General features: G+C 40.5%; 2 protein-coding genes across 3 annotated transcripts; both read right to left on the bottom strand.

Annotated features, from left to right (window-relative positions):
- Positions 1–7,966: 7,966 nt before the first annotated feature.
- Positions 7,967–16,333, bottom strand: LOC130461018 (uncharacterized). 2 transcript variants are annotated; one of them, XM_056828889.1, is made up of 5 exons: positions 15,896–16,333; positions 9,137–9,429; positions 8,822–9,038; positions 8,467–8,736; positions 7,967–8,354 (listed from the first exon to the last, which is right to left on the bottom strand). In XM_056828889.1, exons 3-5 carry the CDS (start codon positions 8,900–8,902, stop codon positions 8,247–8,249), a joined length of 459 nt encoding a protein of 152 aa, XP_056684867.1. In that variant the 5' UTR covers positions 8,903–9,038; positions 9,137–9,429; positions 15,896–16,333; the 3' UTR covers positions 7,967–8,246. The 2 variants fall into 2 exon arrangements, with proteins under 2 accessions (XP_056684867.1, XP_056684866.1); XM_056828888.1 differs by having other exon boundaries at positions 9,137–9,432; positions 15,896–16,329.
- A 33,070-nt stretch (positions 16,334–49,403) lies between these two features.
- LOC130461601 (uncharacterized) lies at positions 49,404–51,702 on the bottom strand. The gene is made up of 4 exons (XM_056829755.1): positions 51,113–51,702; positions 50,561–51,026; positions 49,995–50,343; positions 49,404–49,900 (listed from the first exon to the last, which is right to left on the bottom strand). The coding sequence occupies exons 1-4, from the start codon at positions 51,700–51,702 to the stop codon at positions 49,404–49,406; spliced, it is 1,902 nt and encodes a 633-aa protein (XP_056685733.1).
- Between the last annotated feature and the right edge of the window lie 20,387 nt (positions 51,703–72,089).

Below are 72,089 nucleotides of genomic sequence, written 5' to 3'. Positions count from 1 at the left end.
TATATTTTTTTGATTGAGTACATGTATTTTTTGGTGGTACGTATATCTGAATACGTGCTGTACCCCTCCAAGTGTTCGTTATTTTTCCGTGTATGTGCGGATAAAATGACGAGCACTTCTGGACAAATTTTAGCAAGCAGAGAGATTCAGCGCCCAGGCTGGGGCGCTAAAGATTTCGCCGCCCAGCTGTGGGCGCTGAAAATGATTTCTGGGCGGATCTTTTTTTTGGTGCGCTAAATGCTCCTTTTTCTTTTTAGACTAACTTTAGAGGCGCTTTGCAAAGTTCCTTTTTTATTATTTATTACTTTTTTGTACTTTTCATTTGTTTTCCTTTTTTTTATATTCGTGACTCAAGACGGTTTGAAAGATGGGTTGAATGAGATAGGATAATTTGTATAGGTATTGGTCAAGCATGAGGATTATATCTGCTAGGACTCACAATTTGTAGCCTCAAGCTAAGGTCATGAGTTTACATCAACCAAGGCCAATGAGTAGCATGGGGACGGCTCAAGGGTATCTCAACAGGATGTAAACAAGTAATATGGTCATTATGCTAATGGTGGTGTAAGAGCAGGTTTGAGCTTTGGAAATAATGGGCATGACGCACGTGTCAATGACCGTACGTGGTTTGCTGTTGATAACAAGTTCAAAAACAAGAGTTGAGGTAATGGTTTCTTGGGTTATGTCAATGAGAACATGGATGGGTTAAATGAGCTGAACAGGGACCTCATAGCGAAGGCGTCTAAGAACATAAGATTGGAAAGGGTAGACCTCGTAGAATTTTATGATTTGGATTGGTTGACTCAATTCTTTTCCTTTGTTTACTTAGGTAAATTTCGCACTTTGGGAGGTACGGGCTAAGTACTTCGTGGCTCGCTCTTTTCGCTCTCCTTTTTCTCTTTCTATTTTTTCCTTTTTGCATGGGATTTCTCCCCAACATAAATCCTTCAAAATATTATTTGGGCTAAAAGGTAGATGGTTGTGGTTTTTGAGTCACGAGGCGAGACTGAGTGAGCCTCGTTTGGTAGGCCTATAGTGGACCTTTAATTTTAGTAGGCCTAGGGTGGACCTTTAATTTTAATTGGCCTAGGGTGGACCTTTAAATTGTCTTACTTTGCAAGCGTGTTTAGTCGTTTCTTAAAATGTGGAAATAGCGTAGATTCAAAATGTTGTTTTTACCTTATTGAAATTTAACGAAAGAATTACATCGAAAATAATTTTTTGTTTCTTTTCAGATTCCGGTTTTACGGGCTTTAATTGGAAGTTGTGATTTAGACTCAAACTTTCATTAATCTTTCTGATTATAACCCGGGTATGAATACAAGGAGGTGGCCTAGACTCAAAATAATGACATGGCGTAAGCCTATAATACTTGACCAAGCGACTCTCAGACTTAGGCTAATTAGACCATAACTTTCGTTGGTTGACACTTTAGATTTTAACCCTTGGGTGTTCATTTATCATGCGCCATTTTGCTTAATGTTGGCAAGGTAGTTAATTGGGGAGATCGAATTTTTATTTTTGCAAGACTAGAATCATTAGTGCAGCTTCTCTCTTAGTGTGTATTGCTTTACCCCAATGGTAGCCTTATGGTATGCCGATTTGGATATTTTCATGGTTGGTCATGTTGCATTCATGGAAAATCTTTTAGTCCGTACTTAGGGGTACTTCAAGGAGCGAGTGACTCGAGAGGACTATAATAGTCGTGACCCAATGTGATTATAATCCTTGGGGCCATTAATTTTTTCTTTGCCAATGGTATTAACACCTTAGGTTCACTTTGGGGGTTGTGCGACTATGGGGGAATGATTTCCAGAATGTGACCGTTTCCATTTTGCAAATACTATAATATATTCTTTTTATTGGTGAGAGAGAGTATTGAGGCCGTAAATTCTTAGTAAGGAATGACAATTACATATGGGTGCTTATTGATTTAAATTTTAGGAAGGGAGACTCAATATGGTTTAACCTTTTAACTTGCAGAATGACACCAAGCATTAGGACCGATTCTATGGATAAGACAACTGAGACTTAGGATTTAGATTGTACTTTGGCATAGCCTAGTCTAGATTCGGATTTTTTTTATTCGAACATTATTTTTCCTGAAAACTTCATTTGAACATTATTTTTTGAATACTTTGCCCATGTGACATTCAAGGTTATTTCAATTAGCATGTTCGGTTTTGGTGCCGAGCATTGTCGTCGTAGGGGGCCTAACAACGACACAAAGAGTTATTTTATTTTTTACAAGTCGCTTTTTAGAATCGAGTGCCTTTCATACGACCTCGCAGCAATTTTTTCAAAAAGTTTTTTTTTTGTTACGTATATTTTTTTTATGCGCGGGCACCGAGGCTGCTGTGCCTGACCAAAAGGCCAGGCAGCAACTTCAGCGCCCAGCAGTGGGCGTGAGAAATTTCGGCGCCCAGCCAGGGGCGTTGAAAATGCGTCCCTGGTTGGTTCTCGTTTTCAGTTTTCGTCTACTTTTGTTTTTGCGACTTTAAATTTGCGTGCTTGCCTTATAACGTCCTTTACGCGTTGTGCAGCGTTTGTGGGATTCGTTACGGCCATCCCGAGCGTAGCTTATGTTTGTGGCGATCGTTCGGGCTTGCGGAACACGTATTTTGGTATAACTCTTTGGCCAATTGGTTCATGAATGTTTGGGCAATTTTTTTTAAGGTCGTTGGTTTTCTAGCATTATTTGTGTAGCATTATTCGTACGCACAATCATAACATAGTCACACAGTTCGCTACACATAACTACATTACAAACATGGATTTGAAAATTAAATATGTCACGTAGTTTATGATAGGCTTCTATGGGTAGTATTTGCGCCTGGCTTGGTACCGCTTCTATCGTAGATCCAACACATGCCCCGGTCGAGGTAGTGTCTTCAACAGACGAATTTCGCTCAAGAGGCCAACCCGCAAGAGGCCCCTTTTTATGAACTGTTAAACTAACTAAATCTGATTGTTCTACCACGCCTAAAAAATATAATATTTTTGGGAAATTGGATTATCATGCTAGGTTCCTTAATGCAATCTAAATTAGATAATCGCGATCGATCTAGTATTATATGTTGCATATTGTAAAAATCAACTCAGATTAGTTTAATAGTTAACGCATGTCCCTTCAATTATTTATGTTGAGCTAGTAAGGATATCCTGCCTCTGGAGTTATCGACGAGCGAGTACTCCTCTCGGTAGTTACAGTCCCCCGAACCCTCAATCTCTACCTTGCGGGTGTATGTTGAGAGATCCCCACACCAGGGATCACAAGGGAACCTACGGCCGTCGTGGTCAAACATAATTGCACTCCATTTATGCCACGATAACCGGGTTTTGTCAGTTTTTCTCATTGTCGTTAAAAACTGAATGGCGACTCCTATATTACTAGTCAATTGGGTGTAAACTCACAGGAAATCCAATTACACTTGATTGAATAAAAAGAATCGTCACACCCACGAGGGACGAGGTCACGCATTAGCCTCGTGCTTTTTCGACCCCCTCACAATTACACCTATACGCCGCGGCATAAAACATTCCGCTACCAATTTACGACGGGGGCAAACCCCCAACAGTCGTTGATTATTCCAATCTGCTGCGGCATATAACATGCCGCTACTATTTTAAGACGGGGGCAAACCCCCAAAACAACCATCGTTTTCTTAAAACGAATGTTTATTTTTCCAAGGCAAATAGGATTACTCCTATACGCCGCGGCATAAAACATGCCGCTACCAATTTAAGACGGGGGCAAACTCCCAACAGTCGTTGATTATTCCAATATGCTGCGTGTGAGGGGGTCGAAAAAGCGCGAGGCTAATGCGTGACCAGTCCCTCGTGGGTGGGACGATTATTTTTATTCATTCAAGTGTAATTGGATTTCCTGTGAGTATACACCCAATTGACTAGTAATATAGGAGTCGCCATTCAGTTTTTAACAACAATGAGAAAAACTGACAAAACCTGGTTATCGTGACATAAAGGGAGTGCAATTATGTTTGACCACGACGGCCGTAGGTTCCCTTGTGATCCCTGGTGTGGGGATCTCTCAATATACACCCGCAAGGTAGATATTGAGGGTTCGGGGGACTGTAACTACCGAGAGGAGTAATTCGCTCGTCGATAACTCCAGAGGCAGGATATCCTTACTAGCTCAGCATAAATAATTGAAGGGACATGCGTTAACTATTTCACTAATCTGAATTGATTTTAGCAACATGCAGCATATAATACTAATTCGATCGTGATTATCTGACTTAAATAGCATTAAGGGACCTAGCATGATAATCCGATTTCCCAAAAATATTAGATTTATTAGGCGTGATAGAACAATCATATTAAGTTAGTTTAACAGTTCATAAAAAGGGCGAGGAAAGCAGTTAAATCATCGAAAAGGGACACATTACGACGCACCCTTGAGAGGTGCGTCACGGTTCTCAGGAAACTAACCACTTTGACTTTGCTATTTCTCCTTTTTATTTAATGAATCTCGATTATGGGACAGGATACGTTCTGTTCGATTTATGGATCGATTGCGACAGAACGCATGAACAGTTTCGCAGCGAGAGGCTTAGGCTAAGGGGTTTAGAGTCAATACTCAGAATATATTATGTGTTGTTGTGTCTTGTTTAAGTCGAAACTAGGGGTCTATTTATAGGGAAGAGTTCGTGGAAAGATAGAATTGTAGAGTTCAAATCCACAAAGAATTAGGAAAATAGACGTACCCAGGTATTTCGGCGCCCAGAGCCAGGCGTTGAAAATAGGGTCTGGGCAGTTTTTGTTTAGTCAGATTCGGATTCTAAGATCCGTAGAATTTGAGATTAATTTGAGTCTTTCAGCGCGTATCAATTTTTGACGGAATGCGTCTGTGCCCGTTACGAACTCTAGGCTCGTTAGGATTTTAATTAATACGTAACTCTTATTTCCGAATCCTATTAGGAATAGGATTCTCGCAGTTTTCTATCTCATTTAGGATTTATGTTGGAATGCAACACCTAATTCTGACAGGTTTCTATCTTTTATGATTTGCCACTTTTAGAAACTACCTTTTACGGCAGTTACTATTTTTAGCAGGTTTCCATAAATAGCAGGTTTCAGGTGAAATGAAATAGGGAATCGAGATTCGTTTATTTTATAGGAGATGCGTTGTCAAGTGGAGTTTTTATGCTTTCATCATCGAACCTTTCCCTTGCGGGAATGGGGACAAAAGTAGGTGTCTACAGTTAGCCCCCACTTTGACTGAGTCTTGGAGTAAGACGACGGTCAAAGTATTAGACGGAGTGCGTCACACAAGCCATGGTGTATGTGACCTGTTTTGCGAGGGTCTCACGAGCCCCCGAGTGATAACATTTGACTTAAGGGTCATCACTTGAAGTGTCGACATGTCCCTCACGTGTCATTGGGATTTGTCAACTGATAGTATAGAAACTTCCTCACTTTGTCATTGGAAGGATCTAAAGATGCGTAGAAACTCCCTCACTTTGTCATTGGGAGTAACTATAGATGTTTTCGAAATTAAAGCTGTAAAGTGTAATTGGGCCTGGCCAAGCCCAATCACGAGGTAAAACGTTTTTAAAGATTCTCATTTTCAGGGCTAGCTAAACGAGAAAACCCCCTTGTTTTTATAGGATGTAAAACGAAGGAAAATCCAACAAACCAATCCTTTAATTTTTGGAAAAAGGGAAAACCGATAAAAGTTATCGCTGCAGCGACTAAGGACCTGCGCTGTTAGTGACGCAGACCCCGCCCGCTGAAGGTGGGCGAGCCTGTCCTCTAGGGGGACCCCCCGTCCGATAAAAGTGGACGAATCTGTTTGATGTTTTTGAAAATAAGGACCTACGCGGTTTGTGACGTAGACCCCGCCCGCTGAAGGTGGCGAACCTTGTCCGCTGAGGGTGGACACCCCGTCCGATAGAAGTGGACGAATCTGTTTTGAAATTTTTGAAAATAAGGACCTACGCGGTTTGTGACGTAGACCCCGCCCGCTGAAGGTGGCGAACCTTGTCCGCTGAGGGTGGACACCCCGTCCGATAGAAGTGGACGAATCTGTTTGAATTTTTTTTGAAAATAAGGACCTACGCGGTTTGTGACGTAGACCCCGCCCGCTGAAGGTGGCGAACCTATTTTAAATTTGAAGACTTTATTCTTTGAAAAACTGAGGACCTGCGCGGCTATTGACGCAGACCCCGCCCACTGAGGGTGGGCGAGCCCATTTTGAATTTCTTATTTTGCCTATGTAGAAGGGCTTTTGTGATTACAACCTGTTGGTGGGTCGTAATATTTCCTGATTAGATGTGTCCTATAAGTGGGTCCACATTGTGTATATTTTTGTTTAACGGTATTTTATTTTATTTTTTTTATTTATTATTATTATTTTTTTTCAAAATACCGTTTTTTCTTTTTTGGGATAGAAATAAGATAACGGATATCTTTACACAAAAAAGGGGAGTACGCGTGCCCGACAGCGAATATTCGCTGTCTGGGAAGCATTTTCAGCGCCCAGGCCTGGGCGCGAGAATTTCTAACGCCCAGAGCTGGGCGTTGAAAATGCGAAAGGGGGACTGGTCTTTAAATTCGCGGACCGTCCCCTTCCTTTCCCATTTCCACCATTTTCGCTCAAACTTCTTCACTTCTCTCTACTGATTTTTGCTCGTTTTCTTCACTTTCCTTCACGAATTCTACTCCAAATTACTTCCCAATCTTCCCAATGTAAGTAATTTTCAATAATTTTGAGCTTTTTTCTCAATTTCAGTATTTTTGTCAAGTATTTTTGTGCATGAAATTGATTTGGGGGTTTTTGATTTTGTGCCCCTTTTCTTCAATTAGATAGTTGGAAATGTTCCACATAACATGTTAATTAGTTTGTGCATGTTAATTTTTGCAAGTATGTTGATTTTTGTTGAATTTGGGCATTTTCATGCTAGCCCCCAAGTATACCTACGAATCTAGTATTTTCTTATAATGTAGGTGTTCTTGGTATATTGCTTGCGTTCCTCATAATTCATGAATGACAAATTATGGGAGAATTTTGATTTTGCTGGAGTTAATTTTTACGTAGGGAATTTTGCTAAGTATGAACTTAGTATCATGTTTTTAGGGAACAAAATTGTATGACTCCATTTCATGAGTGAAATGCACTCTTTTTAGGGATCGGTATGAGTGCCGATTTTGTCAAAGGTATAATTCCTTGTTGTATTGTTGATCAGCATGTCTGACGAGTCGTTACCCCCTCCTGGTGGCCACGAGGTGCGTGGCATGACACGTTAGTCGACTGGCCCGGGTCCCCTATGGGTGGGCCCTGAGCTTTACGATGGTCGTGATCTACACTACGACCTAGAGCACCATGTGACTTCCCGCCTTCACGCGAGGAGAGAGACTACGGTTCGCGGCTATGGCGCCGCGACGAGTGAGACCGTTTTCAGCTATCTGAGCGCGGACGCCCAGGCCTTGGTGAGGGCGAGCTCACTGTTTCCGGTGGTTGAGACCTTCTGGGAGATACTGCGGCTCAACATCTCCCTATCCTTTCTGCGGTCGTTCACACTAGTGGAAAAAGGGTCATTTGCATCGCACTTTTAAGCATATGTTAGTTACCTCCTCATTCGTAAGCGACACCAAATGTTTTGGCCACTGAGTGAAGGTACCATGAGCTTGAGCAAGTTTCTTAATATATTGAGAAGGCACGGGGACGGGAGCTTCTTTGTACGCGGGCTCAAAATCATCAACGCTCACTTTCACGTTATCGGACGTGACGTCGTTGTGGTGATCAAGGAGCAACTCTGGACATATGGTACCATAGGCAACAAAGACTTTCTCCGAGCCTATGTTCAGGTATAGATGGCACGGGACAGGTTCCTTATTATTTATTTTGAACAATAACGCAAATACAATGTAACATGTTAGAAAAGTTCAATAGAATTAACTAGAAACAAAGTACTTGAAAAACACAAATTATCATACCGTAATGTCGGCAAATGGATCTAAACCCCCTGAACGACAACTACTATGAACATTTGCGTCTATCCTCATATGGCTTGGTATTTGGACACCAAGTTCTTTAGCAAATGTGATAAATTTCTCCATGACCATGGCATCCATCTTGGAGTTCATCTCTTGTATTGTCTCATCTTTGACCCTTTTGGTCACTCTTGCTTCCATTTCCTCCATCTCCGCATCTCCATACCGTCGAAAGCTACGCCGCTCTCCGGTCCCCCACACAGCTTTGATGCCTACTCCACCACCAAATGTTAGTGGTCTCCCTTCTTTAGTCTTACCAAGTGCACGAGATAAGACATCATCCTGTTTAGACTTTTGGGAACAAATTCCCCTTCATCTTGTTTCCTTTTCCATTCATCCTACATGAAATCAAATGGTTTTGAGAAAAGTTCAACACTTGGTTTCATATTTAAGAACATATATGAAATTAGAGGAATCACAACATTACGCAAAATTGGTAAATGAACTTACAATATTTTCTTTGACCTTTTGTGTGCCCTCATCCGGCAAGTAAGGATTTCCTTTCTCATCTGGTTTCGATCTTGCAAGAAGCCATAAACATGTCCTACTCGGCAAACTTGAAGAAATTGTAGACGCAGAGGAACCTTCAGATGACGAAGAAACTGAGGGAATGTACCCTTTTCTCTGCCATTCACTTGTCATTTCAGCATATGATTTCTGTCCCATATGATGAGGATATATGTTGAAAGATTGACTTTGTCTTGCTTTCTCACTTATTTCCTAATTTTAGGGGGGTAAAAGAAATTATTACAACAAAATAAAACTTAGATTATAACAAGACTTTAAATAAGAATAATTTTTATACCTCAGCTTCTTCGGAGGTACGTATCTTCACAAATTCCTTCCATATATCCTTAGTTATATAACTATACAAATCATATGGCATCTTTTCATCTTTTGGCCTTTTCCTTGTACCCCGAATCCAACCAGTCGTCAATCTTGATTTGAATTCCCTCCAAACGCTTATCACAACTCTTTAAGACAACTTCTTTCTTAGTTTCATCTGTGATATGAAATTCTCTCTAAATGAAAGAAAAAGAAAAGGAACAAGAAAGTCTTTTAGCACATGAAAAAGACACGTAGATATGTACAACTGAATTTCCAAAATAAAACCGGTTACCTTGACGTCTTCCCACAAAGTGTCTTTTATTCCTTGTGAAACATCTTCCCAGGTTCTGATCAATATTGAAACCTTTGCGCGACTTATCTCGCCAATGTGATTCTTGTAATCCGTTGCCCATTTCCCTGTGGGTCGGTCCAAGTGATCCCATTCAATTTTTCTTGGAACCCCGGGCATGGATTTTATTCCTTTTGTAGGGCCTCTTGGCTTCTTTTTTTGCTTTTGGGGCACTTGATTTGGTGATTTGTTAGAAGGACCTGAATTTGCGTGTTGATCTTCATCCATGCCTGACGCTACTGCATTGGAAAATCATCAAAATTACATACCTTCAAAAGCAGGATTTTAAAATAAAAATAAAGTTCTGATCAGTTCTGTGCACTGATCTGCACAGCTCAGATCAGAACTGTGCAGATCAGTGCACAGAACTGGTCAGAACTGATCAGTTATGTGCACTGATCTGCACAGCTCAGATCAGAACTGTGCAGATCAGTGCACAGAACTGATCAGAGCTGACCAGTTCTGTGCACTGATCTGCACAGCTTAGATCAGAACTGTGCAGATCAGTGCACAGAACTGATCAGAGCTGACCAGTTCTGTGCACTGATCTGCACAGCTCAGATCAGAACTGTGCAGATCAGTGCACAGAACTGGTCAGAACTGATCAGTTCTGTGCACTGATCTGCACAGCTCAGATCAGAACTGTGCAGATCAGTGCACAGAACTGATCAGAGCTGACCAGTTCTGTGCACTGATCTGCACAGCTCAGATCAGAACTGTGCAGATCAGTGCACAGAACTGATCAGAACTGACCAGTTCTGTGCACTGATCTGCACAGTTCTGATCTGAGCTGTGCAGATCAGTGCACAGAACTGATCAGAGCTGACCAGTTCTGTGCACTGATCTGCACAGCTCAGATCAGAACTATGCAGATCAGTGCACAGAACTGATCAGTTCTGACCAGTTCTGTGCACTGATCTGCACAGTTCTGATCTGAGCTGTGCAGATCAGTGCATAGAACTGGTCAGTTCTGATCAGTTCTGTACAAATGCTGGGGAATGAATTTGAATATGCAAAATTTTGGTCCACAAACCCACCCAAAAACAGACTGTTCTTTAAAGATTAAGCAACAAAGAAAGCACAACCAAGCTCCTGAAATAACCTTCAGATACTAACAACCAGCAATTAGATGGTACACAGGAACTTAGCAGACACTTAAATCCAAATAAGATGTTTTTTTTCCGGGTTGGGAGGTAGTTTGGGAGTGCAAACATGGATGACATAATATCCAGCTCCATGAGCATAATATAGAGACCAGTTGCATAAGAATTCAAGGAGTATGGAAATTCCCTGAATAAAGAAGTATCAGGTGTAACCATCCATCATCCTTTGAACAACCACCACTATCCTAAAGCCTCGTACTAATCTATTATTCCACATTTAAGGGTAATTGGGTCGTTATAGTACATATTTAGGCAAAAATGACGTTTTCGAACCCAACTTTGAACCAAAGAACCTAAGGAATGTTTTCAAACTTATTACATGTCTCATATGCATAGTTATAACTTTCTAAGCCTCGTAATAATCTATTATTCCACATTTAAGGGTAATTGGGTCGTTATAGTACATATTTAGGCAAAAATGACATTTTCGAACCCAACTTTGAACCAAAGAACCTAAGGAATGTTTTCAAACTTATTACATGTCTCATATGCATAGTTATAACTTTCTAAGCCTCGTACTAATCTATTATTCCACATTTAAGGGTAATTGGGTCGTTATAGTACATATTTAGGCAAAAATGACGTTTTCGAACCCAACTTTGAACCAAAGAACCTAAGGAATGTTTTCAAACTTATTACATGTCTCATATGCATAGTTATAACTTTCTAAGCCTCGTAATAATCTATTATTCCACATTTAAGGGTAATTGGGTCGTTATAGTACATATTTAGGCAAAAATGACATTTTCGAACCCAACTTTGAACCAAAGAACCTAAGGAATGTTTTCAAACTTATTACATGTCTCATATGCATAGTTATAACTTTCTAAGCCTCGTACTAATCTATTATTCCACATTTAAGGGTAATTGGGTCGTTATAGTACATATTTAGGCAAAAATGACATTTTCGAACCCAACTTTGAACCAAAGAACCTAAGGAATGTTTTCAAACTTATTACATGTCTCATATGCATAGTTATAACTTTCTAAGCCTCGTAATAATCTATTATTCCACATTTAAGGGTAATTGGGTCGTTATAGTACATATTTAGGCAAAAATGACATTTTCGAACCCAACTTTGAACCAAAGAACCTAAGGAATGTTTTCAAACTTATTACATGTCTCATATGCATAGTTATAACTTTCTAAGCCTCGTACTAATCTATTATTCCACATTTAAGGGTAATTGGGTCGTTATAGTACATATTTAGGCAAAAATGACATTTTCGAACCCAACTTTGAACCAAAGAACCTAAGGAATGTTTTCAAACTTATTACATGTCTCATATGCATAGTTATAACTTTCTAAGCCTCGTAATAATCTATTATTCCACATTTAAGGGTAATTAGGTCGTTATAGTACATATTTAGGCAAAAATGACATTTTCGAACCCAACTTTGAACCAAAGAACCTAAGGAATGTTTTCAAACTTATTACATGTCTCATATGCATAGTTATAACTTTCTAAGCCTCGTACTAATCTATTATTCCACATTTAAGGGTAATTGGGTCGTTATAGTACATATTTAGGCAAAAATGACATTTTCGAACCCAACTTTGAACCAAAGAACCTAAGGAATGTTTTCAAACTTATTACATGTCTCATATGCATAGTTATAACTTTCTAAGCCTCGTAATAATCTATTATTCCACATTTAAGGGTAATTGGGTCGTTATAGTACATATTTAGGCAAAAATGACATTTTCGAACCCAACTTTTAACTAATCTACAAATTAACTTGGTGAAAAAATAGTTGCCAAAATAGTACCTATCTCACTATTTCTCTTTTTCAACATAAAATCCTTCATCATGATCTCGGCGTGTATAACTCATGTCAACATCGTCAATCATTTGAGGGATATGCCAGGAGGAAGGTGGAATCTCATTAAACTGCTCATCATACTCTTCTTCATCATCTACATCCTCAACGCCAAGTATTCTTCTTTTGCCTTCCAGAACAACTGACCAACTACGATCGGCAGGGTCAACCATGTAAAAGATTTGTTTTGCCTGTGATGCTAATATGAAAGGATCTGCAAGATGCCCAACTCGACTAAAGTTTACAAGTGTCAGGTACCCATGTTCATCCTTTTTGACACCGCGACTAATATCAACCCACTTGCACCGGAATAGAGGAATCTTAAAATACTTATATTCCAACTCTAATATTTCTTCAATGACTCCATAGTAAGAGTTCGTCTTATCTACAAGTGTTCTATCTTTTACACTAGCATACTCTGAAGACAAACATATTGCCGTAACACCACTATTTTGCATCGTCGTTTTGTCATCTTGTCGCTTCGTGTAAAAAGAATAGCCATTGATGTCGTACCCCTCATAAGATATGACTTGACATTTAGGACCATATGCCAACCATCTCACCATGTCAGATACCTCATTAGGCGTGTCGGAAAATTGATCCATCACTCGACGCTTGAACCATGTGAGGAATGAACGATTATGCTCTTTTATCAGTTGAGGACCATTTTTTGAAGGATATTGCTCTCTAAGAAAGTTCATGTGCTCAGCCACGTATGGATGGACTTCACTAAGACTTTGCACCACAAACAGCTCAACCTTACACATCATTTCAGAACTGATTGATATCCTTTTCTTGCCAATTGTACCTTGACCCCCAAGTCTCCCATCATGTCTAGACTTTGGTACTCCGACTTCTTTCAAACGTGCCATATATTGAGAAACCCATGCAGCAACTTCCTCCGCGACGGTTCGTTGGACAATACTAGCTTCAGGTTTGGCCGGATTCATCACTCTATTTTTCAAGGTACCCATTTCCCGTTCAAAGGGATACATGTACCTCATACAAACTGGCCCACAAAGCTTAATTTCACGAACAAGATGAATAATCAAATGAGGCATCATGTCAAAGAATGATGGAGGAAAATACTTTTCAAACCGACACATGGTCTCAAGTACATCAGCCTGCAAATCATCCAGTATTGTTGGATTGATCACCTTGCTACATATTGTGTTGAAAAAGAAACACAATCTTGTAATGGTATACCTCACTTGTGGCGGCAATATCCCTCGAATTGCAACCGGCAGCAATTGTTGCATCAACACGTGACAATCATGAGATTTCATTCCAACTAATTTCAAGTCAGACATGGACACAAGTCTACGAAAATTTGAAGAGTAACCGGCAGGGACCTTTAAGCCATGCAAAGACTCACAAAAGCTAACTTTCTCCTTTTTAGACAAGGTGAAACAAGCTGGGGGAAGGTACCAGCGTTTTCCCCTTTCTTGAGGTGCCAACTCGGAGCGACCCATAGCAGCCATATCTTGTCTAACTTTAGGCCCATCCTTCGTTTTCCCTTGCATATTCAACAATGTCCCAACAATGGCATCACAAACATTTTTCTCAATATGCATTACATCCAAACAATGCCTAACTTCCAAATCTCTCCAATATGGGAGATCCCAAAAGATAGACCTCTTCTTGTAACCACCACTTGGCTGACCTTTATAAGGCTTACCAAACTCTGTCTCAATGTCTTTAACCCGTTCATAAACCTCACACGCACATAAGGGGGCAGGAGCTTCTCTCATCTCCAATTCTCCATTAAAAGCTTCCTTCTCTTTTCGAAATGGATGATCTTCAGGAAGATACATCCGGTAATCCATGTACACATCTTTCCCACAAAATTTTAGGCGCCTCGAGACCAAATCATCATGACAAACTGGACATGCCTTCTTTCCCTTTACAGAATACCCTGACAAATTTCCATAAGCCGGGAAATCATTTATCGTACAAAAAATCATGGCACGTAAAGTGAAATTGGTTTTGGTGTATGCATCAAACATCAACACCCCTTCATCCCACAACAATTTCAAATCTTCAATGAGTGGCTCTAGATACACATCTATGTCATTTCCGGGTTGTTTAGGCCCAGAGATTAAGAGCGACAACATGATGTATCTACGCTTCATGCATAACCAAGGAGGCAAATTGTATATGGTGAGAAGAACCGGCCAAGTGCTATATTGGGTACTAAGTGTCCCAAATGGGTTCATTCCATCCGTGCAAAGACCAAGCCTGAGATTCCGAACTTCTTCCCTAAAGACCTTGTACTTTCGATCAATGTTCCTCCATTGTGGAGAATCAGCAGGATGCCTCATTAACCCATCTTTCTTCCTCCCCTCGGCATGCCACCTCAAGAGTTTTGCAGTTTTCTCTTCTGAGAAAAGGCGCTTAAATCTTGGTATAATTGGAAGATACCAAAGCACCTTAGCCGGAGAAGGTTTCTTCTTAGTTGATGTTGCATCATTCTCCACGATCTTGTAACGGGACAATCCGCATCTTGGACACTCATGCAGATTTGCATACTGCTTTCGATACAACACGCAATCATTTGGACACGCGTGTATCTTCTCATAATCCATACCCAAAGGACACATAAGCTTCTGGGCCTCATAGTTAGACCTTGGAAGTTTGTTTCCTTCAGGAAGATTACCAGACGTGGCCTCCAAAAACTGTGAAAAACTCTTGTTGGTCCAACCGTTTTCCACCTTTAAGTTGAAATATTCGATGACGGCACCAAGTACAGTTTGTGTAGAACCAGGATATAATGGTGTTGCGGAAGCTTTGATTATACTATCATACATATGGGGACGCTCAACGAAATGATGGTCTTCCACATCATGCATCATATCATCTATCCTATCTTTCTCCTCTTCTTCCTCACTTTCAACACCAATATCATCCTCAATTTCATTATCATCACCATTATCACAATGATTATGCTGACTCGAGCTCGGCATACTAGAACTTTCCCCATGATCTATGCTCTCACCATGCCATGTCCACGTCGTGTAGTTACCCTTAAAACCGCGACGAACTATGTGATCAACAATATCATCAATATCCCGATACCCCCTTGAATTATTGCAATCACAACAAGGACACAGAATTAAACTTGATTCATGTTCTGATTGATGTTTCAAGGCAACCTTAATGAACTCTTGAATCCCTTGTAAGAACCTTGTAGAAAATCGTTTACTACCATACATCCAACTCCGATCCATTTTCAACCACTAGACCAAATTTTGTCAAAGGTTAGAATATAAACTAGGCTATTCATATCATTATAAATCCAAAATTTTGTAGCAAACCCAAAACATGATTTCATATATCACCTAAATTCATTTCATACCCAAAACTTCATTTCATAACTTTTAATTCAACAAAACCTAACAACTAAAATTCAACAAAACCTAAATCCTAAAATGTACCCAATTAAAATTCAACTAAAATTCAACAAAACCTACAACTAAAATTCAACAAAACCTAAATCCTAAAATGTACCCAATTAAAATTCAACTAAAATTCAACAAAACCTACAACTAAAATTCAACAAAACCTAAATCCTAAAATGTACCCAATTAAAATTCAACAAATAATATCAACCATTAAAATTCAATTATAATGCATAATTAAAATTCAATTATAATGTCCACAATTAAAATTAAAATGCACAATTAAAATTCAATAAATATCAAAATTAAAATTCAATACCTAAGAGAGGAGAGACTACAATGAACAAGGGCGGCTGAGTGGGCGGCGGCGTGAAGGAGTGAGTGGGCGGCGGCGTGAAGGAGTGAGTGGGCGGCAGCGTGGACGACTTCCTTGGCCGTGGGCGGCGGCTCTAAAAAGGGAGTACAGCAAGAAGGAGTGAAGCAGTGAAGTGCAGCGCAGTGAAGGGGCAGCGCAGTGAAGAAACGGCGGAAGGCACGGAAGGCGGCAGTGAAGCAACGACGGCAGGGTGAAGCCGCCGGTGAGACTCTAGCAGTGTTGGTGTTTGGTTTCGTTTGGGAGTGAAGCAGTGTTGGTTGTTTGTCGAGCAAAACCTAAGTCAGAATGAAGCTTGAAAGCAATTAAGCGTGAGCGCGAATTCGAAAAAAAAAAATCAAAACACATTTGCGTCGCAGCTTTATTAAACTGCGACGCAAATGACTCTAGGATGCCCCCCAGAGTCATTTGCGTCGCAGATTAGTAAATCTGCGACGCACTTGATTGAGTTAATTGCGTCGCAGTTTTACTAATCTGCGACGCAAATGACTCTGGGGGGCATCCTAGAGTCATTTGCGTCGCAGTTTAATAAAGCTGCGACGCAAATGACTAAATTTTATGCTAAAATTTGTCATTTGCGTCACATGTTCAGAATGGCGTGGCAAATGCGGGGATGCAAATAAGCCTTTTTCCACTAGTGTCATGAGGTAGTGGTGGGACACCACCAACACCTTCCATTTTCCTTGGGGCGAGATGACGATTACTCCTGAGGACTACACAGCTTTGACGGGTTTGACCTTTACAGGGAACCCCGTTCGTCTGAGGTCGGACGGCCCATCGCCGACTATTGCTGAGGGTACCAGGCTCCTGGGCTCGTGGATGGGTAGTAGGTTACCTTCGTACCAGCCCCGTGGGATACCTTTCGCTGACCTGATGTGGGCTTTGGAGCACGGGGTAGAGGAGTCGCCTTCGAGACAGGCTCGGCTGTTCTACCTCCATTTTATTACTTCCACTTTTCTATCGGGTCCGACCGACACCTTTGACCCGAGGTGGATAGGCACGGTGGAGGACGTGTCTACACTGGGTGACTATTGCTGGGGCGATTTGGGGTATGCGACGCTTGTCGGCTAGATGAGTTTGTCGGTGCGCGTCTCGGACCCGAGTATACGTCACTTTGTGATTACATTAGCGGGAGTGCCGCGTTTGATCGAGGTATGTGCCTAGACTTTCTTTTGTTTTTCTCGCTTTTACCCGGCCTCTTTTTTTTTACGTTTTATTATCCTTTTCTTTTGCAGCTGTGGGCCTTTGAGCAACTACCCTGGCTGGCTCCCCGAAAGGGGCAGAGGCCTTTGGAGTTCCCTGTCGGTCGCCGTTGGGGTTGAAGGAAGAAGCTGACAGTGCGTCCACCGCCCGATACCGTGTGGGATCTTATCCGGGACGGGAACCCTGAGCATGTACAGAATCGTATCCTCTATCTCGTATTTCGTCATTCTTTTCATGTGCGAGATCTGACTGCATTCTGTACGAAAACAGGTGGTTTGGACCCCATGGCTCTCTTTTAGGGGTACCCATGCTTCGGTCAGGGAGAGTTATGCCCTGAGCCAGATGCGGGTCTTGTTCGTTGGCCGCCGGGACCCTGTCTGGTACCTGGGAGAGCGGGTACGTATGCAGAAGGTCGGGGTTTTTTCGGTGCCCAGGCCTCCGCCTGCGACCATGCTGTCTACTCGCTCGATAGGCGAGTCATGGAGGGTCCACTCGAGGACCGGTGTGCCGGCGACAGAGTTGGTGATAGAGGGAGCTAGCTATTACCAGTTTATCCAGGATTCTCTTCGTCTCCCGGAGCCTGGCGCTGTAAGTTTCCTCCTCTCTTTGTATTGATTTTAGTGTTTTCATGTTCGTGCCCATGTGTTTATGCCTACTGTGTTTTGTGCAGGAGGGTCCTGACCCTTTGTTGGGGCGATGGGTGCTTCCCGATGCTCGGATCTCGTATACCGGAGAGAGTGGATCCGAGATTGTGGAGACTTTCCCGGAAGACCGGGTTTTCCATGCTCCGCTCCCTGAGGGAGTAGAGGCGGTATGCACCTTTTATTTGTGTACTCTTCTTTATATTTTTTCTTTCTTTTTTACTGACATTCTTGTTTTTTAGGTTCCGGCCCGTACGGCCAATGCGATGGTGGGGGTGATCAACCGGTTGAAGTCCGCGTTGGTTCGAGCTCGGTCTGCACTTTCTTGCAGGAGCCCCCACTCTACTCGGGTAATGTGCCCTCTCCTTTTTTCTTTTTGATCTGTACCTTTGGTTTGGCTTTCGGTTATTCACTCTATTTTTTTTGTCCCTTTTTGCAGACAGCTACTGGGCGTGCTGGGGCCGACGATGCGGGTCCCTCGGGCGGGGGACACGATCGTCGCGAGAGAGAGAGAGCACGGCACTCGCCCCTAAGGCATCGCCGTTCTGACGCGGGGGTGAGTTCCTCCGGGGAGAGGTCCGAGCCGGAGCGTGGGCAGCGTTCCGTGTCGGTGGCCCGAGAGCCTAGCCCCGAGTTGCAGTCGCAACCTCATTTTTGGGGTGACTCTGGCTGGGGTCCCTCATACCATGGGGAGTGGAGTGGATGGACCGGCGAGGCTTGGAGACATGGAGCCGATGACGAGTCTTAGGCTTACCTCTTGTTTTATACATATTCATTCTTGTGTTCCGCATGTATATATATATTTTGCGATTTTTGGTGCAAGAATGTTTTGAGCCTTCCGTGGGCTTTGTTTTAACATATTATAGCAATATTAGCTTCCTAAACCAACGACGAATTTTTAAAAGGAAAATACTTTCGTAAAAATAATGAGTTCATATAAGAGTGCACATATATTTTTAGACTAACCGACTACTTGGGGTATTACATATGCATGTTCACTATTTTTGTTTTTTGCCGACTCGTGTCATACTCCTTTGTTGGGCTTTTTCCTGGAAACTCTTGTGGCTTTTTCATTTTATTTGGTCTTGCCCGTGCATGGGTTAGGGTAGAGTGCCCTTTGCGATATCTTTTCTTCTTGATGCGTTGCATGACTTTATTATTTTATAATTTTTATTGGACCGAATCCTTGAGAAGGATTGCCTACGTATCTTGTCAGAATCAGGTCGCGCGTAGTTCTAGCTTTTTAAAAAAAAACTTTTTTGAAAGGGTGTTCATTACTCGTCTGCTTCCCCCCCAAGTGTTTGTGGTTCTTTTGAGGGTTAGAAAAAGGAGTACGAACACTTTGTAGAAGCGGGAGGGTAGGTGGCAAGAGAGAACAACGCCCGATTTAGGGCGATGGAAATATCGGCGCCCAGGCCTGGGCGTTAGAAATAACAGCGCCCAGTCCTGGGCGTTGAAGTTTTGTCCTTCGCTTTTTCTACTTTATCGAGTTTTATGCCGTTTGTTTAGAGTAATGCGCAGAATGTTTGCTTATGAGTTTTAACGTGTTTTATTAGATGCCTTAACTCCGGACTGAATTTCATTAAATATAGTACTTTTTCAATTGGTCTAAGTTCGTGAGGTTAGCGAATTCCGCTCCATCTATGTCGGCTAGTTGGACTTCTCCGCCAGGTAGGATGGTCTTTACAAAATATGGTCCTGTCCAGTTAGGCCGGAATTTTCCTCGAGGGTCCGTAGTAGGTGCGCGGACTTCTTTTAATACAAAATCGCCTTCTTTGATGTTTCGAGGTTTGACTCTTTTGTTGAATTGCCTTGCGATGCGCTTTTGATACACTTGCACGTGATGTAGAGCTCTCAACCTCCGTTCGTCTAAAAGGACGAGTTCGTCGTACCTAGCTTGAACCCAATCAACTTCGGGTAGCTTGCTTTCTAGGACGATCCGGAGGGAGGGAATCTCCAACTCGACCGGTTGGACTGCTTCCATTCCGTATACCAAGGAGTAGGGTGTGAAGGAAATAATGCCCTTGGTCCAAGTATGCATTCTATGTTAAAGTCTAATAAATGCGGTTCAGTATTAATTAACAAGTTAATAATTCAGTGAGATCAAGTGAGCTGAATGCCTAGCTAGAGGCCGCTTCAGTTCAAGTGGAATTAATGATATTAATCCACAGCTTACTCTTGACTGAACCCGTAGGGTCACACAAATAGTACGTAAACAGATCAAGTATTTAATGGCATTAAATACTCCATCTATGGATATTCGGAATCGACGGATCTTGGTTTCAGTGGGAGCTGAGATCGTCACAGGCAAGAAATGAATGCTCCGGAAACGATGATATTGCCGGAAACGGAAATATGGATCGTATCGGAAATATAAATATTATCCAAAGTCGTAGATGTTGCCGGAAACGGAAACATGGTACGTATCGGAAAATATTATCGGAAATGGAAATATTGCCGGAATCGGAAATATTGCCGGAAACGGAAATATTGTCAGAATCGGAAATATTATCGGAATCGGAAAATAATTCCGGAAACGGAAATATTAAATATTTGTTCGAAACGGAAATTAATTCCGGAATCGGAAATATTAAATATTGTTCGTATCGGAAATAAATTCCGGAATCGGGAATTTAATCGGAAGCGCGTCGTACGAATTAGCATCGGACGAGACTTGCTAGACGAAGGCCTAGCACGAAGCCATGCCTACGCTCAGCAAGCCCAAGCGCCCAAAAACACGCTGCCAAGCCACGCCCGGTCCAGCGCAAGGCCAGGCCCAGCAATGGCCTTGGCGCGCGCGCGGGGCTGCGACGAGTGGGCTGGCGCTGTGCGTGGGCCGCAAGGCCTGCGTGCGGTGCTAGCGTATCACTCGAAGTGTGTTACTCGAATCCTAAGGCTACCGGGATTTGTCATATGATTAAATCTAATCCTAAAAGATTTAGTTTATTTAATTAGAGTCCTAGTAGGATTATAATTAAATAAATTAGTATCCTAATAGGATTCCAAATCCTTTTCCATAACTCTATAAATAGGTGCCTAGGGTCACATATTTATATCGAGTATTCAAGTATTCAAAGTGATTTTTGAGAGCAAAAATTCACTCACACAATTGCCTATAAGTGCCGAAAATTCTAAGTACCTTAAGGGCGATCCTAGTTGGTCAAGCTTAAGGCGGATCCGGACGTGCTGTGGACTATCTACGGAGGGACGACACTTGGAGTCCTAAAGACTTGTTCTTGTTCGGTACGGGCGCAGCTAGGGAAGGCACGCAACAAAGAGTATGCATCTAAACTATGCTAAATGATTATGTGTAAATAATATGCTTTCCTGGCTTTATGGTTTTTCCGCATGATTTATGAATTGTTATATGTATCATAACCTAACAGTGGTATTACGAGCCTCTTATTATTTTCATAATCTAAATTGCATGAACATGGTTAAATATTACAAATTTGCAAGAATTAAAAGGGGTGATTAATTTTCGTAATTGTTAATTAATTGCAAATTGCGTTTATTTAATTATACGTACGCAGTTTTTCGGCAGTTTCTTCGTTACTCATCCAAATCGAGTGATTTTTGTGTCAATTCCGCATGTAAAAGGCATTCTAAAATTTTGGCCGAACCCAGAATTCTCAAATTCGAAGCCTAACTATGACTTTCGGAGGTTTTAGTTTTTCGAATGCAAAATTTCGTAAATTTAAGATGTTAAATTAAATATTTGCGATTCTTGTTGATAAATCTTGAATTTTTGATTGACCTAATGTATATGTTTAACAAGTTTGAATGCCTAGTCTTGTTAATTAGGCAATCTAATTTGTAATTATGATTAATTTGTTGAAAATTGGAATAATTTAGAATTAATTTGATTTTCGTAATTAGTTATAATTTAATTAGATACCTATGATTAGAAACCACCATAAAAATTGAAAATTTATGTTAAATTTTAAATTTTTATGACCTAGACTTGAATCCATGTTAATCGGAAATCAATTGAATAATAAATTTTCTATTTTTCGCCCTAAAATTATGAAATTAATATTATTTATTAATTTGTCATTTATTTTGAATACAAATTTTAAATTTTTATGCGATTCGCTCATATAACTTGCACGCACAAAGCAATGGACGCTACGTGTTACCCTTAAGGGGTGTTGTATAGTGCGGGCATGTGACGACGAGCAAGGGAGCTCGTCGCCCATGCGGTACGAATGCAATGAGCAAGGCCATGGTGCACGAGCACAAGGCAGCAGCCCTGCCTTGTGTCGTGGGCTGTGTGCAATGGGCGAATGGGCGAGGGCGAGAGCAAGGCACGAGCAGTCGCGTGTGGGCAGCAAGCGAGCTGCGCCACAGCGCGCACTGCCTCGCGCAAGCGTGCGGAGCCTCGCGCAAGCGTGCGGAGCCTGGGGCAAGCGTGCGGAGCCTCGCGCGCAGCGAGCGTAAGCTCGCGTGCCACGAGTGCTGCGCCAAGCATCGATCGCTCGCGCGCAGCGAGCGCTATTGTGCGTGCGACGAGCGCTGCGCCCAGCGATGGCGTGCGAGTGCTTGTTGTGCGTGCGACGAGCGCTGCGCCCAGCGATGGCGTGCGAGTGCTTGTTGTGACGTGCGACGAGCGCTGCGCCCAGCGATGGGATGCGGCAGCATGCTCGTGCGTCGAGCGCTGGCGCGCGCAGCGAGCACCATGCGTGATGCCTTGCGATGGTGAGCAGCAGCGATGCGAGGCAGCGCATGGGCTGCGCGCACATGGCCAGCGATGGCTGTGTGCGTGTGGCCCATGGGCGTGCGATGCGTGGGATTGTTGCGTTGCGATTAGATCGTTTTGAAATTTTTAATTTGAAATTTTCAGTTTACGTAATTTTAATTAATTTTAAAATTAATAATTTAAATTATTTTCTTGGATTTTAATTTTGAATATTGTAATTATAATAAATTTTATTTATTCTAATTATTTTACTAAAATTAAAATCATGAATTAATTTAAATACGACTGAAATTAAATTAAACTTTTTGGATTCAATTATAAATGAGCTTTAAATTTTAATTAAATTTGTATGTTTCCGGTTAGACTAGAAATACATTTTTATGTTTAAAATTAGTAAAGCATATGAATTTATTGGTTTAAGTGGGAGCCCTTTTTAGTCATAAACTCTTGATTAGGTCTACAAATCCTTAAGGTTAAAACAACTTGATTAGAATTAATAAGGACTGAATAATTGGTAGATTATTGGTGCCCTTGATTAATTGCTGCAAATGTTTACGTGATGCATAATGTGTTTTACTAACCAGCTATGTGGGCCATTCATGATAATGAATGGGTGAATGGTATATATTGTATATGTACTGTTTTGCAGGTTATGAAGTGACTAGTATGGCCCAAATAGGATAGAAAATATGGTCTGCGTACCATTAATTTGAATGTAATTGGTCTAAAGTACCAAAGTTGTTTTTCAATTCAAATATGGTCTGCGTACCATCAAATAGTTGTAATTAGTTTTAATTATAGCTTATCCTATTTGAAGAAAATGGTGCCTCCCACGGAGATTTTCAAGACGGACTTTGAAGTTAAAGCTTCAAGATGAAGTCGGGCCATATTAGATCACATTTATCTTATGCATGTTTTAAGTTATTTATTGCTTTTAAATATGTCTTAAAATGCATGAGATCAAAAGCTTGATTATGTTGCATGATTAAGGATTTTAGTTCACTTAAAATCTAACCAACATAGTAAGAGCCTTAAGTTCCAAACTTAAAATTGAGTTAAAAGGTGCCATGCCAAAATATACACTTGCTTGGATATCCTTTACATCAATCTAGTAATAGTTTTCGCTCAGCGAGGTGTTACTTATTGGTCCTAAAGGGGCAAGGTACACAAATAATTGTGAGTACATGTTAGTTTTGGTGAAACTCAACGATATAAGTAAGGAGTCCTTTTATGTCGTGGCAAAATCGATAGGTTTACCTAATAAGTTCTTAGACGTACCTATCAACCAAAAATAATTTCTAGACTATTAGCAAAAGGCTTTTGCTTACCTAAGATGTTTTAGGACTAAGTCGACAAACTGTGCTTAGTTCTTCAATGATTTTAGGATCTTGGAATCATTTTATTCACACCTGCCGGAACACATAACTTGAATAAAATGCTTAATGAACATTGAATTATGCATGTATGCTAGAATTTAAGTTTATTAAGAGAAACTGTGAATGGTTATTTATTTGTTTATTCTTTTCAATTGTAGTTTTAAATATGGCAAACAACAATTCATTCAACATTCGATCAATTCTCGAAAAAGAGAAGTTGAACGGGAAAAACTTCCTTGACTGGCAAAGGAACTTGCAAATAGTTCTTATGCAGGAAGAAAATGAGTATGTCCTAGAAGAGGCGATGCCCGAAGCCGCAGGCGACGGGGTCACTCAGGCAGCCCTCAATCGTTGGATTGATGCCAACAAGGATGTGAAATGTCTAATGCTCGCCACCATGAGTGCAGATCTGCAGAAAACGTTCATCAACTCAGATGCTTTCACAATCATCAGTGAGTTGAAGAACATGTTCCAAGATCTGGCTCGAGTCGAAAGATTCGAGACTCATAGGCAAATTCTTGAGACCAAGCTTAAGAAAGCAAGACCGTAAGTCCACATGTTCTCAAAATGATTGGACTCATTGAGAATATGAGTCGGCTGGATCAGCAATTTTCTCAGGAAATGGCTATAGACACCATCCTCCATTCTCTTCATAGCGGGTATGATCAGTTCAAACTGAACTACAGTATGAATAGTCTGGACAAAACTCTCACTGAGCTTCACGGTATGCTGAAGACCGCTGAAAAGACGCTCAAAAGTGATAAGCAGGATGTGCTTATGGTGCGTGGGGGCAAGTTCAAGAAATCTGGAAAGAAGAGGAATGCTAAGAAAGGTGGCAACAAGGCCAGCCCAACTAAGCAAACTGGCGCCAAATCTTTAAAGAGGAAGGTCAGTCAACCCACTTCTGAATCCGAATGCTTCTACTGCAAGAAGAAGGGGCATTGGAAGAGAGATTGCTTGAAGCTAAAGGAAGATCAGAAGAACGGAACAATCGTTCCATCTTCAGGTATTTTCGTTATAGACTGTATACTTTCTAATTCAACTTCTTGGGTATTAGATACAGGTTGTGGCTCACACTTATGTTCCAATCCACAGGGACTAAGAAGAAGTAGAAAGTTAAGCAAGGGTGAAGTCGACCTACGAGTGGGAAATGGAGCACGGATTGCTGCATTAGCTGTAGGAACTTATTATTTGTCGTTGCCCTCTGGGCTAGTTTTGGAACTGGAAGAATGTTTCCATGTTCCAAGTCTTACTAAAAACATCATTTCAGTTTCTTGCTTAGATGCTAAGGGATTTTCCTTTTTAATAAAAGACAATAGTTGTTCGTTTTATTTTAAAGAGATGTTTTATGGATCTGCTAGATTAGTCAATGGACTTTATTTATTAGATCACGACAAACAAGTATATAACATAAATACCAAAAAGGCCAAAAAGGATGATTCAGATCTCACCTATCTGTGGCATTGTCGATTAGGCCATATAAACTTGAAACGCTTAGAAAGACTTCAAAAGGAAGGAATTCTAGAACCATTTGACTTAGAGGATTATGGTAAATGCGAATCATGTTTACTTGGCAAAATGACAAAGCAACCTTTCTCTAAAGTTGGAGAAAGAGCAAATGAACTATTGGGTTTAATCCATACAGATGTATGTGGACCAATGAGTACAAATGCTAGAGGTGGTTTCAGCTACTTTATCACTTTCACTGATGACTTCAGTAGATATGGTTATGTCTACCTAATGAAGCATAAGTCTGAATCCTTTGACAAATTCAAGGAATTTCAGAGTGAAGTAGAGAATCAATTAGGCAAGAAGATTAAGGCACTGCGGTCTGATAGAGGCGGTGAATATCTGAGCTATGAATTTGATGACCATCTGAAAGAATGTGGAATCTATCAGAATTGACTCCTCCTGGAACACCACAATGGAACGGTGTGTCAGAACGGAGGAACAGAACCTTGCTAGACATGGTCAGGTCAAGATGGGTCAGGCCAAACTTCCATTAGAATTTTGGGGACATGCACTAAATACAGCTGCACTCACTATAAATAGAGCTCCGTCTAAAGCTGTCGAAAAGACTCCATACGAATTATGGTTTGGAAAGCCTCCAAATGTGTCTTTTCTTAAGATTTGGGGATGTGAAGTATACGTCAAACGATTAATTTCAGACAAACTTCATCCAAAATCTGATAAATGTATCCTTGTGGGCTATCCAAAGGAAACAAAGGGGTATTACTTCTACAATACATCTGAGAACAAGGTGTTTGTTGCTCGAGATGGTGTCTTTTTGGAGAAAGATCACATTTCCAAAATGACAAGTGGGAGAAAAGTAGACCTCGAAGAAATTCGAGTCGAACAACAAACTCTAGAGAATGCTCAAGATGACATTCAGGATAAAACTTTGAGATCTTTAGAAGAATCTGGTGAGAATCATGGTCAATCTAGAAATGTTACCCCGCGTAGATCGCAAAAATATAGATCTCAACCGGAAAGGTACTTAGGTATTTTGACGAACGAGAGCTATGACGTTCTATTACTTGAAAGTGATGAACCTGCGACTTACAAATAAGCTATGACGAGCCCTAGCTCCAAGCAATGGCAAGAAGCCATGCAATCTGAATTAGACTCCATGTCTGAAAACCAAGTATGGGATTTGGTCGATTTGCCAGATGGCTACCAAGCCATTGGAAGCAAATGGGTTTTCAAATTGAAAAAGGACAAGGATGGGAAACTTGAAGTTTTCAAAGCTAGATTGGTTGCAAAAGGTTACAGGCAAGTCCACGGTGTGGATTACGATGAAACCTTTTCACCAGTTGCAATGCTAAAGTCTATTCGGATAATGTTAGCAATCGCTGCATATTACGATTACGAAATATGGCAGATGGATGTCAAAACTGCTTTCTTAAACGGCGTTTTAACAGAAACTGTGTTTATGACACAGCCTGAAGGTTTTGAGGATCCAAAGAATGCTAAAAAGGTATGCAAGCTAAAGAAGTCAATCTACGGATTGAAGCAGGCATCCAGGAGCTGGAATATACGTTTTGATGAAGCAGTCAGTGACTTTGGTTTCATCAAGAACGCAGACGAATCTTGTGTATACAAGAAGGTCAGTGGGAGCAAAATTGCTTTCCTAGTATTATATGTCGACGACATATTACTTATCGGAAATGACATTCCTATGTTGAACTCTGTCAAGATTTGGCTTGGGAAATGTTTTTCGATGAAAGATCTAGGAGAAGCACAGTACATATTGGGCATCAAGATTTACAGAGATAGATCTAAAAAGATGATTGGACTTAGTCAAAGCACTTATATCAATAAGGTGCTTGATAGGTTCAAGATGGCGGACTCCAAGCGAGGCTACCTACCCATGTCTCATGGAATAACTCTAAGCAAGACTCAGTGCCCAAAAACACTTGATGAGCGTAGACGAATGAATGGGCTTCCATATGCATCATTGATTGGTTCAATAATGTATGCTATGATATGTACACGCCCGGATGTTGCGTATGCACTCAGTGCTACGAGCAGATACCAGTCAGACCCAGGAGAGGCGCATTGGACTGCTGCCAAGAATATTCTGAAGTACCTGAAAAGGCACAAAGATGACTTCCTGGTCTATGGTGGAGATGATGAATTAATTGTTAAAGGCTATACGGACGCAAGTTTCCAAACCGACAAAGATGATTTCAGATCACAGTCTGGGTTTGTCTTCTGCCTCAACGGGGGTGCAGTAAGCTGGAAAAGTGCTAAGCAAAGCACCATTGCGGATTCTACAACTGAAGCGGAGTACATTGCTGCACATGAAGCAGCAAAGGAAGCTATATGGCTAAGGAAGTTCATAGGTGAACTTGGTGTAGTCCCCTCCATTAAAGGACCAATAGCCCTGTATTGTGATAATAACGGAGCTATTGCACAGGCAAAGGAGCCTAGACACCACCAGAGAGTCAAGCATGTACTTCATAGATTTCACCTTCTACGAGAGTTCGTTGAAAGAAAAGAAGTCGAGATAAACAAGATTGGAACTGATGACAACATATCAGATCCATTGATTAAACCTCTGCCGCAGGCGAAGCACAACTCGCACACTGCAGCTATGGGAATCAAGCATATTGGAGAATGGCTTTGATATCCCTGTTTAATGTTTTAAAGTTTTAGAGTTTAAATCTTTGTAAAACATTATTGGTTAATCATTCACAATAAATGAAAAGAATTCATTTTTCCATTTAATTTGTGGTTTATTAAATGATGAGTCCCTTCAATTTGACGATGTATTCAAGATAGACTGTCAGGACCAGTCCTGTGACTAAGAAATGTCTATCAAGTGAACTTGAATGTCAAAGGTTGAAAATGGTCCCTAGTCGGAGTTTTCTATAAAAATTGGACGCATAGAAAACGTTAGACGACTAGAATGCAAGATGACTAGTAGTTCTGTTTCTTGAACTATGTGGACATGGCAATGTCATAATCATTTGCATAGATACTTACTTTGGGAAGACTAGTATCGGACAAGACCTATGAAACTTTACTGTAAGAGATGAAAATCTGTCATAAGTAAATTTCATTAAAATTATTAGACACTAAATCCTCAATACCTGAGTGATTTGAAATTACTTGTTTGAGAACTGGTTGCTTTGACGTTGACCAACCGTCGCACCGTAAAAGGAGGATATAAAGGCAACGCTCAGGTAATCACGTATCAAACGAAGTCTAATCTCAAGATTGCAAGATTGGGATTGTCCTCCCATAAATCGGGATGAGATGCTTAAAAGTTGTACAAGGCCACTCGGAGAGCTAGAAACTGTGAAATGCATGGCCGTGCTCGGATGAATCATAGGCTATGATTATCTGTTTATTTGATCAGTTGAACTCTGAAACCGAGAAACACCTCTGGACATAATAAGGATGACAACTCTTACCTTATGTTCAAGAGCAAGCATCGAGCGACAAAGGAATTAGGAAATGCACACTTGTCCCTAAGGACAAGTGGGAGACTGAAGGAAATAATGCCCTTGGTCCAAGTATGCATTCTATGTTAAAGTCTAATAAATGCGGTTCAGTATTAATTAACAAGTTAATAATTCAGTGAGATCAAGTGAGCTGAATGCCTAGCTAGAGGCCGCTTCAGTTCAAGTGGAATTAGTGATATTAATCCACAGCTTACTCTTGACTGAACCCGTAGGGTCACACAAATAGTACGTAAACGGATCAAGTATTTAATGGCATTAAATACTCCATCTATGGATATTCGGAATCGACGGATCTTGGTTTCAGTGGGAGCTGAGATCGTCACAGGCAAGAAATGAATGCTCCAGAAACGATGATATTGCCGGAAACGGAAATATGGATCGTATCGGAAATATAAATATTATCCAAAGTCGTAGATGTTGCCGGAAACGGAAACATGGTACGTATCGGAAAATATTATCGGAAATGGAAATATTGCCGGAATCGGAAATATTGCTGGAAACGGAAATATTGTCAGAATCGGAAATATTATCGGAATCGGAAAATAATTCCGGAAACGGAAATATTAAATATTTGTTCGAAACGGAAATTAATTCCGGAATCGGAAATATTAAATATTGTTCGTATCGGAAATAAAATCCGGAATCGGGAATTTAATCGGAAGCGCGTCGTACGAATTAGCATCGGACGAGACTTGCTAGACGAAGGCCCAGCACGAAGCCATGCCTACGCTCAGCAAGCCCAAGCGCCCAAAAACACGCTGCCAAGCCACGCCCGGTCCAGCGCAAGGCCAGGCCCAGCAATGGCCTTGGCGCGCGCGCGGGGCTGCGACGAGTGGGCTGGCGCTGTGCGTGAGCCGCAAGGCCTGCGTGCGGTGCTAGCGTATCACTCGAAGTGTGTTACTCGAATCCTAAGGCTACCGGGATTTGTCATATGATTAAATCTAATCCTAAAAGATTTAGTTTATTTAATTAGAGTCCTAGTAGGATTATAATTAAATAAATTAGTATCCTAATAGGATTCCAAATCCTTTTCCATAACTCTATAAATAGGTGCCTAGGGTCACATATTTATATCGAGTATTCAAGTATTCAAAGTGATTTTTGAGAGCAAAAATTCAGTCACACAATTGCCTATAAGTGCCGAAAATTCTAAGTACCTTAAGGGCGATCCTAGTTGGTCAAGCTTAAGGCGGATCCGGACGTGCTGTGGACTATCTACGGAGGGACGACATTTGGAGTCCTAAAGACTTGTTCTTGTTCGGTTCGGGCGCAGCTAGGGAAGGCACGCAACAAAGAGTATGCATCTAAACTATGCTAAATGATTATGTGTAAATAATATGCTTTCCTGGCTTTATGGTTTTTCCGCATGATTTATGAATTGTCATATGTATCATAACCTAACAGGGTGTTACTCCAATGGAGGTGCGGATTGAGGTTCGATAGCCCCATAATGCGAAGTGTAATTTGTTGGGCCAATCCTTATAATTTTCGGCCATTTTTTCGATTATGACTTTAATATTTTTGTTGGCCGCCTCTACCGCGCCGTTCATTTGCGGCCTGTAGGGAGAGGATTTATGGTGTTTGAGATGATATTTTTTGAGCAGGTCTTGGACTTTGGCCCTGAAGTGGGAACCTTGGTCACTTATGATTTCATGTGGAACCCCGTATCGACATAATATGTTCTTTTCTAGGAATCGGGCGACATGTTTGGCTGTTAACTTTGCATAGGAGACTGCCTCTACCCATTTAGTGAAGTAATCAATTGCAACTAAAACGTACTCGTGTCCCCCTACGCCTGTTGGTGTTATCTTGCCGATTATATCTATACCCCAAGTGGAAAAGGGCCATGGAGAAGTGAAGGTGTATAGTTCTGAGGGAGGTAAATGGTTAAGGTTACTGAAGATTTGGCATTTTGGGCAAGTTTTTACAAAGTGATGGCAATCGGTTTCCATAGTGGTCCAATAGTACCCTGAGCGGGATATTTTTCGGGATAGCATTTTTCCGTTCATATGGGGTCCGCACACGCCGTTATGGTATTTTTCCATTAGTCTTTGGGCTTGGTTTTGATGGACACAAAGTAACTTGATTTTATTCGGCGTGTATTTGTACACTTCTCCCAGAATCATGCTATATTGTGAAGCGAGGAGGCGCAGGGCCTTTTGTGCTCGCGGGGAAGTGTTTGGGGGGGAATTCCCCACTTGTTTTGTAATGAAGGATGTCCGTGTACCATGGTTCTTCCTCGGTGTTTTCAGGTTCGGAGTCTATGGCACAACAATAAGCCGGCTCTTTCCTTCGCTCGACCCGAAGGGTCATTCTGTCCCATTCATTCGGGATGTTGAGCATTGAAGCTAGCTTCGCTAGTGCATCCGCGAATTGGTTGTCGTCTCTTGGCAAGTACGTATACTCGATTTTTTCAAATTGCTCGACTATTTGGTCCAAGTGAGCTTGATATTTTGAGAGACTAGTGCTTCGGACCTTCCATCTTTTGGATATATGGTTGATTATTAGGGAAGAATCCCCGAAGACTTGTAGGTATTTGACTCCGAGGCTAACTGCGGCCTCTAGCCCAACTATGCAGGCCTCGTATTCGGCGGCATTGTTTGTGGCCTCGAAGTCAAGTTTGACGGAAATTGGTATATGGGCTCCTTCGGGACTGACTAGGAGAACTCCGACGCCGCATCCTTTTTGGTTGGACGCGCCATCGAAGTATAGTGTCCAATAGTCGTCTTGTATCATCAGAAGTTCCTCGTCGGGGAGGAGGTAAGCTTCCGGGGTTTCCTCATTCGTGGCATGTTCGGCCAGGAATTCGGCAACCGCTCTTCCTTTGATTGTTTTTTCCGGCATGAATTTTAAGTCGAATTCTGAGAGCATGACTAACCACCTGGACAGGCGACCACTCAGGGCGGGCTTTTCGAACACGTATTTTAAGGGATCTAGTTGTGACACTATATGAACAGTGTGGGCCAATAGGTAATGCCTGAGTTTTTTGGATGCCCAGACGAGGGCGAGACAGGTTTTCTCAAGGTCTGTGTATCTCGTCTCATACTGTATGAACTTCTTGCTCAAGTAGTAAGTGGCTCGCTCGGACCCATGTACACACTGTGAGAGCATAGCTCCTGCTGCAGTATCCGTGACGGTTAGGTATAGGCGTAAAGGGATTCCAGGCAAAGGTGGGGAGAGGACGGGTGGCTTGCTTAGGTATTCTTTGATTTTATCGAAGGCAGTTTGGCATTGTTCATCCCATTCGGCCTTTTCCTCTTTTCTTAATTTTTTGAATATTGGCTCACAAGTCATAGTAAGCTTGGAAATGAACCTACTAATGTATTGCAGCTTTCCCAGGAAGCCCCTTATCTGTTTTTCAGTTTTTGGTGGGGGCATTTCGGTAATGGCTTTGATCTTAGATGGGTCAATCTCGATTCCTCGCGTACTAACAACATATCCTAGCAATTTTCCCGAGGTTACCCCGAACACACATTTTTGTGGATTTAGTCTCATGTTATATTTCAAGATTCGAGTGAAGAATTTTTTAAGTGCCGGGAGGTGACCGCGCCAGTCTTTAGATATGACGATCATGTCGTCCACGTAGACCTCGATTTCTTTATGTATCATGTCATGGAGTAACGTGGTGGCTGTTCTTTGATAGGTGGCCCCCGCGTTTTTCAAACCAAAAGGCATTCCAGTGTAACAATATGTTCCCCAAGGGGTAATGAAAGTTGTTTTTTCCATGTCTTCTTCTGCCATGAGTATTTGGTTATATCCGGCGTACCCGTCCATAAAGGAGAGGAGCGCGTGTTCTGCGGTGTTGTCTACTAGTATGTCAATGTGAGGTAGAGGGAAGTCATCTTTAGGACTGGCTTTATTGAGGTCTCGAAAGTCTACGCACATTCGCACTCGTCCATCTTTTTTAGCTACGGGGACAATATTGGCCACCCATTCTGGGTAGTTGGAGACTTTTATAAAGCCGGCGTCTAATTGTTTAGTGACTTCTTCTTTTATTTTCAAGGCTATCTCTGGTTTGAGCCGCCGTAGCTTTTGTTTTACTGGCGTCATTTTGGGATCTAGCGGAATTTTATGCTCAGCGATTTCTCGATCTATTCCCGGCATGTCTTTGTAGGACCAAGCAAAGACACCCTCGAATTCCCGCAAAGTGGAGATTAGATCGGCCTTTTCAATGGGAGTTAAGGTGAGGCCAATTTTAATAATTTTAGGATTTTCTTTTGTTCCAATATTTACCGATTCTGTGTCTTCAATTATAGGAGTTTTGAGTTCTTGTTCATTTACAGCTTTTATTAGTTCGGTATATTCCTCTTCTGGCTCTTTTTCGTGCTCATTAGTGGCGAGACATTCTGCATTATTACTCTGATTTTTAAGCGGCACATACTCAAAAGTTTTGTTTATCTTATTAAAGTCATGAAGCATTACATCAAAAAGATCTCCCGGAGTAGAGATTTCCGGGTCTAAACTATTTTTGGGAGGGGTTACAATTTTGCTAGGTTCGGACTCGGAGTCAGACTCGGATTCAAACTCTAATTCTTTGTACATCGGACCCTCTCCCGCATATATCTTGAACTTTATCCCACGAGCATTAGTCCATTTGAAAGTCTTGCGCCACCCTCGTTGGATTTGGTCATCTTTTGAGGGTGATGGAGCGATCAACTTAGTAGGATCAAACACTTCATCTTGGAGAGCTAGTGCCATAATTTCTGTTTCTTTCTTCGCTCTTTTCTTTTCTAACCCAAACAATAGCCCGAAAGCATGTGAGTTGGGGAGCGTTTTTGGCATAGCATGGTTCTTTGGGGCGAGTGGCCTTTGAGAACGTAAAGGGTCGTGTCCCAAAGCATGCATCTCTTGGGTTTGTGCGACCTCTAGGTACAGATGTTCGGGATATGCTTCTTTCATCGTGTTTCTTGATGGCTATCACGGGCAAGTACTCAGGGGCCCTGCATTATTGTTATGGTGTAGGAGACACATTAGTTTGTTTCGTGAGTCGGTTTTTTAGGCATTTTATGACTACCCTTAAGTCGGACTAGTATATTTGGACTGTTATGTGTGCACTTTGAACTCTTTATGTTTTTGAAAATCTCTGCCCGTGTGACATTCATGATTATTTGCATGGTCGACTTTTAGTGTCGAGCATTGCCGTCGTAGGAGGCCTAACAACGACGTAAGGAGTTATTAATTTTTCGCGAGTCGCTTTTGAAATCGAGTGGTTTTCTTACGCCCTCGTAGCAATACCTTTTGTATGGATATTTTTTGCTACGTATTTTCTTTTTTGCTTGGGCACCGAGGCTGCTGCGCCTGACCAGAAAGCCAAGCAGCAACTTCAGCGCCCAGCAGTGGGCGTGAGAAATTTTGGCGCCCAGCCAGGGGCGTTGAAAATGCGTCCCTGGCTGGTTCTCGTTTTCTTTTTTCTGTTTATGCGACTTCGATTTGCGTGCTTGCCTAACAACGTCCTTTACGCGTAACAGCGTTTATGGGATTCTTTACAGGCCATCCCGAGCGTCGCTTATTTTGTGGCGGTCATTCGGGTTTGCGGAACACGTGTTTTGGTATAACTCTTTGGCAAATTAGTCTATGAATGTTTGGGCAATTTTTAAGGTCATTGGTTTTCTAGGATAGTTTGTCACACACAATCACATATTTCGCTACACATAACTACATTACAAACATGGATTTGAAAATTAAATATGCCACGTAGTTTATGATAGGCTTCTATGGGTAGTTTATTTACGCCTGGCTTGGTACCGCTTCTATCGTAGATCCAACACATGCCCCGGTCGAGGTAGTGTCTTCAACAGACGAATTTCGCTCAAGAGGCCAACCCGCAAGTGCAAGCCAAGGGGGCATGCAGGCGAGAGGGACCTAATGAGCGAGCGATTGGGTTCGGGATAGGTGTACTACCTGCGCAAGTACCGAGTGGGAAACATGCGCGGCGTATGCACCCCCCTATTGGCAAAAAAAGGGTTCCTTAGTCCCAACTCCCGAGGGAGCCGAGATTCGTTATGCGGTTCTGCCCGTTCACATTAATATGCTGATTTTCAGGCCGTCCCAACTTGATGGGGAAATAAACGCGGGGTAGGATCGTTTCACCCTTCGGCTATTTTGATTACCTACAAGCACGAGTATTTCCTTCACTATCCCCAGCGGAGTCGCCACTGTGAGGGGGTCGAAAAAGCGCGAGGCTAATGCGTGACCTGTCCCTCGTGGGTGTGACGATTATTTTTATTCAATCAAGTGTAATTGGATTTCCTGTGAGTATACACCCAATTGACTAGTAATATAGGAGTCGTCATTCAGTTTTTAACAACAATGAGAAAAACTGACAAAACCCGGTTATCGTGACATAAAGGGAGTGCAATTATGTTTGACCACGACGGCCGTAGGTTCCCTTGTGATCCCTGGTGTGGGGATCTTTCAATATACACCCGCAAGGTAGAGATTGAGGGTTCGGGGGACTGTAACTACCGAGAGGAGTAATTCGCTCGTCAATAACTCCAGAGCCAGGATATCCTTACTAGCTCAGCATAAATAATTGAAGGGACATGCGTTAACTATTAAACTAATCTGAATTGATTTTAGCAACATGCAGCATATAATACTAATTCGATCGTGATTATCTGATTTAAATAGCATTAAGGGACCTAGCAAGATAATCCGATTTCCCAAAAATATTATATTTATTAGGCGTGATAGAACAATCATATTAAGTTAGTTTAACAGTTCATAAAAAGGGCGAGGAAAGCAGTTAAATCATCGAAAAGGGACACATTACGACGCACCCTTGAGAGGTGCGTCACGGTTCTCAGAAAACTAACCACTTTGACTTTGCTATTTCTCCTTTTTATTTAACGAATCTCGATTATGGGACAGGATACGTTCTGTTCGATTTATGGATCGATTGCGACAGAACGCATGAACAGTTTCGCAGCGAGAGGCTTAGGCTAAGGGGTTTAGAGTCAATACTCAGAATATATTATGTGTTGTTGTGTCTTGTTTCACGTCGAAACTAGGGGTCCATTTATAGGGAAGAGTTCGTGGAAAGATAGAATTGTAGAGTTCTAATCCACAAAGAATTAGGAAAATAGACGTACCTAGGTATTTTCAGCGCCCAGGCCTGGGCGCCGAAGATTTCGGCGCCCAGAGCCAGGCGTTGAAAATAGGGTCTGGGCAGTTTTTGTTTAGTCAGATTCGGATTCTAAGATCCGTAGAATTTGAGATTAATTTGAGTCTTTCAGCGCGTATCAATTTGTGACGGAATGCGTCTGGGCCCGTTACGAACTCTAGGCTCGTTAGGATTTTAATTAATACGTAACTCTTATTTCCGAATCCTATTAGGAATAGGATTCTCGCAGTTTTCTATCTCATTTAGGATTTATGTTGGAATGCAACACCTAATTCTGACAGGTTTCTATCTTTTATGATTTTCCACTTTTAGAAACTACCTTTTACGGCAGTTACTATTTTTAGCAGGTTTCCATAAATAGCAGGTTTCAGGTGAAATGAAATAGGGAATCGAGATTCGTTTATTTTATAGGAGATGCGTTGTCAAGTGGAGTTTTTATGCTTTCATCATCGAACCTTTCCCTTGCGGGAATGGGGACAAAAGTAGGTGTCTACACTGCGGCATATAACATGCAGCTACTATTCTAAGACGAGGGCAAATCCACCAAGCAAGTTGTTTTCCTTAAAACAGATCATTATTTTTCAAAGGCACACAGGACGACTCCTATCTGTCGTGGCATAAAACATGCCGCCACCAAAAGCCACTCAACGATCCCCATACCCAAGTTCAGCGGCAATCATACTGATTGATTGACTTGCGTCAATCAATCAATCAACTAAAATAAACTTGGGCATGGAGTCCTACTCAAAGACTTACAAACGCTTGCTCTGGGGCACAAGAGTAGACGTCTGTTAACATACAAAACATACACAAATAACAGAGAAGGCATTTAAAAGTCTCGAAATAAAATGATAACATAAAAAGGTGACGAATCACCACTTGTCTGCGCTCAAAACGGCGCCAAATCCAACAAAAATTAAAAAATTATCCAAACAAACGCCCTAGGCGTTCAGCAGAAATAAAATTATTCATTACAGACGCTCACGGCGCCATAAAAACTGGTTTTGATTAAAAGAAGTGGAGTTAGGGTTGAGCAGGTCGAGCAGCGGTTGAGTTGGCAGAGGTCGACGCGTCCACACCATCTGGACCGTCGGCAACAGGATTTGGGGCTGGCTGAGTGGAAGTTCCCTCCTCTTGAGCCGTTGAGTTCACCTCCTCACTTTCGGCATCAGAATCCTCGAACACGGGAGGAGGTAGACCCTGTCGCTCGGCGGCAATGATTGCACCCTGCTTCTCAATTAGCCGCTTAAACAAGGCAAAATAGAAGTCCTCCATGCAGGCGTCCCAAGCTCGGCGAGTTCTCTCCCTCGTCTTGTCCGCAGCTAGCTTAGCCTCAGCCCTGACTTGAGAAACCTCGGCTTGAGAGGCCGAGATCATCTCCTCAAGGCTAGCCACCTGTCGCCGCAGGCCCGCGACTTCCTTCACCTTGGCTTCGACTTCTTGGAGGAACGACTGGGCAGAAAGGGCTTCGGCATTGAGAGTTTCAATAGCAAGTGCTTGTTTGTTTATCTTGATCAAGCACTGCTTTTTGTCACTCCTCAGGATGGCCAGCTCTTTGCTTTGAGCCTCAATGGTCTCCTTCATTTCCAGCCGAACCTTCTCCACCGTCTCCATTGCATAGACGCCGGCGTTGGTAGCCCGATGCACCTGCCGCTGAAGCTGACTGGTGACGTCAGCTCGCCAGCGCTTGAAGCCCTCGACTTTGATGAGCAGCTACGAGAAAAATATAAGTTAGAACAATAATAACTGCTAAGTACAGAAACTAAATGACATAAAATGAACAACAACAGGCGAACACATACGTCCAAAAGGACCGCCTGCATGGCCCCAAACTGAGCATATGCCACTGGAGGAAACTGCTCCACATACTCCTTCGGCACAGCCTTAATCACTGACGAGATAATTTTAGCTTTATCCCGTGAGGAAAAATGTCGTGATGGAGGAATGTTGCGAATCTCCTCGTCTAACGCCGCCTGCCTGCCAGAAGCTGAACAAAAGAAATAGTAAGCTCACACTAGTACTCAATCAAGAAAAACAAAGGAAGGGAGTCCTCTAACACTTACTCGGGTCCTCGTTAACCCGATGACGAGGCGCCTCTAGTGTCTGGGCCGCCTGAGCCGTTGGCGGCTCCTCCTCACCATCGAGGATCTCCACGTGCGTTGGTGAAGGAACCCTTTTGCTAGGACCGACACTTCCCTTGCCGTCCCCCCTACTGGTCGAACCTTCCAGCGCATGATGCTGCCTTAAAGGAGTCATTGCCATGGGGATGACTTCCACTGGGGAGTCGTCCGATCCCTCGACTGCGTCCTCTCTCTTCGGACGCTTGATTCCTGCCTTCACCCTAGGACGCTTCCCAGCTGTAGAAGCAGCCTTGTTTTCGGCCTTGCGCTTGGGGCCGGCAGGACCTTTCTCACCCTTCTGCAAAAATCGGTTAAGGTAAAAATATGCCGAGCCATAACTGATCAAACAAACCGATAAAACAATGAACTCACATTTGCCGGAGTGCCGCCGACAATCCCCTTCAACTTCTGGACCACAATCTGCGTCAACCATTCCTTGGTACTTATTTGTCCTTTTTCTTGAGCAGGGAGCTTATACATGGCAACAGCTGCAAAAGAAATTTACGTATTAGAAAATCAAAAAATGTCCAAATCACTAAGCAGAAATGCCCTGATACCTTGGTCTAACCCATGATCTAGTCCAGCTGCCGACATAAACACTGGGTCCTTAAATTGAGAGCATGACGGGAGCCAGGATTTAGGTATGTTCAAATTCTTGCCCGGCACAGCCACCGCCTCGGTCTGAAAATGAACGAAAATTTGGTCCCACTCTTGAGCCGTTAATGCCGGCAGTTCCTCAATCCCTCTAGCGAATCGAGGCTCTAACTTCCAGCGGCTGAACTTCAGCTCCATGTCCTCGTCGGCATTCCACATCACCACCCATCTTAATTTCCAAAAATGATGTTTGGACGGCTTATCAAAGGTGGTAGCATACCCCACCTTGTTTGCCAGCTGGAACCAACCTTCGGCACCCTTAACCTTCTGAAATCGTAACCAACCTCAGAAAAGCATTGAAAGACGGTCTTAAACCCAACAACTCACACTTGGCCACGTACCCCAGTACGTTCGTCCACGAGTTAGGAGTTAGTTGGCAGAGACCAATGCCGAACCCATCCAACACTTCCTCCACGAAGGGATGGACGGGAAAGCGCAAACCACTCTTAAAAGCCCCACTGTACACTGGGAACTCACCAGGGACCACGTCAAAAATAGTGGACGCCTCGCTCTCAGGGAACTTCATCTCATACCCAGGGCCGGTGTTTATACACGCGGCATAACTTTCTCCATGTCTCTCTAGCCATTTTAGCCACTTTGGATCAGCACCTATCTGATCCGCAGAAAGCTCGCCGTTCTCTCCCTGTACACCCGCTGCGGCAGCTTGCAGCTCCTCTTCCATCACCTCTTCTTCAGCAACTTCACCTACCAACCCACCGTCGCTCTCGTCTTGCTCCGAATCCTCGAACGACCAGCATCCTCCATCTCCTCCATCCAAAATTCATCAAAATAAGTAACTTCTTGACGAGAGCTCTGAGCTTCGCCTGGAGGAGTCCGGCTTATTTCACCCGCTGGCACTCTGATGGATCTCCCTCCCGAAAAAGAAGGGTCCATCTGCTGACCCCTCAGTGGTAAGTCAGCTATATTTGCCGTCTTTTTCGTCCTCGCCATCGTGTCCTGCATAAGACACATGATGGGAGGCCAAATTTAACGACAGGCTTAAAAAATGAGGGATATTGGTGCGGCGCAGATCAGACCACCATATCCAGAAGTTCCAACCTTAACGGCTCAAGAACCTTAACACCGTCAAAATAACGGACGGTGCAAAAAATGACGAATGATGAAAAAATACAAATATATAAAAGTAAAATGCTAAGGAAACGACAGAAATAGAATCTGAGACAAGATGGTTAGACAATTACCTTAAAAAATACTAGAAGTGACGTCGAGATTAGGCGGCACTGAAAGGGGACGGAGTGGTCGTACAATCCTTCCTCGTCCTTGAAATCTGCCGAGTCGAAGAGCTCGTCTGGAATTTTTCTGCAAATTCTCTCTCTAGAAAGCAAGGAGGTTGATTTTCGAAAGTAAAAATCGAAAATTATACCCCTCCTCCATATATATGGTGAGGACAGAAACGGAAGAGTCGCCACTTGGCGCCCTCTCTTCGGTCCCCGGAATCTGATTAGGAAATCAACAGTCAAGAATGGGTACTACAAAAGTCGTGTTACTCTACTACCCTTCTTGAGGGGCAAATGATGTGGGTAAAAATACCCCACCTACGTGGCCAAATCGCAGCGCGACACGTGGCGCATCATTGGATGGTACATTTATTCAATTATGTTATTTTATTTTTTATTTGTAGGGAGAATTCATTCATCTTTGATATTATCATTATTTTTATTAAAAAAAGTTAATTTCAGAAATAGAATTTAGGAAGTTTGAGAAGGTTTGCTCTTCAAGCTAGTGTTCTAGAGAGAGATACTCATTGATTTCAAGCTTCAAATCTGTAATTTCTTCAACTCTTCTCTTTTTCTTGCAATTTAATTCTAGTTCTTGGTATTTTGTTCATGCGTGCCCCAGGAGTGTGTGCTCGCACGAAATCGAAAAAACGATGCAGGAACTATTTGGGATTCCGTGCGATCGCAAAGAGAAGAGCCCGCTCTCATGGATTTTTGGTGGGCTCGCACTGATTTTCCATGCGAGCACATGAAGATTTCTGAGAATTTGGATAAGTCAGGCCTGTGCGATCGCACGGGTTGTGAGCACGATCGCACGGATCGAAGAAGAAAAATCGTCGCTGAACACGTTCGCATGGAATCAGAGCCCGCTCGCACTGATGCGATCGCAGCTTGGTATACTCGTTCGCACGGCTGCGCGGGATCCCCTTTTCGAGTTTAAACTTCTCATTTTTAGGGGTTTGTATAAATAATCTATTTCAAGTTGCTGAAAAGAGATCAACAATTTTTGTGACCATCTCTTATAGTTCTTGCCATCAAGAGGCTCCAACTTAGAGAGGTCGAGAAGAGGCAACGATAAATAATAAGTCCCTACAGCTAATGCAGCAATCCTTGCTCCATTTCGCACTCGTAGGTCGACTTCACCCTTGCTTAATCTTCTACTTCTTCTTAGTCCCTGTGGATTGGAACATAAGTGTGAGCCACAACCTGTATCTAATACCCAAAAAGTTGAAATAGCAAGTATACAGTCTATAACAAAAATACCTGAAGATGGAACGCCAGTTCCGTTCTTCTGATATTCCTTTAGTTTCAAGCAATCTCTCTTCCAATTCCCCTTCTTCTTACAGTAGAAGCATTCAGATTCAGAAGTGGGTTGGCTTACCTTCTTCTTTTCAGAATTTGCGTTGCCAGTTTTCTTAGATGGGCTGGCTTTCTTGCCACCTTTCTTAGCATTCCTCTTCTTACCAGATTTCTTGAACTTGCCCCCACGCACCATAAGCACATCTTGCTTATCACTTTTGAGCGTCTTTTCAGCGGGTCTTCAGCATACCGTGAAGCTCAATGAGAGTTTTGTCCAGACTATTCATATTGTAATTCAGTTTGAACTGATCATACCCGCTATGAAGAGAGTAGAGGATGATGTCTACAACCATTTCTTGAGAGAACTGTTGATCCAGCCGACTCATATTCTCAATTAATCCAATAATCTTGAGAGCATGTGGACTTACGGGCTCGCCCTTCTTGAGCTTGGTGTCAAGAATTTGCCTATGAGTTTCAAATCTTACGACTTGAGCCAAATCTTGGAACATGTTCTTCAACTCACTGATGATTGTGAAATCATCTGAGTTGATGAACGTTTTCTGTAGATCTGCTTTCATGGTTGCAAGCATTAGACATTTTACATCCGTGTTGGCATCAATCAACGATTGAGGGCTGCCTGAGTGACCCCGTTGCCAGCGGCTTCTGGCATCGCCTCTTCTAGGATATACTGCTTTTCTTCCTGTAAAAGAACTATTTGCATGTTCCTTTTCCCGTCAAGGAATTTTTTCCCGTTCAACTTCTCCTTTTCGAGAATTCACGGAATGTTGAATGAATTGTTATTTTCCATAGTTAAAACTACAATTGAAAAGAAATTTGGTTTTCAACCAAATAATTATTTACATCTCCTAAAATTCCTCCATCCTTAATAAATCAACAATGAAGAAACCTTTTAATTTCTTTTTGCAATAAATTAATACAATCATTTTATTTTGACTACAAATACTTGCTGGCTGATGGAGAAAATTTTAAATACTTAATAGTTGGAAAAAAAATTCTCTTGAAATTCGATCTTTTTGCCCATGTTAAATTCTGCAGACTTGAAGCTCCAAAACACATTCTGCCTTCTGAAATTAGAAACTGTGATTTTGATTATGAAAACATATAAAAAAATATAGTTGAAGTGTTTATTTATGTATGGAAAAAAGCTTTAAATTTTTCATTGGGCCTCCAGATCGTCAGAGCCGGCCCTGCCTCTTCCTGATGGGTAAGCCAGACATGCCCTTAATTCTTTGGTTAGAACTCGTACCATTTCCCTTATATTAGGGAAAATCCCACTCTCAATCCATTGATCAACCAATTGTTGCCTCGTAGCATGTCTTACCATGGCAATCCTTCTAACCCCTACACATGTACTAAATTGTGAAATACTCCTCCGTCCCTTAATACTCGCACCGCTTTCCTTTTCGGGCCGTCCCTTAACACTTGCACCGGCTTCTATAAATGGAAATCTTTACCACTATTATATTATTTCTCACACTTACCTACTACCCACCTACACCCCTACTCCCTACAAAAAATCATTTAAAAATCCACACCCCCCACTCACCACTCACCACCCCTTACACATTTCCACCTAACTATATTAAAAAAATACCCCACTATTAACAAACACCTATTAAATTAGTAAGTCAATTCAAATGTCTTAAACTCCGCACCGGTCAAATCGGTGCGAGTATTAAGGGACAGAAGGAGTATCATTTTACAGTCTAATAAGTCAGACAATATGTCAAAGAAAAGGGAAGGATAAGGCATAATTAACTTCCAATAAAGGTTAGTACTGGATAGTATCTATCCACACCGATGGTACTGTTGAAGCTTTCCACAAAATTATTTGTGTTCTCATCACTGCAGACTTCAGGATCAAACCTCCATCTTGTCCATCTGTCAAGTGGACCCACATCCTTGAACCATTTTCAACATTCATGAGCCTAGGTTTTCTCCATATACAAGATTGATGGCTTCCTAGAGAAACATGGGGAGGGGAAGGTGAAATTTCTTCCAACATTCTGGGAAGCTTCCTACCTTGAGTGGTAAAATGCAATGGCGATGAAAGTGGACTTCAAAGGACTAAACCTTGGGCTTCTTCTAAGACTCAAACTATCAATTGGACTTAATGGATCTGGGGACTGAGAGAAAATAATCTGCAGTTCGGCACAACGGAATTGGTATCAGGTTGCAGTGTTGGTGGGTTCTTTCTAACCGGGAGTTTAGCCCTAGGTGATGTATATAAATTGTCAGGTTGTGCTGCACTTGAGAGAGGTGAACTAGAATTTTGATTCCTATTACCCCCTTTCCCTGTGTGTGCTAAAGTCCATATAAAGCTAGCCTCATTAAGACAACTCACACATATGTCAATCTCTCTGTATGGAATATCCTCAAACACTTGCATTAGTGTTTTGTCATCTTTCAATTCCTTAGCCTTCTCTCCAAAGAAATAATGCAGTCCAGGATATTTAGGGAGCTCAAAGCCATTATTTTCAAAAACTTCGCACATGTCATTAATCACACATATCAACAAACACCTATCGATATCTTCAACCTCTATGTCAACACAATATGCTCGATAGTGTACTCTGATAATTCTCTCTGCCATTCTGCACAATAAAAAATGGGGCTTACTATTTACCGCCCCATATTACTCAAAATCGCCCCATTTATTTACCCATATATCTTCTTTATTTACCCCCTCATTTACCTTCTTACCTTCCCACCCCAAATCTAACCACCACCGCCGACCACTACCTCCGGCCACCACCGCCGCCATCACGTCGTCGGCGTCAAAATGGCCGAGTCTTCACAAGATTTTTTTTTTTTGTATGGAATTTTTTTTAGAAACTTATGCATTTACAGCTTGTACCATGGTACAGGCTTATAAATTTTAAGCTTGTACCATGGTACAGACTTATGAGTTTTTAGCTTCGACCATGGTATTGACTTATGCAGTTTAAGCTTGTACCATGGAAGGAGCTAAAAATTCATAAGCCTGTACCATGGTACAAGCTAAATATTCATAAGTCTATATTATTTAAGGTTTTTATTTGTTGTTGTATTTGATTTAATGTAATCGGAAAAAAAAAATAAAGACTTATGAATTTTTAGCTCCTTCCATGGTACGGGCTTATGAATTCTTAGCTCCTTCCATGGTACATGCTTAAATTGCGTAAGTCAATACCATGGTTGAAGCTAAAAACTCAAGTCTGTACCATGGTACAAGCTTAAAATTAATAAGCCTGTACCATGGTACAAGCTATAAATCCATAAGTTTCTAAAAAAAATTCCGGACAAAAAAAAAGAACTCTTGTGAAGACTTGGCCATTTTGTCGCCAACGACGTGATGGTGGTGTCCGTAGGTAGTGGCCGGCGATGGTGGGAGAAAATTGAAAAGTAAGATTAAATAAGGGTACTAATTAATGGAAAATAAGCGAAAATAGTGCGGCGGTTTTGAGTAATCTACAATTTAAAATCATATAATCAAGTACAAAATGAGATATTTAAGCTATTTTACAGACACAATTCATATCATCTCCATCAACAATTTAAAACAACGAATTATCTAGGGTTAAATAATACCTAAATTTAAATTTTCAAACAACCTTCACTACTCGATGAATTTCAACCTCCTTTTGCATTCCACCTTCAATTAGTATCTTTATCCATCGTCAATTCTTTTCTTCAATTTGGTTAATTTAATTTTAGGCAATTTAGGGGAAAAATAAAGGAAGGAGAAGGGGAGGGGTCTGATCAAATGTGGAGTGAGAAAATGGAAGGGGTTAGGGTATACTTCGTGAAGTGAGAAAATTAAGTTAATGTTATGAAAGTAGGGAGAAAGGGGGAGAAAGGAAGAGAGAAACGGGCGGTTATGATCTTATTCCAATTGCCATAATATGTACACATACATATATTATATAGGATAAGGATGTGAGGGGTATAATGGGCATCCACAATACAATATATTTATAACACTCCCCCTTGGATGTCCATTACCTAAAACAATACAATGACCCTGTAATATACATGAGATGATGCCTCATTAAGAACCTTACTAGGAAAACCCAGTGGGATAAAAACCTAATGAAGGAAAAGAGTACAATATTCACCATAATACGCTGGGGATGTTGCCTCGTTAAAAACCTTACCAGGAAAACCCAATGGGACAAGACCATGGTTAAGGGAAAAAGAGTGCAACGCGTATTTTCTCCCCCGGATGAATACATCACTTGAGATCTTCTAGTTTAATGAATCTAATATTGTTGATAACTTTTCAAATGTAGCAACATGAAGCTCCTTGAAATTTGGTTCTCCACAGTTTGACTTGAATTTTCAAATCGTCACTTGTATGCACTAGGTGAATATTTGTATCACCAGACTTTTGACAATATACCTGAAATAAATATATTTTCTTGTATATAATATTACAAAATGTATCCTTAAATATTGGAAATATATAAACCTTCTTCTGGAGGTCATAACTAGTAGTAATCATCAATGTTGATCAAAATTTCTCTATTCATACTTTCATGACAATACATGATAAATAATAATATCAATGTCCAACTTAGGGTATAATGTAATTTAAGGTTCTTCTGGACCATAAAATAAAACTCAATGTAAGGACATTACATACTCTTATCTTATAATTTTGAATCAACTCATATTTGTACAAGAATTCTCCTGTGAATAAACTAATATGTATATTTCATAATTCTGAAGTACTCAAACTACTGGTTGAGACGACATTTCAAAAACACTCTTCAAGAGTTTAGATAATATTTGATCAATGTTATGACGACATTCATATGTAAAACTTAAAGGGCTAGATGTTTAAGAACATCATGTATAAATTCTTCAGGAACTTTTCTTATTTGCATGATTCATAACATGCTATTAAATCTATATTGCATATTTCTTCTTTGGCAACTATTAGCCCAATGAAGCAAGAATCTCCTCTTATAAATTTCCATAAAGTTGTAAATTCGTCTTATCATTCTTTGAATGCATATTCATATACGACACCATAATAGTTTTGAAACATATATAACTGGATAAATGAAAATCATATAATGATAAAACATAAAACAAACTAAATGTATGATGAATGATGCATTTACCTATTAGCTACACATGTATATGAATGTAAGACTCAAAATGCAAAACACTGTACAGTGTGGACATTTCAAATCCATAACTTTTTGGACTTCAGGTCCATGAGCTCATTTGATCATTATAGTTATGTCTGCATCGAAATAGACATAGATTTACGATCCCTTATTCAAAATCCATTATTTCTCGCATATGCATTATATTTCGGTTCCATCATCAACCGGTATCATCGAAATTCTTCAACATATACTTTGCATGCTATTTATCAATGATATCTGAATACTTATTTAATAGGTACCATTCATCTTTTCTCATGGGCCATCTATTATAGTTCAGATATCTATACCACTTCAAGGGTATTTCATACACTATATAAAAGTGTTTTCTTTATTTTCAATAATATTATCAACTTCATTATCTTTCCCTTTCATATAATAAATCTATAATTCATCATTATGTTGGAACCGTATATATAATCTACACTTCAGGTGCAGAGATTTAAATAAATATTGGCAAGATCATTATGGTAACATCGAGCACTATGACCATTATACACATTTATGCATCTGAACATGTAACAATTTAACATAATCAAGTCATAGATATTTATGTCCAAACATACTTCGAGGACATACAGTTGGCATTTACACTTACTCATATGGGGATTAATATATTGTTTTTCAATTTTGCCAACTTATTTTAGCTCGTCTCCCCCTAAGTTGGGAAAATATTTTCAATATATTATGGGGAATAAAATCCTTCACCAACTGATAATACACTTTTCAATATGTATTTTAATAAATGTTTCATACTTTCGTACTCTTCTGGAGATTAATATTGATCATGGGGAGTAGATGCACTATGCAGTTGTATTCTTTTCATATTTTCTCATTTCGTGCTGACATATGATTGCCCCAATCAAGAGATTTATGATACTTAAATCAATCACAAAACACTTGTAAACTTCTTGGTGATCTTCAAGTCACTTACTATCATTTTTGGTGAACTTCGGGTCACTTACTATCATGGTGAACTTCAAGTCACCTATCATATCATTATACAAGTTTTCAAAGTACTCCCTCTGTCCCTTAATACTCGCACCGTTTTGACTTTTTGCACTATTCACATAATTCACTTTGACCCTATTTTATTTATAGTATATGAAAACTAATGTTATTATATAATATATTGTTGGCTTCATCTTAATATATATTTTCAAAACATTAAAATTTTATAAGTTTTTATAATATGTAGTTAAAGATATTGGTGGTCAAAGTTGTGCATCGGCATGCGTGTCCAGTCAAAACGATGCGAGTATTAAGGGACGGAGGGAGTAATTAATATCTCTTGTATTTATTTTCTCAATCGATTCATTATAACTATTTGATTGAAATACAATTCAACCTCATCATTATGTCTTGCCTTTGAATATATACAACATATGAGGGAATGTCAGCACATAAATTTTTATTTGACAAGAATTTTCAAATTCTCATGACGGGTTTTCCTAAACCCGGATGGCCTGAATTATCACATCGTACGTATATAATATCATACTCACTCCGTCCCAGAATAGTTGTTACACTCTCCATGGCACACAGTTTAATGCGATAAGTAGTAGTGTGGTTATCAATTGTTATTTTAATGAAAAAGTAGATGTGATAGGAGTTAGTGGGGTATTTTTTTAATTGAATGAGAGAGGGTGTGGGGACAAAAAAAATTTAGTGCGAAGAGAGAGACAATATAATAATTGTGGGGTCATTCCTAATTTAGAAGTGTAACAACTAATCTGGGACGGACGAAAAAGGAAAGTGTAACAACTAATCTGGGACGGAGGGAGTATAAAATACGGTTATTTCATGAAATGCCCTCGAGTTTTGCTGAAATTCACCAAACGCCCATCAAGTTTCAACAATTCATAAAATACCCCTCACCATCCGTACAAATTCCCACCATACCCTTACTAATAACGTGCCGTTAGTCCGCCGTTAGCTAAGTTTCTAATTCACCAAATGCCCCTAAATTCAAACTTATTTCACCAAATTCCCCTAATCTCAAACTTATTTCACCAAATGCCCTAACATAAAATTTAGCTAGTTTTGTTGTTCCAACGTCTAGTTTTTTTGTATGAAAAGTAGCCGTTGGTTCTGGTAGGCTATAAAAGCCCCCTTGCTGGGTTGTTCATGTACTTTTGTTGTTGTTTTGCTTTGGTTTTCTAATCTTATAAGATTTCTATCATGAGTTTTGTTTCAAAATCATCTTCCACACACAATGAGTCCACATATATTAGAGTACCTAACAAATTTTGTTATTGTGGTAGGAAATTTGCCATCCGAAGCTCCGATACAACGCTCAATCCACAAAGGTTGTACTACAAGTGTGATCCTTGCAACAATCTAAGATGGTGCAAGGGAGTAGTTGAGCAAGAAAACAGGGGGCAGCAGCTCGAAGGACAACACAGGGGAAGCTTAGACGAAGGAGAAAGTGCTGAAAACAGGGGAAGCAATAATATGCAAGAGGAATTGAAGCAAATGAAGAAAAAGCTCAAACAACAACAAAACGTAGTTAAACTTGTAATTCAAATGGGGATATTGATGTTTGTAACCCTACTATTTGTAATCATGAAGTAGACACAATGAATAAGAAATAAAATCACATTTCATAATTGTTGTTGCATAAATTCCACAAAATACCAAAATGGGAAGCATATCTGTTTTTTAGCTTCACTTACAACACATCTTTGCACTAACTACATCTGTTTTCTACTTAATGAATATGTGCAAGATCAAAAACTACCCAAAACACCCACTGTGCTCCTTAAACAGTCCCCACCTCATGCTTGCTTTGATTTCTTCCCTTTTGGTGCTGCCTTGGATGTGCTTGCTCCATCATCACCAGTTTTCCTCTTCCTTGTTGTAACCCTCTGTTTTGGTGGTGCCTTGGAACTGCCAGTGCCAGACTTGCAAGTCCTTGCATTGTGGCCCATCTCCTTGCATTTGCTACACTTTACTTAAGTGTGCCTCTTCCTCTTCTTAGCTTCCATAGCACCCCTCTTTCTTTGTTTAGGGGGTCTTCCAGCAGTCCTCTTAATTCCAGGAGGGTTAATGGTGGGAAGGTTGAACTCAGGCCACTGAGTAGGGTCAGGCATAGGGTGCATATGTTCTGCATATGCCAGCTTATAAGCAGCACCCTTGAAGAAATGGGACACAAAGTCCAGAGGGTCTAGTCTCTGGTTGTAAATGACCCTCAAACCATGTTTGCAGGGAATACCAGACACCTGCCAAACTCCACACCCACAGGTTCTCCTGTCAATGTTGACTGGGAATTTCACATGGCCTTCCCTCACCTCATACTCCCCACCACCACATGCAGTAGAGTAGCAAAACCTGGATTCAGCTGTTCTCAACTCCAGTTCAACTTTGGCATGCTCAGTTAAGTGTTGAGGCTCCATGTCTGCTGCTTTGTCAAATCTGACCCCAATTCTCTGCATAGACCACTCCCTAATAGCTGCACTTTAACACAATAACCAAGTAAACATAAGAACATAATCACTGAAAATCTGACAGAAATAGAAAATGGGGAAAAAAACAGAACACAATACCTTCAAACAGTCTCAACACTGGTAAATCCCTGTAGGGCTTGGTGACAGCATTGAATGATTCCACAAAGTTTGTTGTGTTATGATCACAACACACTTCTGGCTCAAACTGATGTCTAGACCACTGCTCAGTACATGTATCCAAGTACTGTGTAGCCCTGGGATCAAAGTCAGTGATCTTCTCCATGGCCTTGTTGTACACATAGGGGTTGTAAGCATTAGCAGCTATCCAGAATAGTTTGTGGAACAATTCTCCACTCCAACCACCATTCTTGCAGTTCATGTACAAGTGCTGACTGCAACACCTTCTAGTGGCCTTAGGGAAGTTCTCATGTACAGCTAAATCCACCCCCTAAGATTAAACAATGACAAGGCAAACAATATTAAACTGTGGGATTATTGGTGAATAAGTTTTAATTTTGGGGTATTTGGTGAATTAAGTTTTAACTTTGGGGTATTTGGTGAATAAAGTTTTAACTTTGGGGTATTTGGTGAATTTAGTTTTAACTTTGGGGTATTTGGTGAATTTATAAAAACTTGAATATAAGAGATAAAAGTTCAGAATTTACCCTCATTCTGTCACTGATGAATGTCCAGTCATCCTTGTTGCAGCCTTCTCTCTGAAACAGTGCCCTGAGGTTCCTCATGAAATAGGTCCAGCTCTCTTGGCTTTCAGTGTCAACAACCCCATAAGCAAGCAAGAATATCTCATTGTTGCCATCAATCCCCAAGGCTGACAGCAGAATCCCCTTGAAATACCCACTAAGGTGAGCTCCATCAATTCCAATAATGGGCCTACACCCCTTCAGGAACCCCCTTACTTGTGCACCAAATGAGAAGAAGCAAGCCTTAAACCTTGGGTCCACATTCCCACCATCATTATGCCATGTGATCAATGCATAACTACCAGGATTAGTCTCTTTGATCATCTCTGCATACCTAGGTAGAAGGGCATATGACTCACTAAAAATCCCATGGATAATCTCCTTAGCCACTGCCTTAACCTTGTAGAATAGCCTCTTGTTAACTTGTAGCCTAAACATTTTTGAGTCACATTCTGCAATGTTTCTACAGGAACATCTAGGTTTGCTTCAATCTCTGGCAACAACTTCTTCACTAACCATTTGGTGGTCACTATGGGGTTCACCTCTAGTCTACCACACTGTTTATGCTCCCCAGTCAGTGATTTTATAGCCCAACTCATCTTATCAACCATCTTTGAAGCATGAATCCTCCAATCACACCCCTCAATTGCACAAACAGCAGTGTATCTTCTACTGTCTGCCTTCTCAACACTTAACCCAAACCCCTCTTGTATACAATAGTCCTTAAGAACATCAAGAAAAGCCTCCCTATCTTTAAATATCAACCAAGGCTCAAGCTTAATTGAACCCCATTCCTGCTCAACATACACTTTCCCATTCTTGTAATTTTTGTCCATTTTTGAGCTCCCGTCTAAACAATCCTCAAATGACTTCTCATGGATTTCATCCATCAAATCCTCCAACCCCTCCTCTTCAACAATGAAGTCACCAATGTCTGTTTCATCCTCACTGTCATCATCACTCCCATCACTGCCAGTTTCCTCAAAGTCAACATCTTCACTGTCCTCATCATCCTCAACATCAGATATCACATCACTACCCTTACCCTTCCCATTCCTAGCAGCCCTTGTGTTTCCCCTACCAGATTTAGGAACATATGTTCCCATTTTGACTTGTGTTTTTTTTCCCCACCCTAAACCCCTTAGGTCTAGCCCTTCCTGATTTTTTGGGTTTGGTTGGGACCACTGGTTCAGGTCCTGCTTGCTGTGATGGAGGTGGGGGGGCAGTTTCAGGTGTTGCTTGTTGTGATGGAGGTGGGGGGGAAGTTTCAGGTTGTGTGGGTTGGGGTGCTTCTTGTGTAGGTTGTGTTGTTTCAGGTTGTGTGGGCTGGGGTGATTGTGGGTCAGTTTCAGTAGGTTGTGGGGGGGGCAGGTTTTTGTTTCCTCTTTTTTGGGGTAAGTTTCTTCTTAGATTTTGATTTGGTAGGTTTCTTAGAGGGGGATTCTTGTGTTTGTGGTTCTGGTTCTGGTTGAGATAGGCCAGGAAACACTTCATCAGCATCATCTGAGGTAATTATCCTCACATACTCAACCCCATCATTCTCCACATCCACCACTGGGACCTCCATGGCAACTGTGAACCTCATTTGTTCCTCCATTTCCTTCCTAACCCTCTCCTTTTCCTCCTCTACCCTCCTCTGTTCTTCAGCCTCTTTTTGCATCCTCAAAATCTCTTCCTGTCTCTCCCTCATTTTCCTTTCATCCTCCTTCCTTTGCCTTTCAAGCAGAGCTACAGCAGACCTAAATGCTACCCCAGGACTGTCTGATTCCTCTACCCACAACTCTATGGTGTCAGTCCCCATATTCCACCCCCACATTCTCAGCATTACACTATCATCAACCAATTCTACCCTCCCAGTGGGTGAGTTAGTGTATAACCTAAACTTTTCAGGCAAAAACACATTTTGCTTAGTCGATTCCTCAAAAATATCTATGAATATGTCTATCAACTGACATTTATCAGTGTCTACAACCCTCACATCAAAGTCATGAGACTTATAGTGCAGCAACAACCAAACAGCAGACATCCTAACACACAACAGCAAATCAACAAAAAAACAGTAATTTCCATTAACAACTTGACATGCATGTCATTTAATTACTCAATTCCTACTTTATTTCATGAACACAAACAAACAAGTCATCATCCAACATCAAATTTTCCAGAAACCCTAAACCCTAATTTTGCGCAACACAAGTTTAAAAAAGCGAATAAAAAGTTCAGCGATTGACATTACATACCTTAAACGATGCGTGGGTAACCTTCGAACACGAAATTCAACACTTGAACTTCTACAGCTTCCTTGCCCAATTCGCCAAAATTCCCTTTCTGAGAAAGCGTGTGTGGTTCAAAACCCAGAAAACTACTTCACCAACTAAATGCGCACCAAAATTCAGAACCTTTTTGTGAGATTGATGATGCAGTTATGGTGGAAGAAGGAAGAAGAACAGGGGAGAGAGAGAGAGAGAGAGAGAGAAGCAAAGCAGTTACAGGGTCGCGATTTTTTTGAACTTTGGAATGGGTAACAAGGGTAGGGAAGGGATATGGCGCCCAAAAGGAAAATAAGGGCAGAATGGTAAACTACCCGTAACGGAGACTTAACGTCTGTTAACAGTAAGGGTATGGTGGGCATTTGTACGGATGGTGAGGGGTATTTTATGAATTGTTGAAACTTGATGGGCGTTTGGTGAATTTTAGCAAAACTCGAGGGTATTTCATGAAATTTCCGTATAAAATATTCCATTCGATAACTGCTGGTTATCTTTCCAAAGTGATCACTTTAATTATAAAATACTATAATTTGAACATATTGTGATATGATATAACGACACAAACTGGTGTCTCATTTGTAATAGCAAGACAATTTAACAAAACTTATGGAAAGATAACTTATACTCTTCTGGAGTATTCATTGAAATTATGGTACATATCAATTTCAATAAACATATTCATCTTTCTTCATCTTCAGGATGATATCAATATCATAAACTCATACTCGTGTTCATAAAGAGAGTCAATGATTTATGAACAAAAACATGTACCACATTTAACATCTATATATCATTTTAATCCATATACCATTATTTTGTAAAGTTAAAAGCTATCTCCCAAAGATTTTTGCATATATTCCATTTTTAACTAACGTGGGAGAAATTTCGCCTACCCACTAAACATATCTCTTCATAATCTATTGACATTATATATGAAAGACATTATTAGACTTTTATAACATAATGTCTAGTTATTTCCTCCATGAAAGGTGATCAAGCAATCAACTATGTTCAAATAGTTGTCCAAAACAACAACTAATATATCTACGCATGTAACATAAACACTTGCAATTTATGTCATATACGAATAAATCCGTATCAATATAAGCATATACGCTATTTATTTAGAGGTTCTGACAATTGACCGTTATGAAACAAAGTTCGAACATCCTTCTTGATATTGCCAAAAACAAAATCAGTTACAAAACATCAAAACAAAAGGAGACATCATATAGGAAAGCATAAATATAAAATTAATTACGATATCAATGTAAAAAGGAGACATCATATTGCACAAATCAAAGGTGAAATTGATTTACAAAAATAATGGAACATCAATTAAGGCACTGCCAATAAATCAAATAACACTAGCAACAAATTATGACAGTTAATTAAAAAGAAACTGCAAACAGTGTAAAATATATCAAACTACCGAATTATCGATTGCGGCCATATCCAAAGAATAGAAAAAAAGTTCCTATATAATAATTATGTTATTAAGTCAAATAACATGTATGGAGTATCATGTATTTACCAACTGATCTAGAATATGATAATGCAAACATCTGAGTCAACAAATATCAATTAAACCCCGGACCGATGATACTTTAACACGTATAATATCATGCATGCTTGAGAAAATCTGTTAATGCGCTTACATCAATAATGATACGGAGTAGATGATTCTCTTTGTTATTTTCTCGTTTGTTCAATTGCAGTTTCCTTTGATTTTCATCAACGGTTAGCAATGGTGCTGATAACGTGTTATAAAAGTAGGGAGAAAGAAAGAGAGAAACGGGCGGTTTTGATCTTAGTACAATTGTCGTAATATGTACAAATACATATATTATATAGGATAAGGATGTTATTGTTAGGTTATGATTCATATGACAAAACATAAATCATGCGGAAAAACCATAAATCCAGGAAAGCATATTATTTACACATAATCATTTAGCATAGTTTAGATGCATACACTTTGTTGCGTGCCTTCCCTAGCTGCGCCCGAACCGAACAAGAACAAGTCTTTAGGACTCCAAATGTCGTCCCTCCGTAGATAGTCCACAGCACGTCCGGATCCGCCTTAAGCTTGACCAACTAGGATCGCCCTTAAGGTACTTAGAATTTTCGGCTATTGTAAGCAATTATATGACTGAATTTTTGCTCTCAAAAATCGCTTTGAATACTTGAAATCGTGTATATAAATTATGACCCTAGGCCCTTATTTATAGAGGTATGGAAAAGGAACTGGAATCCTATTAGGATACGAATTAATTAAACTAGAATCATAATAGAATTCTTATTTAATTAATTCATCCTTTTAGGTTTAGGAATTTAATCATATGTCGAAACCTGATAGCTTTAGGATTCGTATAGCACACAAACACACACACACGCACGCACAGCAGCCCACGAGGGGCGTCATGCGCGCGCGCGCAGCCCGCGAGCTCGCAGCCCATTGCCACGAGGCCCACACGCTGCCGCAGCCTTGGCGCGCGCTGGGCCTGCCTTGCGGTGGGCCTGGCGCAGCCTTGGCTGGTGCGTTGTGGCGCGCTGGCTTGCTGGGCGATGGCCCGGCTTCGTGCTGGGCCTTCGTCTGGCAGGCCTCGTCCGATGCTAATTCGTACGATACGCTTCCGATTAATTTCCCGATTCCGGAATTCATTTCCGATACGAACAATATTTAATATTTCCGATTCCGGAATTAATTTCCGTTTCGAACAAATATTTAATATTTCCGTTTCCGGAATTATTTTCCGATTCCGATAATATTTCCGATTCTGACAATAATTCCGTTTCCGGCAATATTTCCGATTTCGGCAATATTTCCATTTCCGATAATATTTTTCGATTCTGACAATATTTCCGTTTCCGGCAATATTTCCGATTCCGGCAATATTTCCATTTCCGATAATATTTTCCGATACGTACCATGTTTCCGTTTCCGGCAACATCTACGACTTGGATAATATTTATATTTCCGATACGATCCATATTTCCGTTTCCGGCAATATCATCGTTTCCGGAGTATTCATTTCTTGCCTGTGACGATCTCAGCTCCCACTGAAACAAAGATCCGTCGATTCCGAATATCCATAGATGGAGTATTTAATGCCATTAAATACTTGATCCATTTACGTACTATTTGTGTGACCCTACGGGTTCAGTCAAGAGTAAGCTGTGGATTAATATCATTAATTCCACTTGAACTTAAGCGGCCTCTAGCTAGGCATTCAGCTCACTTGATCTCACTGAATTATTAACTTGTTAATTAATACTGAACCGCATTTATTAGACTTAATATTATATGCATACTTGGACCAAGGGCACTATTTCCTTCAGTCTCCCACTTATCCTTAGGGACAAGTGTGCATTTCCTAATTCCTTTGTCGCTCGATGCTTGCTCTTGAACATAAGGTAAGAGTTGTCATCCTTATTATGTCCAGAGGTGTTCCTCGGTTTCAGAGTTCAACTGATCAAATAAACAGATAATCATAGCCTATGATTCATCGGAGCACGCCATGCATTTCACAGTTTCTAGCTCTCCGAGTGGCCTTGTACAACTTTTAAGCATCTCATCCCGATTTATGGGAGGACAATCCCAATCTTGCGATCTTAAGATTAGACTTCGTTTGATAGGTGATTACCTGAGCATTGCCTTTATAGCCTCCTTTTATGGTGCGACGGTTGGTCAACGTCAAAGCAACCAGTTCTCAAAACAAGTAATCTCAAATCACTCAGGTATTGAGGATTTAGTGTCTAATAATTTTAATGAAATTTACTTATGACAGATTTTCATCTCTTACAGTAAAGTTTCATAGGTCTTGTCCGATACTAGTCTTCCCAAAGTAAGTATCTATGCAAATGATTATGACATTGCCATGTCCACATAGTTCAAGAAACAGAACTACTAGTCATCTTGCATTCTAATCGTCTAACGTTTTCTATGCGTCCAATTTTATAGAAAACTCCGACTAGGGACCATTTTCAACCTTTGACATTCAAGTTCACTTGATAGACATTTCTTAGTCACAGGACTGGTCCTGACAGTCTATCTTGAATATATCGTCAAATTGAAGGGACTCATCATTTAATACTAAACCAAGATTAAATGGAATATGAAAATACATTTCATATATGATAAATGTTCAACCCCATTGTTTTACAACCATGGGCCTCAAACCCATCTTTAAAAGAGTTCATGGAATTCAAAGCTATGCTTGATTTCCAGTGCTACAACGTGAGTGTTGCTTCTCACTTGTTGCATAGGTTTAGTTATCATGCTTTGCCAATCTTAATATCCTTTTCATCGAATGTTCTTCGAGATATGATGATAAGATCTTTTGAGTATGTTTATTTTGTGATCTAGTCTTTCTTACTTAAATAGTGGTTCTACGTATTTTGCAATGAAGAACCATCAAGTTAGCAGACATGTGATCCACCCAAGTTCAATGAAGAACTCATTAATATAAACAACTCTGTTTTATTGCTTCTTAGGCAATAAGTACTTTTACTTCAACTGTTTAGGTTGCTAGTGATGCTTTGTTTGGATTTACTTATCCAAGCAGTTCACAGATATGTGGAAGACTTTCCAGCTGTATCTTAGAAGATAGAAATTAATATTTTAATTTCCCACGCAACAACTCATGGTCTCCAATCCATGTTGCCATTTCGAAACACGATGCTCTTTAGCTCGTCCTTGTCAATGGTAAACTCCAAAGGAATCTTGCTTGATCCTTTGCCAGTGTTTATGCGTGTAGCATCAATATTTAGCATATCTTTATTTCCTTGAATCAAGAACTATTCCTATGTACATTTTCAAGTACCATAAGTTTTTCTTGATCTCAATCTAGTTGATCTTCACTTAGATCAATAGAGATTGGTATATGTTCGTTATGCCTAAAGTCACACGATACATTTTTGGCGATCCTCATATCATATCATACATGATAAATTCTTTTGCAGAATAATTTCCAATTGAATTCTATTCATGTAACTTTAGCTCATTCAATTTCAGCAGATACTGAATCCAGCTAAATTCTTTGACATATAATATAGTTTTAAGAATCTCATTTAGACTCTTTGATGTTTAACTTAGTAAATGCTTATACATAGTTCAAACATCCTTTACTTAGATTTATTCATATATATGGGTCGAATATCTCCAATGGAGTCTTTCGTGTTTGATTTAGTAAATTCCATTACTTAATCTAAAACAATATTATAAGATCTTTGTAACCAGATCTTAATACCCAGTATGTACTAAGTTTCGCCATGGTCCGTCATTGATGAATAATTTCAAATCTAAGTCATTAGCATTTGAATGTTATTTCACAATAGAGAGATATGTGTGTGATACACATAGGACAAATTAAGTTTTTATGTACTCCCACTAAATTTCTTATATATCTATAAGAATCATGTATATTTTATGAAACTAAAATGCTTATTAGCTTCACTTAAAATACAGTTCCAATTCCCAATTGCTTGCTTATATCTGTACTTAGATTTTATAAGCTAGCTTTCCTTTTCAAGCATTTATTTGGATCCACAAATCCTATGACATACCATGTACATAGTTTATTCCAACATTTGATTGAGGAATACGTTTTGTCATCCAATTGCTATATGTACCAATATGCAATCATTGCTTGAATATAGACTTGAGCATTACGATTATGCATGAGGTTTCAACACAATCCACACCGTGAATTTGCTTGTAACTTTTAGCAACTAATCTAGCTTTGTGTGTGAACACAATTCAATGTTTGATGGTTTTTATCCTTTAAAACAAAGTTGCAACCAATAGGTGTGAAACTATTCTTGCAAATCAACAAAATTTCAATTTTGTCATCAAAACATTGAGTATGTTTTATGGCCTCTAACCATTTAAAACATTTGAGTCTATATATGGCCTCTAACCATTTTAGGGAATCTGGGTTTCGTCATAGCTTTCTTACAGGTCACAAACTCATTAATAGTTTGACTGCAAGTTGTAGGTTTCTTCACTATTAATAGAAGAATCTCATAGTTTCATTGACCTGAACTCTATGCCTACTTGGGTATCAAACAATAGAATATCAACAGGCACTTTGAGAGTCCTTTGAATATTCTGTTCTCCTTGAAGCACTTGTAAAGTCTTCTAAGAGATGTCTATTCTTTAAAGCCACTTCTAAAGTCCTTAAAGAATACGTGTTCGGATTTTCTAAAGAACTTCGAAAATCCTCCGGAATGTCCGTCTATGTTTGTTGTTCGCCTCGAAGACTTTCGAGGTCTATTTTTGAAGGAAATAATGCCCTTGGTCCAAGTATGCATTCTATGTTAAGTCTAATAAATGCGGTTCAGTATTAATTAACAAGTTAATAATTCAGTGAGATCAAGTGAGCTGAATGCCTAGCTAGAGGCCGCTTCAGTTCAAGTGGAATTAATGATATTGATCCACAGCTTACTCTTGACTGAACCCGTAGGGTCACACAAATAGTACGTAAACGGATTAAGTATTTAATGGCATTAAATACTCCATCTATGGATATTCGGAATCGACGGATCTTGGTTTCAGTGGGAGTTGAGATCGTCACATGCAAGAAATGAATACTCCGGAAACGATGATATTGCCGGAAACGGAAATATGGATCGTATCGGAAATATAAATATTATCCAAGTCGTAGATGTTGCCGGAAACGGAAACATGGTACGTATCGGAAAATATTATCGGAAATGGAAATATTGCCGAAATCGGAAATATTGCCGGAAACGGAAATATTGTCAGAATCGGAAATATTATCGGAATCGGAAAATAATTCCGGAAACGGAAATATTAAATATTTGTTCGAAACGGAAATTAATTCCGGAATCGGAAATATTAAATGTTGTTCGTATCGGAAATGAATTCCGGAATCGGGAATTTAATCGGAAGCGTATCGTACGAATTAGCATCGGACGAGGCCCGCTAGACGAAGGCCCAGCACGAAGCCAGGCCATCGCCCAGCGAGCCGCACGCAGCAACGCACGCCTCGACCAGGCCCAGCGCAAGCCCAGGCCCAGCCAAGGGCGCGCGCGCACGCAGCACCGCACATGGGCTGTGCGCTTGTCGTGGGCCGCAAGGCCTGCGCGGGTGCACGGCTTGTACGATGCGTGTGCGGGGAATCCTAATTCTATTAGGATTCGTGCGAAGATTAAAATCCTAATCTTATTAGAATTGCTTTGTTATTTAGAGTCCTAATAAAGTTCTAAGTAACAAATCCACATCCTAGTAGGATTACAATTCCTTTTCCATACCTCTATAAATAAGGGCCTAGGGTCATTATTTATATATAAGTTTTCAAGTATTCAAAGCTAGGATTTTTAAGCAGAAAAATCAGCCATAACTCTTGCCCATTTAGCCGAAAATAAGTAGTACCTTAAGGGCGATTCTAGTTGGTCAATCTTAAGGCGGATCCGGACGTGCTGTGGACTATCTACGGAGGGACGACACTTGGAGTCCTAAAGACTTGTTCTTGTTCGGTTCGGGCGCAACTAGGGAAGGCACGCAACAAAGAGTATGCATCTAAATTATGCTAAATGATTATGTGTAAATAATATGCTTTCCTGGCTTTATGGTTTTTTCCGCATGATTTATGAATTGTCATATGTATCATAACCTAACAGTGGTATCACGAGCCTCTTATTATTTTCATAATCTAAATTGCATGAACATGGTTAAATATTACAAATTTGCAAGAATTAAAAGGGGTGATTAATTTTCGTAATTGTTAATTAATTGCAAATTGCGTTTATTTAATTATACGTACGCAGTTTTTCGGCAGTTTCTTCGTTACTCATCCAAATCGAGTGATTTTTGTGTCAATTCCGCATGTAAAAGGCATTCTAAAATTTTGACAAAAAAAAGTATTTTTCGGCCGAACCCTGAATTATCAAATTTGAAGCCTAACTATGACTTTTCGGAGGTTTTAGTTTTTCGAATGCAAAATTTCGTAAATTTAAGATGTTAAATTAAATATTTGCGATTCTTGTTGATAAATCTTGAATTTTTGATTGACCTACTGTATATGTTTAACAAGTTTGAATGCCTAACCTTGTTAATTATGCAATCTAATTTGTAATTATGATTAATTTGTTGAAAATTGGAATAATTTAGAATTAATTTGATTTTCATAATTAGTTATAATTTAATTAGATACCTATGATTAAAAACCACCATAAAAATTGTAAATTTATGTTAAATTTTAAATTTTTATGACCTAGACTTGAATCCATGTTAATCGGAAATCAATTGAATAATAAATTTTCGATTTTTCTCCATAAAATTATGAAATTAATATTATTTATTAATTTGTCATTAATTTTGAATATAAATTTTAAATTTTATGCGATTCGCTCATATAACTTGCACGCACAAAGCAATGGACGCTACGTGTTACCCTTAAGGGGTGTTGTATAGTGCGGGCATGTGACGACGAGCAAGGGAGCTCGTCGCCCATGGGGTACGAAAGCAATGAGCAAAGCCATGGCGCACGAGCACAAGGCAGCAGCCCTGCCTTGTGTCGTGGGCTGTGTGCAATGGGCGAATGGGCGAGCGCGAGAGCAAGGCACGAGCAGTCGCGTGTGAGAGCAAGCGAGCTGCGCCACAGCGCGCACTGCCTCGCGCAAGCATGCGGAGCCTCGCGCGCAGCGAGCGCAAGCTCGCGTGCCACGAGTGCTGCGCTAAGCATCGATCGCTCGCGCGCAGCGAGCGCTGTTGTGCGTGCAACGAGCGCTGCGCCCAGCGATGGCGTGCGAGTGCTTGTTGCGACATGCGACGAGTGCTGCGCCCAGCGATGGCGTGCGAGTGCTTGTTGTGCGTGCGACGAGCGCTGCGCCCAGCGATGGCGTGCGAGTGCTTGTTGCGACGTGCGACGAGCGTTGCGCCCAGCGATGGCAAGCAGCTCGCTATTGCGACGTGCGACGAGCGCTGCGCCCAGCGATGGGCTGCGGCAGCATGCTCGTGCGTCGAGCGCTGGCGCGCGCAGCGAGCACCAGCTCGCGTGATGCCTTGCGCAGGTGAGCAGCAGCGATGCGACGCAGCGCATGGGCTGCCGCACATGGCCAGCGATGGCTGTGTGCGTGTGGCTCATGGGCGTGCGATGCGTGGGATTGTTACGTTGCGATTAAATCGTTTTGAAATTTTAATATGAAATTTTCAGTTTACGTAATTTTAATTAATTTTAAAATTAATAATTTAAATTATTTTCTTGGATTTTAATTTTGAATATTGTAATTATAATAAATTTTATTTATTCTAATTATTTTACTAAAATTAAAATCATGAATTAATTTAAATACGACTGAAATTAAATTAAACTTTTTGGATTCAATTATAAATTTATATGAGCTTTAAATTTTAATTAAATTTGTATGTTTCCGGTTAGACTAGAAATACATTTTTATGTTTAAAATTAGTAAAGCATATGAATTTATTGGTTTAAGTGGGAGCCCTTTTTAGTCATAAACTCTTGATTAGGTCTACAAATCCTTAAGGTTAAAACAACTTGATTAGAATTAATAAGGACTGAATAATTTGTAGATTATTGGTGCCCTTGATTAATTGCTGCAAATGTTTACGTGATGCATGATGTGTTTTACTAACCAGCTATGTGGGCCATTCATGATAATGAATGGATGAATGGTATGTATTGTATATGTACTGTTTTGCAGGTTATGAAGTGACTAGTATGGCCCAAATAGGATAGAAAATATGGTCTGCGTACCATTAATTTGAATGTAATTGGTCTAAAGTACCAAAGTTGTTTTCCAATTCAAATATGGTCTGCGTACCATCAAATAGTTGTAATTAGTTTTAATTATAGCTTATCCTATTTGAAGAAAATGGTGCCTCCCACGGAGATTTTCAAGACGGACTTTGAAGTTAAAGCTTCAAGATGAAGTCGGGCCATACTAGATCACATTTATCTTATGCATGTTTTAAGTTATTTATTGCTTTTAAATATGTCTTAAAATGCATGAGATCAAAAGCTTGATTATGTTGCATGATTAAGGATTTTAGTTCACTTAAAATCTAACCAACATAGTAAGAGCCTTAAGTTCCAAACTTAAAAATTGAGTGAAAAGGTGCCATGCCAAAATATACACTTGCTTGGATATCCTTTACATCAATCTAGTAATAGTTTTCGATCAGCGAGGTGTTACTTATTGGTCCTAAAGGGGCAAGGTACACAAATAATTGTGAGTACATGTTAGTTTTGGTGAAACTCAACGATATAACTAAGGAGTCCTTTTATGTCGTGGCAAAATCGATAGGTTTACCTAATAAGTTCTTAGACGTACCTATCAACCAAGAATAGTTTCTAGACTATTAGCAAAAGGCTTTTGCTTACCTAAGATGTTTTAGGATTAAGTCGACAAACTGTGCTTAGTTCTTCAATGATTTTAGGATCTTGGAATCATTTTATTCACACCTGCCGGAACACATAACTTGAATAAAATGCTTAATGAACATTGAATTATGCATGTATGCTAGAATTTAAGTTTATTAAGAGAAACTGTGAATGGTTATTTATTTGTTTATTCTTTTCAATTGTAGTTTTAAATATGGCAAACAACAATCAAAACATCATCATAGGTTCTGAGCTTATGGTCAAGCTGAACCTGGCAAATTTTCTTGAATGGGAAGCTAAGCTAGTTGAAATAGTCAAACTCAATGGACTTGAGTATGTACTGTCACATCCCATGCCAAGCTACTATGCCAGAGACATGACCCCTGAGAGATTTTACGCATGGGATGCGGATCTCAAAAAGGTTATGAGTCTCATGCTGAACAATATCCCTGATGATTGGGCTAGAAGGTTTGTAGCCTATGAACCTTTTACGCTCATCAAGAATCTGAGGGATATCTGTCGTGGAAGCACGGAGGACAGGGACCTGAACGTCCATGAGTTGATTGAATCAATGTCTGGTCTAAAGGTTAGTTCTCCCAACAGGTGTTATAGGAGGAAGTCCAAGAAACACATGTCCAGCTCCTTCGCACTAAACAGAGGGTAGGCGTCCCACTGAGGTTCCATGTGGATCTTATGCGTTCATACTTTGATCGCCTAAGTCTACTAGGAACACCAATAAGCGAAAGGATGGCAGTCTCTATCTTGCTCAATTCACTACACAGTGGGTTTGGTCGCTTCAAGCAACTATACCTAAGTGAACCAAGAGAAGAAACAGTTGCAGAATTTGTTCACCTTGTCAGAAAGGCTGAAATAATACTAGACTGTGAAGCCAAAGATTTACTCAAGGCTAGAAGGAGACCGTTCAAGAAAAGTGGAAAGTCCAAGGGCGATGCTAAATCAAAGCAGGACAAGTCCACATCAAGCTGTCTTTATTATGATGGAATAGGCCATTACAAAAGAGAATGTCCAAAGCTAAAGGAAGATCAGAAGAACGGAACAGTCGTTCCATCTTCAGGTATTTTCGTTATAGACTGTATACTTGCTAATTCAACTTCTTGGGTATTAGATACAGGTTGTGGCTCACACTTATGTTCCAATCCACAGGGACTAAGAAGAAGTAGAAAGTTAAGCAAGGGTGAAGTCGACCTACAAGTGGGAAATGGAGCACGGATTGCTGCATTAGCTGTAGGAACTTACTATTTGTCGTTGCCCTCCGGGCTAGTTTTGGAACTGGAAGAATGTTTCCATGTTCCAAGTCTTACTAAAAACATCATTTCAGTTTCTTGCTTAGATGCCAAGGGATTTTCCTTTTTAATAAAAGACAATAGTTGTTCGTTTTATTTTAAAGAGATGTTTTATGGATCTGCTAGATTAGTCAATGGACTTTATTTATTAGATCACGACAAACAAGTATATAACATAAATACCAAAAAGGCCAAAAAGGATGATTCAGATCTCACCTATCTGTGGTATTGTCGATTAGGCCATATTAACTTGAAACGCATAGAAAGACTTCAAAAGGAAGGAATTCTAGAACCATTTGACTTAGAGGATTATGGTAAATGCGAATCATGTTTACTTGGCAAAATGACAAAGCAACCTTTCTCTAAAGTTGGAGAAAGAGCAAATGAACTATTGGGTTTAATCCATACAGATGTATGTGGACCAATGAGTACAAATGCTAGAGGTGGTTTCAGCTACTTTATCACTTTCACTGATGACTTCAGTAGATATGGTTATGTCTACCTAATGAAGCATAAGTCTGAATCCTTTGACAAATTCAAGGAAATTCAGAGTGAAGTAGAGAATCAATTAGGCAAGAAAATTAAGGCACTGCGGTCTGACAGAGGCGGTGAATATCTGAGCTATGAATTTGATGACCATCTGAAAGAATGTGGAATTCTATCAGAATTAACTCCTCCTGGAACACCACAATGGAACGGTGTGTCGGAACGGAGGAACAGAACCTTGCTAGACATGGTCAGGTCAATGATGGGTCAGGCCAAACTTCCATTAGAATTTTGGGGACATGCACTAAATACAGCTGCACTCACTATAAATAGAGCTTCGTCTAAAGCTGTCGAAAAGACTCCATATGAATTATGGTTTGGAAAGCCTCCAAATGTGTCTTTTCTGAAGATTTGGGGATGTGAAGTATACGTCAAACGATTAATTTCAGACAAACTTCATCCAAAATCTGACAAATGTATCCTTGTGGGCTATCCAAAGGAAACAAAGGGGTATTACTTCTACAATACATCTGAGAACAAGGTGTTTGTTGCTCGAGATGGTGTCTTTTTGGAGAAAGATCACATTTCCAAAATGACAAGTGGGAGAAAAGTAGACCTCGAAGAAATTCGAGTCGAACAACAAACTCTAAAGAATGCTCAAGATGACATTCAGGATGAAACTCAGAGATCTTTAGAAGAATCTGGTGAGAATCATGGTCAATCTAGAAATGTTACCCCGCGTAGATCGCAAAGATATAGATCTCAACCGGAAAGGTACTTAGGTATTTCGACGAACGAGAGCTATGACGTTCTATTACTTGAAAGTGATGAACCTGCGACTTACAAACAAGCTATGATGAGCCCTAGCTCCAAGCAATGGCAGGAAGCCATGCAATCTGAATTAGATTCCATGTCTGAAAACCAAGTATGGGATTTGGTCGATTTGCCAGATGGCTACCAAGCCATTGGAAGCAAATGGGTTTTCAAACTGAAAAAGGACAAGGATGGGAAACTTGAAGTTTTCAAAGCTAGATTGATTGCAAAAGGTTACAGGCAAGTCCACGGTGTGGATTACGATGAAACCTTTTCACCAGTTGCAATGCTAAAGTCTATTCGGATAATGTTAGCAATCGCTGTATATTACGATTACGAAATATGGCAGATGGATGTCAAAACTGCTTTCTTAAACGGCATTTTAACAGAAACTGTGTTTATGACACAGCCTGAAGGTTTTGAGGATCCAAAGAATGCTAAAAAGGTATGCAAGCTAAAGAAGTTAATCTACGGATTGAAGCAGGCATCCAGGAGCTGGAATATACGTTTTGATGAAGCAGTCAGTGACTTTGGTTTCATCAAGAACGCAGACGAATCTTGTGTATACAAGAAGGTCAGTGGGAGCAAGATTGCTTTCCTAGTATTATATATCGACGACATATTACTTATCGGAAATGACATTCCTATGTTGAACTCTGTCAAGATTTGGCTTGGGAAATGTTTTTCGATGAAAGATCTAGGAGAAGCACAGTACATATTGGGCATCAAGATTTACAGAGATAGATCTAAAAGGATGATTGGACTTAGTCAAAGCACTTATATCAATAAGGTGCTTGATAGGTTCAAGATGGCGGACTCCAAGCGAGGCTACCTACCCATGTCTCATGGAATAACTCTAAGCAAGAATCAGTGCCCAAAAACACTTGATGAGCGTAGACGAATGAATGGGATTCCATATGCATCATTGATTGGTTCAATAATGTATGCTATGATATGTACACGCCCGGATGTTGCGTACGCACTCAGTGCTACGAGCAGATACCAGTCAGACCCAGGAGAGGCGCATTGGACTGCTGCCAAGAATATTCTGAAGTACCTGAAAAGGCACAAAGATGACTTCTTGGTCTATGGTGGAGATGATGAATTAATTGTTAAAGGCTATACGGACGCAAGTTTCCAAACCGACAAAGATGATTTCAGATCACAGTCTGGGTTTGTCTTCTGCCTCAACGGGGGTGCAGTAAGCTGGAAAAGTGCTAAGCAAAGCACCATTGCGGATTCTACAACTGAAGCGGAGTACATTGATGCACATGAAGCAGCAAAGGAAGCTATATGGCTAAGGAAGTTCATAGGTGAACTTGGTGTAGTCCCCTCCATTAAAGGACCAATAGCCCTGTATTGTGATAATAACGGAGCTATTGCACAGGCAAAGGAGCCTAGACACCACCAGAGAGTCAAGCATGTACTTCGTAGATTTCACCTTCTACGAGAGTTCGTTGAAAGAAAAGAAGTCGAGATAAACAAGATTGGAACTGATGACAACATATCAGATCCATTAACTAAACCTCTACCGCAGGCGAAGCACAACTCGTACACTGCAGCTATGGGAATCAAGCATATTGGAGAATGGTTTTGAGATCCCTGTTTAATGTTTTTAAGTTTTAGAGTTTAAATCTTTGTAAAACATTATTGGTTAATCATTCACAATAAATGAAAAGAATTCATTTTTCCATTTAATTTGTGGTTTATTAAATGATGAGTCCCTTCAATTTGACGATATATTCAAGATAGACTGTCAGGACCAGTCCTGTGACTAAGAAATGTCTATCAAGTGAACTTGAAAGTCAAAGGTTGAAAATGGTCCCTGATCGGAGTTTTCTATAAAATTGGACGCATAGAAAACGCTAGACGATTAGAATGCAAGATGACTAGTAGTTCTGTTTCTTGAACTATGTGGACATGGCAATGTCATAATCATTTGCATAGATACTTACTTTGGGAAGACTAGTATCGGACAAGACCTATGAAACTTTACTGTAAGAGATGAAAATCTGTCATAAGTAAATTTCATTAAAATTATTAGACACTAAATCCTCAATACCTGAGTGATTTGAGATTACTTGTTTGAGAACTGGTTGCTTTGACGTTGACCAACCGTCGCACCGTAAAAGGAGGCTATAAAGGCAACGCTCAGGTAATCACCTATCAAACGAAGTCTAATCTCAAGATCGCAAGATTGGGATTGTCCTCCCATAAATCGGGATGAGATGCTTAAAAGTTGTACAAGGCCACTCGGAGAGCTAGAAACTGTGAAATGCATGGCCGTGCTCGGATGAATCATAGGCTATGATTATCTGTTTATTTGATCCGTTGAACTCTGAAACCGAGGAACACCTCTGGACATAATAAGGATGACAACTCTTACCTTATGTTCAAGAGCAAGCATCGAGCGACAAAGGAATTAGGAAATGCACACTTGTCCCTAAGGACAAGTGGGAGACTGAAGGAAATAATGCCCTTGGTCCAAGTATGCATTCTATGTTAAGTCTAATAAATGCGGTTCAGTATTAATTAACAAGTTAATAATTCAGTGAGATCAAGTGAGCTGAATGCCTAGCTAGAGGCCGCTTCAGTTCAAGTGGAATTAATGATATTAATCCACAGCTTACTCTTGACTGAACCCGTAGGGTCACACAAATAGTACGTAAACGGATCAAGTATTTAATGGCATTAAATACTCCATCTATGGATATTCGGAATCGACGGATCTTGGTTTCAGTGGGAGCTGAGATCGTCACAGGCAAGAAATGAATACTCCGGAAACGATGATATTGCCGGAAACGGAAATATGGATCGTATCGGAAATATAAATATTATCCAAGTCGTAGATGTTGCCGGAAACGGAAACATGGTACGTATCGGAAAATATTATCGGAAATGGAAATATTGCCGGAATCGGAAATATTGCCGGAAACGGAAATATTGTCAGAATCGGAAATATTATCGGAATCGGAAAATAATTCCGGAAACGGAAATATTAAATATTTGTTCGAAACGGAAATTGATTCCGGAATCGGAAATATTAAATGTTGTTCGTATCGGAAATGAATTTCGGAATCGGGAATTTAATCGGAAGCGTATCGTACGAATTAGCATCGGACGAGGCCCGCTAGACGAAGGTCCAGCACGAAGCCAGGCCATCGCCCAGCATATTGGAGAATGGCTTTGATGTCTCTGTTTAATGTTTTAAAGTTTTAGAGTTTAAATCTTTGTAAAACATTATTGGTTAATCATTCACAATAAATGAAAAGAATTCATTTTTCCATTTAATTTGTGGTTTATTAAATGATGAGTCCCTTCAATTTGACGATATATTCAAGATAGACTGTCAGGACCAGTCCTGTGACTAAGAAATGTCTATCAAGTGAACTTGAATGTCAAAGGTTGAAAATGGTCCCTAATCGAAGTTTTCTATAAAATTGGACGCATAGAAAACGTTAGACGATTAGAATGCAAGATGACTAGTAGTTCTGTTTCTTGAACTATGTGGACATGGCAATGTCATAATCATTTGCATAGATACTTACTTTGGGAAGACTAGTATCGGACAAGACCTATGAAACTTTACTGTAAGAGATGAAAGTCTGTCATAAGTAAATTTCATTAAATTATTAGACACTAAATCCTCAATACCTGAGTGATTTGACATTACTTGTTTGAGAACTGGTTGCTTTGACGTTGACCAACCGTCGCACCGTAAAAGGAGGCTATAAAGGCAACGCTCAGGTAATCACCTATCAAACGAAGTCTAATCTCAAGATCGCAAGATTGGGATTGTCCTCCCATAAATCGGGATGAGATGCTTAAAAGTTGTACAAGGCCACTCGGAGAGCTATAAACTGTGAAATGCATGGCCGTGCTCGGATGAATCATAGGCTATGATTATCTGTTTATTTGATCAGTTGAACTCTGAAACCGAGGAACACCTCTGGACATAATAAGGATGACAACTCTTACCTTATGTTCAAGAGCAAGCATCGAGCGACAAAGGAATTAGGAAATGCACACTTGTCCCTAAGGACAAGTGGGAGACTGAAGGAAATAATGCCCTTGGTCCAAGTATGCATTCTATGTTAAGTCTAATAAATGCGGTTCAGTATTAATTAACAAGTTAATAATTCAGTGAGATCAAGTGAGCTGAATGCCTAGCTAGAGGCCGCTTCAGTTCAAGTGGAATTAATGATATTAATCCACAGCTTACTCTTGACTGAACCCGTAGGGTCACACAAATAGTACGTAAACGGATCAAGTATTTAATGGCATTAAATACTCTATCTATGGATATTCGGAACCGACGGATCTTGGTTTCAGTGGGAGCTGAGATCGTCACAGGCAAGAAATGAATACTCCGGAAACGATGATATTACCGGAAACGGAAATATGGATCGTATCGGAAATATAAATATTATCCAAGTCGTAGATGTTGCCGGAAACGGAAACATGGTACGTATCGGAAAATATTATCGGAAATGGAAATATTACCAGAATCGGAAATATTGCCGGAAACGGAAATATTGTCAGAATCGGAAATATTACCGGAATCGGAAAATAATTCCGGAAACGGAAATATTAAATATTTGTTCGAAACGGAAATTAATTCCGGAATCGGAAATGTTAAATATTGTTCGTATCGGAAATGAATTCCGGAATCGGAAATTTAATCGGAAGCGTATCGTACGAATAAGCATCGGACGAGGCCTGCCGGACGAGGCCCAGCACGAAGCCAGGCCATCGCCCAGCAAGCCAAGCGCGCCGCACAAACAGCCACGCCAGGCCCAGCGCAAGGCCAGGCCCAGCAGGCCGTGGCAGCGCGCACAGCGCGCGCAGCGCGCGCGGGAGCTGCGTGGGCTTGCAGCTCGCAGGCCTCGCTGCGTGGGCTGCTGCTCGTGCGCACGCATGGGCGGCCCATCGTGGCTGCCGTGTGTGCGTGTGTAAGTGTTTGTGTTCGTGCACGTTTCCTAAAACGTGCAGAGTTCGGTTAATGATTAAATTCCTAATTCTATTTGATAAATTAATTAAATTAGAGTTCTTGTAGGATTCTAGGTTTAATCAATTTGTATCTGAATAGAATTCCAATTCCCTTTCCATACCCCTATAAATATGTGGCCTGGGTTCACAATTTATAATGAGTTTCAAAGTATTCAAAGTGAGTTTTTGAGAGAAAAATTCAGCCACACATCTTGCTCAAAAGTGCCGAAAATTCTAGTACCTTAAGGGCGATTCTAGTTGGTCAATCTTAAGGCGGATCCGGACGTGCTGTGGACTATCTACGGAGGGACGACACTTGGAGTCCTAAAGACTTGTTCTTGTTCGGTTCGGGCGCAGCTAGGGAGGGCACGCAACAAAGAGTATGCATCTAAATTATGCTATATGATTATGTGTAAATAATATGTAATCCTGGGTTAATGGTTGTTTCCGCATGATTTATGTAATATCATATGTATCATAACCTAACAAAGCTGTGGATTAATATCATTAATTCCACTTGAACTGAAGCAGCCTCTAGCTAGGCATTCAGCTCACTTGATCTCACTGAATTATTAACTTGTTAATTAATACTGAACCGCATTTATTAGACTTAATATTATATGCATACTTGGACCAAGGGCACTATTTCCTTCAGTTATGGGTATAATGGGCATCAACAATACAATATGTTTATAACAGTCAAAATAATTTTTTTAATTTACTTTTTAATGGGTGGTTGATAAGCGTATTTTCCGTCGTTGATAGAAAACCACATATGCAAACAATATTTATAAAACCACTTCAACTACCGGCAAGCTGTAAGCAAAGGGATCGTCCCAAAGAAACGGTGAATTATTGAGTTGGAAGTCAATCTAGTTCGATCAAAGATTTGTTTTGAATTGTCACTTTTTAAGAGTCTAAAAACAAATAAAGAACTATGTAAAATTGAATCAAGAAAGGGAAACGTTAGAGAGTCGGGGATAGCCTAGGGAAACCGGGGGAAATCAATTCAACTATTTAGCAATGGTGATCATGCAACGAAATGGTGATTAGGCAAATGGCATCTAAAGACGAACCCGCCACCTCTCGGATAGGGAACGCTAAGCGTCTAATCCACGGAAGAGCTTTCGCCTAATCCTAGACTAAACTAACTAGCATATAATAGGTACCGCCATTTGATCAACACAAGATAGGCCCACAATGTCTTGCCAAACCTATCCTATGGTTCCACGGAAATCTAATCGAATAGCATTTGCAA

The sequence above is a fragment of the Spinacia oleracea genome, chromosome 5 (genome assembly GCF_020520425.1).
Source record: "Spinacia oleracea cultivar Varoflay chromosome 5, BTI_SOV_V1, whole genome shotgun sequence".
In the NCBI taxonomy this organism is placed as follows: domain Eukaryota; kingdom Viridiplantae; phylum Streptophyta; class Magnoliopsida; order Caryophyllales; family Amaranthaceae; genus Spinacia; species Spinacia oleracea.
This window is presented reverse-complemented; position numbering and strand designations above follow the sequence as displayed.

Bases quoted from the DNA above. Each gene is read 5' to 3' on its own strand.
- LOC130461018 (XM_056828889.1), bottom strand. From the start codon at position 8,902: ATGCCATATGATTTGTATAGTTATATAACTAAGGATATATGGAAGGAA. The intron at 8,737-8,821 runs GTATAAAAATTA...CCCTAAAATTAG, and splicing joins GTACCTCCGAAGAAGCTGAG to GAAATAAGTGAGAAAGCAAG. The intron at 8,355-8,466 runs GTAAGTTCATTT...GATTTCATGTAG, and splicing joins AAAAGGTCAAAGAAAATATT to GATGAATGGAAAAGGAAACA.
- LOC130461601 (XM_056829755.1), bottom strand. From the start codon at position 51,702: ATGGGAACATATGTTCCTAAATCTGGTAGGGGAAACACAAGGGCTGCT. The intron at 51,027-51,112 runs GTTAGTGAAGAA...AAAAATGTTTAG, and splicing joins CCCATAGTGACCACCAAATG to GCTACAAGTTAACAAGAGGC. The intron at 49,901-49,994 runs GTATTGTGTTCT...GTTAAAGTGCAG, and splicing joins AGTGTTGAGACTGTTTGAAG to CTATTAGGGAGTGGTCTATG.